At 48.1% G+C, this 71334-nt stretch overlaps 4 long non-coding RNA genes across 6 annotated transcripts; 3 read left to right on the top strand and 1 right to left on the bottom strand.

The window, feature by feature from the left end:
- Positions 1-14123: 14123 nt before the first annotated feature.
- On the top strand, positions 14124-14957 carry LOC135299880 (uncharacterized). The gene is made up of 3 exons (XR_010361724.1): positions 14124-14255; positions 14366-14555; positions 14818-14957. It is a non-coding gene; the product is annotated as an uncharacterized LOC135299880 (long non-coding RNA).
- Positions 14958-29424: 14467 nt separating this feature from the next.
- Positions 29425-58422, top strand: LOC135298351 (uncharacterized). The gene is made up of 3 exons (XR_010360340.1): positions 29425-29648; positions 57067-57189; positions 57914-58422. It is a non-coding gene; the product is annotated as an uncharacterized LOC135298351 (long non-coding RNA).
- On the bottom strand, positions 44995-69781 carry LOC135298352 (uncharacterized). The gene is made up of 2 exons (XR_010360341.1): positions 69689-69781; positions 44995-45692 (listed from the first exon to the last, which is right to left on the bottom strand). It is a non-coding gene; the product is annotated as an uncharacterized LOC135298352 (long non-coding RNA).
- On the top strand, positions 64428-68250 carry LOC135299879 (uncharacterized). 3 transcript variants are annotated; one of them, XR_010361722.1, is made up of 6 exons: positions 64428-64554; positions 65627-65776; positions 65995-66111; positions 66722-66855; positions 67463-67576; positions 67999-68250. It is a non-coding gene; the product is annotated as an uncharacterized LOC135299879 (long non-coding RNA). The 3 variants fall into 3 exon arrangements; XR_010361723.1 differs by lacking the exon at positions 64428-64554 and adding an exon at positions 65249-65379; XR_010361721.1 differs by lacking the exon at positions 64428-64554 and having other exon boundaries at positions 65462-65776.
- Positions 69782-71334: the final 1553 nt, after the last annotated feature.

Here is a 71334-nt window from a genome sequence, read left to right as displayed (position 1 = left end):
TAACCCATAAAGCATGTTACCACCTTTATGTCAAGAATTAAAAGTCACAACAATTTAGATAGTCTAGTAATAGTAATCACAAAGTGAACACAAAACATTTAGAGCACTGTACACAGAGGTTTTGAACCTTGTACGAAAGAGTTTGGTATTATCTACATAGATAGAAAAATGTGGGCGTACCCTGTCCTTCCTCTTTCTTCTCCCTAGCATCCATATGAAAGACGATATTACCATTCACATATTGGTTTCAAGTAGAAAGTCACTATCTAACTTAAGTAATAGGTATTAAAACATTCTTGCAAACATAGTATAGGCAGGTTTTAATATAAAAGATAACACCAACCCAAGAGGCAAAAAGAGTACCTTAAGCTGAGCTGCTGAACAAACCTCAGCAGGCCAGCAAAAAATGTTTCAGACAAAACATAAAAATCAACCTTAAGAGCGTGAAGCACATACTTCTCAACTCTTCCTTCGACAGCTAAGTTAGAGAAAAAGAGACTTTTAACATACCTCGAAATCCCCTCAACCAAAGAAAACCCAAGAGGCACAGGCAGCGTTTGCACAGTTGGGATTTCCACTTGTTCCGGGATCCCGGGGCTGGAGCTCCCTGGGGCTGCTGCCACGGCCACCCCGCGGCTGGGGCTCCCTGTGCACAGGGGGTCCCACTGACACCACTGCTGCCGCTGGCCACTGCTGCTGCTCCTGGGCTGGGGCACAGCCGCGTCCCCAAGAGCTGAGCTCTCACCAGCACAGAGGGGGCTCTCGCTGCACTGGCCCCTGCAGCCATGCCACCAAAGCAAGGCAGGAAACTTTCAGCCACCCTTCCTGCTGCAGCCACAGCCACTCCTGGCTCCAGAGCCGCCATCAGCCCACAGGGATGCAAAATCCACCTGCCCGCTCTCAAGGCCTTGACAGCCTTGGCAACTGTGGCACCTGCATCTGGGCTGCTGCAGGGGCTGAGGTTTAAGGCTTGCAGCCTCCAAAGGCTCCGGGCTCTGCTTCCCACCCTGCTCTGCACTGCCCTGGCTCCGCATTGCTCAAGAGACAAAAGCCAAGCCAGGGGATCCTCACCCTGCCCAAATTGCTGAATTGACTGCAGTCCTTAGGACCTTCTCCACTTTCAAAGAACCTCTTCCTTTGATCACTGATTCGGCAGATGTCTATGGCCTAGTGCAGCGGGCTGAAAATTCCATTTTCAAAGACATTTCTAACCCCAACTAGAGCATTTGCTTTCCCCTTTCATTTCTCTTTTGTCCCACAGACAACACCCACGCTATATCATGCACACAAGGTCTCATACCACCCTTCCTGCATTTATAGTAGGAAATGCTAGAGCAGATGCCTCAGCAATGCTTCTCCAAACCTGCCTACGGAATGTTTCTGAACAGGCTAGGATCCGCCACCACTTCCACCATCAAAACATTCCTGCACCGCTCAGCATCTTTAAAATTACCCAAGATCAGTCAAGATCCATGGCAAACACCTGCCCAAATTGTCAGCAACATGCCTTTGCTTCTGTCAGAGCTGCACTCAATCCAAGAGGACTAAAGACTCTCCAGATCGGGCAATCACACATCACACACCAAGCCCCTTTTGGGAGACTAAAATACATCCCCGTCTCAATCCACACCGACAACGCTGCGGCTTTCGCCTTTTCCCATGCTGGTGAGAAATCAAAAGATGCTCTAAAACGTTCCTTTTTAGCCTTTTCCACCTTCCCTGTTCCACAGGAAATTAAAACTGATCATGGTCCTGCTAATACCTCCCACTGATTCCAACCCTTTTCTGACCAGTGGGCTACAAAACATGTCACAGCCATAGCACACTCTGCCACAGGACAGTCCATAGTCCAGAGGGCCCACTCTTCCATCCAAAGGATCCTTGATCAACAGAGACAGGGAGTCCACATATTATCTCCCATTGGAGGCCAAGGCCCTTGATGTGCCCAACTTTTTGAACAACTCCCCCAGTCATCAGGCATTTTATATTTAATTGGCAGCCCAATAAAAAGAAAAGCCACCTGTGTTGATCAAAGACCCTGAATCCAAACAAATTATGGGCCCTTTCCCATTCATTACTTGGGAGGGAGGATATGCTTGTGTCTCTACAGCAGCAGGCCCAAGACGGATCCCAGCAAAAAACATCAAACCCTTCTGCCAATGGCCAGGCAAACACCAGGGCCACCATCAGAAAAACAGAACAAAAGCCTAAGAGAGACAGCAGCAGCCTGGAAAAGAAGAAGAAGAAGGACAGCAGAAGATCTCCTAAGCAGTGTGGACCACACAGACCAACACCAAGAGAGCTCAGACACCACTAACTGCGATATACCGCTTAACAATTGGAAAAACTGTATTCTAGCCTTGATATTTGATTCTTCTAATAAGCTGACTTCAAACCCTTGCCTTACAGAAGAGAAAGTTTAGTGGGACCAGAATTTAAGCTTCACATTGCAATCTCCCTATCTCTTTACTTTCAGGCCACCCAAGCCTCCACCCAATACTAAATTAGCTAAAGTCAAAGGATGCTGTCCTTTCTTGCCACTGCAGCAGGAAGCTGGATGCTCCTAACTATGCCACATGCCTTCAGCTGGCTGGTTCCACAGCCAAGCCACAATTTCTTGCCCATGGCCACGCTTGTCAACCTCTTCTCACATAAGGACTCAGTATACCAGAGCGGCCAGCTGCTCACAGATCAAATCAACAAGATCCAGACGAAAGACAACAACGACTGGCTCACTGGACTTTTGAAAGACTGGGGCATGAAAGGCTGGCTTTCACCTTTAGTTAAGACTGTTTTGTGGGCTTTGTTTCTGGTATTCATTGTCTTGGTTATTCTATCCATTTTTGCTCAACGCATGCAAAAGTCCATGGCAGAAGCCTTCATTCCTGAAAACAAAAAGGGGGCAGTTGTGGAGGCCCAGGGGCCTGCCATTGAACTGTAATACCTTAGGGCAAAGGGGACCAAGGTGAAACAGAGAAACCCCTCTGAATGCAAGGCTCTCACCCATGGCCACTTGCAGCCTCTTGCAATCCGCAGGTTTTGTTGCTATCACCCACTTCAACTGCCATTTTTTCCTTAGATCTACTCTCCAGAGAATGTTCTCCTCTCTCTTCTCCCCTGCTGGTCCTGGCTTCACCCCTTCTCCCCCCCGAATGAAACCCTCAGACCCCAGCCTCATTTTCTGTCCGGCCCTGGACCCTCTTCATGGCAATGCACAGCGTTTGGAGTTCCACACAAAGACCCATCTCTGGCCTCATTCATCAGCACTTGAAGCAAGTGTGCTCCGGCCCCTGGGAGTGCAGGTCGCTCACACGGGCTCACTGTGGACACGCCGCAATCACACAGTCATTGAGTGCACCAGAGAACCTGGCCTCTAATAAAAGGCATGAATGCCACAGCCCACCCAACCCAATGCCTTGCATGTCTCTACTTTTTCCTTCTTCTCTCATCTCTCATGTCACTTTCCCCATTGCCTCGCTCTGGCAGCTTGGCTTCTCTCTCTCCTGCCTGCAGCTTCAGCCACATGTGTGACCCTGCAGGAACAGCCTGACCCACAAGGAAGTGGGAGAGGACTCTTTGTCAGCAACTGAAGTGACAGAACAAGGGGGAATGGGACGAAACTACAAGAGCTGGAATCCATTCCATGATGGGAAGAAGTTCTTTCCTGTCAGGGTGCTTGTCCCTGACACAGGGACCAGCGCAGAGAGGCTGTGCATACCCCATGCCCACCAACATCCAAGGCCAGCTTGGACAGGGGCCGCAGCAACCTGCTGTGCTGGGAGGCTGCTCAGCTTGGAACCAGATGATCCTTAGGGTCCCTTCCAAGCCAAACCATTCAAGGATTTCATCATTCCACCATGCCCACCTCCCAGTGTGGAGCGGCCCTGAAACTTCTGTGACATCACAGCTCCCACAGTGTTCCAGGTGGAACGTCCAGCACCTGGAAACCACCACAGCAGACACTCTGCCTGCTGCCAGCGCTCAGTTGGCGCTCACTCTGCGCTCTGCCCGTCAACACTCAGCTGTTGCTGCTGCTGCCTGGCCTTTTCCTGCTGCCTGCTCTGGAGCACCAATCCCAGCAGGATGAGCACTGCTGCGCCAGTGGAGGTACAGTGTCATTCCAGGGAGGGGGCAGCCTGCTTGAACAGGATGCAGCCACGTGGCAATGGATGGTGTGGGACAGGAACTCCACTGTGACATTGTGCTGTCTCTTGCAGACTGCCAGAGACACTGTGGTGGTGATGGAAGTGGACATGGTGCAGGATCAGGAAGAAATGATGGAGGTGGACGTGGAAGAGCAGGTTGAGGAGATGGAAGTTGATGAGGAGGATGACATCGAGGAGATGGAAGTGAACGAGAAGGATGAGGAGGAGCCCATGGTCCTTGGATGAAGATGGAGCCCCACAAGTAAGACAGGCAGATGCTCCCCATGCCCTGCCCACAGACACAGTGGCTGCCCTGGCGCCAGGCTGGGGCTGGGCTGGATGGCCCCGCTCAGGGACACGCTGCCCGCAGGGGGCCTGGATTGTGCTGCCACAAGCACCAGCCCTGGCCTGCTCTGCACTTGCCTGGGGCCACACCAGCCCTGCCAGCCCTGTCCCAGCTCCTGGGGCTCAGCTGGGCCCAGTGCTGGCAGCTGACTCCAGCTTTGCTTCTTTCTTCCTTCCAGGACTGCTGCAGATGATGGCTGAAGATATTCCGGCAGTGTAGATGTGTTTGAAAAGTTAGATTTTTTATTGTAAATATGTTCTTTGGTTAGTAGTTCTTTGTAAATATGTTTTGAAGATTGTTAGTCCATAGGATCCCATGCAAATATGTGCAGTAGATTGTTGTTGTTATAAGGATTTTTGTAATGGAAGGTGTTCTGTAAATCCTCGTGTTTGCCGATGATCAGCAAATAAATAATGATACTTTATAAAACTTCACTTCTCCTTCTCATTCCTTTGGGCACTGTCAGAACCCCGGACCTCCCCCTCACCATCCTAAATGATCCCAGCCCCAGCCAGGGGGCTTTAAATCCCTGGCAGGGGGTTCGGAGACCCTGGCATGTAGCCAAAGACCTCCGTGCCTTTGAATTTAACCCATAAAGCATGTTACCACCTTTATGTCAAGAATTAAAAGTCACAACAATTTAGATAGTCTAGTAATAGTAATCACAAAGTGAACACAAAACATTTAGAGCACTGTACACAGAGGTTTTGAACCTTGTACGAAAGAGTTTGGTATTATCTACATAGATAGAAAAATGTGGGCGTACCCTGTCCTTCCTCTTTCTTCTCCCTAGCATCCATATGAAAGACGATATTACCATTCACATATTGGTTTCAAGTAGAAAGTCACTATCTAACTTAAGTAATAGGTATTAAAACATTCTTGCAAACATAGTATAGGCAGGTTTTAATATAAAAGATAACACCAACCCAAGAGGCAAAAAGAGTACCTTAAGCTGAGCTGCTGAACAAACCTCAGCAGGCCAGCAAAAAATGTTTCAGACAAAACATAAAAATCAACCTTAAGAGCGTGAAGCACATACTTCTCAACTCTTCCTTCGACAGCTAAGTTAGAGAAAAAGAGACTTTTAACATACCTCGAAATCCCCTCAACCAAAGAAAACCCAAGAGGCACAGGCAGCGTTTGCACAGTTGGGATTTCCACTTGTTCCGGGATCCCGGGGCTGGAGCTCCCTGGGGCTGCTGCCACGGCCACCCCGCGGCTGGGGCTCCCTGTGCACAGGGGGTCCCACTGACACCACTGCTGCCGCTGGCCACTGCTGCTGCTCCTGGGCTGGGGCACAGCCGCGTCCCCAAGAGCTGAGCTCTCACCAGCACAGAGGGGGCTCTCGCTGCACTGGCCCCTGCAGCCATGCCACCAAAGCAAGGCAGGAAACTTTCAGCCACCCTTCCTGCTGCAGCCACAGCCACTCCTGGCTCCAGAGCCGCCATCAGCCCACAGGGATGCAAAATCCACCTGCCCGCTCTCAAGGCCTTGACAGCCTTGGCAACTGTGGCACCTGCATCTGGGCTGCTGCAGGGGCTGAGGTTTAAGGCTTGCAGCCTCCAAAGGCTCCGGGCTCTGCTTCCCACCCTGCTCTGCACTGCCCTGGCTCCGCATTGCTCAAGAGACAAAAGCCAAGCCAGGGGATCCTCACCCTGCCCAAATTGCTGAATTGACTGCAGTCCTTAGGACCTTCTCCACTTTCAAAGAACCTCTTCCTTTGATCACTGATTCGGCAGATGTCTATGGCCTAGTGCAGCGGGCTGAAAATTCCATTTTCAAAGACATTTCTAACCCCAACTAGAGCATCTGCTTTCCCCTTTCATTTCTCTTTTGTCCCACAGACAACACCCACGCTATATCATGCACACAAGGTCTCATACCACCCTTCCTGCATTTATAGTAGGAAATGCTAGAGCAGATGCCTCAGCAATGCTTCTCCAAACCTGCCTACGGAATGTTTCTGAACAGGCTAGGATCCGCCACCACTTCCACCATCAAAACATTCCTGCACCGCTCAGCATCTTTAAAATTACCCAAGATCAGTCAAGATCCATGGCAAACACCTGCCCAAATTGTCAGCAACATGCCTTTGCTTCTGTCAGAGCTGCACTCAATCCAAGAGGACTAAAGACTCTCCAGATCGGGCAATCACACATCACACACCAAGCCCCTTTTGGGAGACTAAAATACATCCCCGTCTCAATCCACACCGACAACGCTGCGGCTTTCGCCTTTGCCCATGCTGGTGAGAAATCAAAAGATGCTCTAAAACGTTCCTTTTTAGCCTTTTCCACCTTCCCTGTTCCACAGGAAATTAAAACTGATCATGGTCCTGCTAATACCTCCCACTGATTCCAACCCTTTTCTGACCAGTGGGCTACAAAACATGTCACAGCCATAGCACACTCTGCCACAGGACAGTCCATAGTCCAGAGGGCCCACTCTTCCATCCAAAGGATCCTTGATCAACAGAGACAGGGAGTCCACATATTATCTCCCATTGGAGGCCAAGGCCCTTGATGTGCCCAACTTTTTGAACAACTCCCCCAGTCATCAGGCATTTTATATTTAATTGGCAGCCCAATAAAAAGAAAAGCCACCTGTGTTGATCAAAGACCCTGAATCCAAACAAATTATGGGCCCTTTCCCATTCATTACTTGGGAGGGAGGATATGCTTGTGTCTCTACAGCAGCAGGCCCAAGACGGATCCCAGCAAAAAACATCAAACCCTTCTGCCAATGGCCAGGCAAACACCAGGGCCACCATCAGAAAAACAGAACAAAAGCCTAAGAGAGACAGCAGCAGCCTGGAAAAGAAGAAGAAGAAGGACAGCAGAAGATCTCCTAAGCAGTGTGGACCACACAGACCAACACCAAGAGAGCTCAGACACCACTAACTGCGATATACCGCTTAACAATTGGAAAAACTGTATTCTAGCCTTGATATTTGATTCTTCTAATAAGCTGACTTCAAACCCTTGCCTTACAGAAGAGAAAGTTTAGTGGGACCAGAATTTAAGTTTCACATTGCAATCTCCCTATCTCTTTACTTTCAGGCCACCCAAGCCTCCACCCACTACTAAATTAGCTAAAGTCAAAGGATGCTGTCCTTTCTTGCCACTGCAGCAGGAAGCTGGATGCTCCTCACTATGCCACATGCCTTCAGTTGGCTGGTTCCACAGCCAAGCCACAATTTCTTGCTCATGGCCACACTTGTCAACCTCTTCTCACATAGGGACTCAGTATACCAGAGCGGCCAGCTGCTCACAGATCAAATCAATAAGATCCAGACGAAAGACAACAACGACTGGCTCACTGGACTTTTGAAAGACTGGGGCATGAAAGGCTGGCTTTCACCTTTAGTTAAGACTGTTTTGTGGGCTTTGTTTCTGGTATTCATTGTCTTGGTTATTCTATCCATTTTTGCTCAACGCATGCAAAAGTCCATGGCAGAAGCCTTCATTCCTGAAAACAAAAAGGGGGCAGTTGTGGAGGCCCAGGGGCCTGCCATTGAACTGTAATACCTTAGGGCAAAGGGGACCAAGGTGAAACAGAGAAACCCCTCTGAACACCCATGGCCACTTGCAGCCTCTTGCAATCCGCAGGTTTTGCTGCTATCACCCACTTCAACTGCCATTTTTTCCTTAGATCTACTCTCCAGAGAATGTTCTCCTCTCTCTTCTCCCCTGCTGGTCCTGGCTTCAACCCTTCTCCCCCCCGAATGAAAGCCTCAGACCCCAGCCTCATTTTCTCTCCGTCCCTGGACCCTCTTCATGGCCATGCACAGCGTTTGGAGTTCCACACAAAGACCCGTCTCTGGCCTCATTCATCAGCACTTGAAGCAAGTGTGCTCCGGCCTCTGGGAGTGCAGCTCGCTCACACGAGCTCACTGTGGACACGCCGCAATCACACAGTCATTGAGTGCACCAGAGAACCTGGCCTCTAATAAAAGGCATGAATGCCACAGCCCACCCAACCCAATGCCTTGCATGTCTCTACTTTTTCCTTCTTCTCTCATCTCTCATGTCACTTTCCCCATTGCCTCTCTCTGGCAGCTTGGCTTCTCTCTCTCCTGGCTGCAGCTTCAGCCACATGTGTGACACTGCAGGAACAGCCTGACCCACAAGGAAGTGGGAGAGGACTTTGTCAGCAACTGAAGTCACAGAACAAGGGGGAATGGGACGAAACTGCAAGAGCTGGAATCCATTCCATGATGGGAAGAAGTTCTTTCCTGTCAGGGTGCTTGTCCCTGACACAGGGACCAGCGCAGAGAGGCTGTGCATACCCCATGCCCACCAACATCCAAGGCCAGCTTGGACAGGGGCCGCAGCAACCTGCTGTGCTGGGAGGCTGCTCAGCTTGGAACCAGATGATCTTTAGGGTCCCTTCCAAGCCAAACTATTCAAGGATTTCATCATTCCACCATGCCCATCTCCCAGTGTGGAGCGGCCCTGAAACTTCTGTGACATCACAGCTCCCACAGTGTTCCAGGTGGAACGTCCAGCACCTGGAAACCACCACAGCAGACACTCTGCCTGCTGCCAGCGCTCAGTTGGCGCTCGCTCTGCGCTCTGCCCGTCAGCACTCAGCTGTTGCTGCTGCTGCCTGGCCTTTTCCTGCTGCCTGCTCTGGAGCACCAATCCCAGCAGGATGAGCACTGCTGCGCCAGTGGAGGTACAGTGTCATTCCAGGGAGGGGGCAGCCTGCTTGAGCAGGCTGCAGCCACGTGGCAATGGATGGTGTGGGACAGGAACTCCACTGTGACATTGTGCTGTCTCTTGCAGACTAACAGAGACACTGTGGTGGTGATGGAAGTGGACATGTTGCAGGATGAGGAAGAAATGATGGAGGTGGACGTGGAAGAGCAGGTTGAGGAGATGGAAGTAGATGTGGAGGATGACATCGAGGAGATGGAAGTGAACGAGAAGGATGAGGAGGAGCCCATGGTCCTTGGATGAAGATGGAGCCCCACAAGTAAGACAGGCAGATGCTCCCCATGCCCTGCCCACAGACACAGTGGCTGCCCTGGCGCCAGGCTGGGGCTGGGCTGGATGGCCCCGCTCAGGGACACGCTGCCCGCAGGGGGCCTGGATTGTGCTGCCACAAGCACCAGCCCTGGCCTGCTCTGCACTTGCCTGGGGCCACACCAGCCCTGCCAGCCCTGTCCCAGCTCCTGGGGCTCAGCTGGGCCCAGTGCTGGCAGCTGACTCCAGCTTTGCTTCTTTCTTCCTTCCAGGACTGCTGCAGATGATGGCTGTAGATATTCCGGCAGTGTAGATGTGTTTGAAAAGTTAGATTTTTTATTGTAAATATGTTCTTTGGTTAGTAGTTCTTTGTAAATATGTTTTGAAGATTGTTAGTCCATAGGATCCCATGCAAATATGTGCAGTAGATTGTTGTTGTTATAAGGATTTTTGTAATGGAAGGTGTTCTGTAAATCCTCGTGTTTGCCGATGATCAGCAAATAAATAATGATACTTTATAAAACTTCACTTCTCCTTCTCATTCCTTTGGGCACTGTCAGAACCCCGGACCTCCCCCTCACCATCCTAAATGATCCCAGCCCCAGCCAGGGGGCTTTAAATCCCTGGCAGGGGGTTCGGAGACCCTGGCATGTAGCCAAAGACCCCTGTGCCTTTGAATTTAACCCATAAAGCAAGTTACCACCTTTATGTCAAGAATTAAAAGCCACAAAAATTTAGGTAGTCTAGTAATAGTAATCACAAAGAGAACGCAAAACATTTAGAGCACTGTACACAGAGGTTTTGAACCTTGTACGAAAGAGTTTGGTATTATCTACATAGATAGAAAAATGTGGGCGTACCCTGTCCTTCCTCTTTCTTCTCCCTAGCATCCATATGAAAGACGATATTACCATTCACAAATTGGTTTCAAGTAGAAAGTCACTATCTAACTTAAGTAATAGGCATTAAAACATTCTTGCAAATATAGTATAGGCAGGTTTTAATATAAAAGATAACACCAACCCAAGAGGCAAAAAGAGTACCTTAAGCTGAGCTGCTGAACAAACCTCAGCAGGCCAGCAAAAAATGTTTTAGACAAAACATAAAAATCAACCTTCAGAGAGTGAACCACATACTTCTCAACTCTTCCTTCGACAGCTAAGTTAGAGAAAAAGAGACTTTTAACATACCTCGAAATCCCCTCAACCAAAGAAAACCCAGGAGGCACAGGCAGCGTTTGCACAGTTGGGATTTCCACTTGCTCCGGGATCCTGGGGCTGGAGCTCCCTGGGGCTGCTGCCACGGCCACCCCGCGCCTGGGGGTCCCTGTGCACAGGGGGTCCCACTGACACCACTGCTGCCGCTGGCCACTGCTGCTGCTCCTGGGCTGGGGCACAGCTGCGTCCCCAAGAGCTGAGCTCTCACCAGCACAGAGGGGGCTCTCACTGCACTGGCCCCTGCAGCCATGCCACCAAAGCAAGGCAGGAAACTTTCAGCCACCCTTCCTGCTGCAGCCACAGACACTCCTGGCTCCAGAGCCGCCATCAGCCCACAGGGATGCAAAATCCACCTGCCCGCTCTCAAGGCCTTGACAGCCTTGGCAACTGTGGCACCTGCATCTGGGCTGCTGCAGGGGCTGATGTTTAAGGCTTGCAGCCTCCAAAGGCTCCGGGCTCTGCTTCCCGGCCTGCTCTGCACTGCCCTGGCTCCGCATTGCTCAAGAGACAAAAGCCAAGCCAGGGCATCCTCACCCTGCCCAAATTGCTGAATTGACTGCAGTCCTTAGGACCTTCTCCACTTTCAAAGAACCTCTTCATTTGATCACTGATTCGGCACATGTCTATGACCTAGTGCAGCGGGCCGAAAATTCCATTTTCAAAGATATTTCTAACCCCAACTAGAGCATTTGCTTTCAGCATTCATTTCTCTTTTGTCCCACAGACAACACCCACGCTATATCATGCACACAAGGCCTCATACCACCCTTCCTGGGTTCATAGTAGGCAATGTTAGAGCAGATGCCCCAGCAAGGGTTGTCCAAACCTTCCCACAGAATGTTTCTGACCAGGCTAGGATCCGCCACCACTTCTACCATCAAAACATTCCTGCACCGCTCAGCATCTTTAAAATTACCCAAGATCAGGCAAGATCCATGGCAAACACCTGCCCAAATTGTCAGCAACGTGCCTTTGCTTCTGTCAGAGCTGCACTCAATCCAAGAGGACTAAAGACTCTCCAGATCGGGCAATCACACACCACACACCAAGCCCCTTTTGGGAGACTAAAATACATCCCCGTCTCAATCCACACCGACAACGCTGCGGTTTTCGCCTTTGCCCATGCTGGTGAGAAATCAAAAGATGCTATAAAACATTCCTTTTTACCTTTTCCACCTTCCCTGTTCCACAGGAAATTAAAACTGATCATGGTCCTGCTAATACCTCCCACTGATTCCAACCCTTTTCTGACCAGTGGGCTACAAAACATGTCACAGCCATACCACACTCTACCACAGGACAGTCCATAGTCCAGAGGGCCCACTCTTCCATCCAAAGGATCCTTGATCAACAGAGACAGGGAGTCCACATATTATCTCCCATTGGAGGCCAAGGCCCTTGATGTGCTCAACTTTTTCAACACCTCATTTATGGAGCCAACTCCCCCAGTCATCAGGCATTTTGCATTTCATGTGACTGCAGGCCAGTGAAAAGAAAAGCCACCTGTCTTGATCAAAGACCCTGAATCCAAACAAATTGTGGGCCCTTTCCCATTCATTACTTGGGAGGGAGGATATGCTTGTGTCTCTACAGCAGCAGGCCCAAGACGGATCCCAGCAAAAAACATAAAACTCTTCTGCCAATGGCCAGGCAAACACCAGAGCCACCATCAGAAAAACAGAACAAAAGCCTAAGACAGACAGCAGCAGCCTGGAAAAGAAGAAGAAGGACAGAAGAAGATCTCCTAAGCAGTGTGGACCACACAGAACAACACCGAGAGAGCTCAGACACCACTAACTGCGATATACCGCTTAACAATTGGAAAAACTGTATTCTAGCCTTGATATTTGATTCTTCTCATAAGCTGACTTCAAACCCTTGCCTTACAGAAGAGAAAGTTTAGTGGGACCAGAATTTAAGGTTCACATTGCAATCTCCCTATCTCTTTACTTTCAGGCCACCCAAGCCTCCACCCACTACTAAATTAGCTAAAGTCAAAGGATGTTGTCCTTTCTTGCCACTGCAGCAGGAAGCTGGATGCTCCTCACTATGCCGCATGCCTTCGGATGGGTGGTTCCACAGCCAAGCCACAATTTCTTGCCCATGGCCACGCTTGTCAACCTCTTCTCACATAAGGACTCAGTATACCAGAGCGGCCAGCTGCTCACAGATCAAATCAATAAGATGCAGACAAAAGGCAACAACGACTGGCTCACTGGACTTTTGAAAGACTGGGGCATGAAAGGCTGGCTTTCACCTTTAGTTAAGACTGTTTTGTGGGCTTTGTTTCTTGTATTCATTGTCTTGGTTATTCTATCCAGTTTTGCTCAACGCATGCAAAAGTCCATGGCAGAAGCCTTCATTCTTGAAAACAAAAAGGGGGCAGTTGTGGAGGCCCAGGGGCCTCTCATTGCAACTGTAATACCTTAGGGCAAAGGGGACCAAGGTGAAACAGAGAAACCCCTCTGAATGCAAGGCTCTCACCCATGGCCACTTGCAGCCTCTTGCAATCCGCAGGTTTTGTTGCTATCACCCACTTCAACTGCCATTTTTTCCTTAGATCTACTCTCCAGAGAATGTTCTTCCTCCCTTCTCCCCTCCTTCACCCCTTCGCCCTCCAATATAAAACCCTCATTCCCCAGCCTCATTTTCTCTCTGGCCCTGGACCCTCTTCATGGCAATGCACAGCGTTTGGAGTTCCACACCAAGACCCATCTCTGGCCTCATTCATCAGCACTTGAAGCAAGTGTGCTCCGGCCTCTGGGAGTGCAGCTCGCTCACACGGGCTCACTGTGGACACGCCGCAATCACACAGTCATTGAGTGCACCAGAGAACCTGGCCTCTAATAAAAGGCATGAATGCCACAAATCACCCAACCCAATGCCTTGCATGTCTCTACTTTTTCCTTCTTCTCTCATCTCTCATGTCACTTTCCCCATTTCCTCTCTCTGCCAGCTTGGCTTCTCTCTCTCCTGCCTGCAGCTTCAGCCACATGTGCGACACTGCAGGAACAGCCTGACCCACAAGGAAGTGGGAGAGGACTCTTTGTCAGCAACTGAAGTCACAGAACAAGGGGGAATGGGATGAAACTGCAAGAGCTGGAATCCATTCCATGATGGCAAGAAGTTCTTTCCTGTCAGGGTGCTTGTTTCTGACACTGGGACCAGTACAGAGAGGCTGTGCACACCCCATGCCCACCAACATCCAAGGCCAGCTTGGACAGGGGCCGCAGCAACCTGCTGTGCTGGGAGGCTGCTCAGCTTGGAACCAGATGATCTTTAGGGTCCCTTCCAAGCCAAACCATTCAAGGATTTCATCATTCCACCATGCCCACCTCCCAGTGTGGAGCGGCCCTGAAACTTCTGTGACATCACAGCTCCCACAGTGTTCCAGGTGGAACGTCCAGCACCTGGAAACCACCACAGCAGACACTCTGCCTGCTGCCAGCGCTCAGTTGGCGCTCGCTCTGCGCTCTGCCCGTCAGCACTCAGCTGTTGCTGCTGCTGCCTGGCCTTTTCCTGCTGCCTGCTCTGGAGCACCAATCCCAGCAGGATGAGCACTGCTGCGCCAGTGGAGGTACAGTGCCATTCCAGGGAGGGGGCAGCCTGCTTGACCAGGATGCAGCCACGTGGCAATGGATGGTGTGGGACAGGAACCCCACTGTGACATTGTGCTGTCTCTTGCAGACTAACAGAGACACTGTGGTGGCGATGGAAGTGGACATGGTGCAGGATCAGGAAGAAATGATGGAGGTGGACGTGGAAGAGCAGGTTGAGGAGATGGAAGTAGATGTGGAGGATGACATCGAGGAGATGGAAGTGGACGAGAAGGATGAGGAGGAGCCCATGGTCCTTGGATGAAGATGGAGCCCCACAAGTAAGACAGGCAGATGCTCCCCATGCCCTGCCCACAGACACAGTGGCTGCCCTGGCGCCAGGCTGGGGCTGGGCTGGATGGCCCCGCTCAGGGACACGCTGCCCGCAGGGGGCCTGGATTGTGCTGCCACAAGCACCAGCCCTGGCCTGCCCTGCACTTGCCTGGGGCCACACCAGCCCTGCCAGCCCTCTCCCAGCTCCTGGGGCCCAGCTGGGCCCAGTGCTGGCAGCTGACTCCAGCTTTGCTTCTTTCTTCCTTCCAGGACTGATGCAGATGACGGCTGTAGATATTACGCCTCTGTATATATGTTTGAAAAGTTAGAATTTTTATTGTAAATATGTTCTTAGGTTAGTAGTTCTTTGTAAATATGTTTTGAAGATTGTTAGTCCATAGGATCCCATGCAAATAAATCCTGTAGATTGTTGTTGTTATAAGGATTTTTGTAATGGAAGGTGTTCTGTAAATCCTCGTGTTTGCCGATGATCAGCAAATAAATAATGATTCTTTATAAAACTTCACTTCTCCTTCTCATTCCTTTGGGCACTGTCAGAACCCCGGACCTCCCCCTGACCATCCTAAATGATCCCAGCCCCAGCCAGGGGGCTTTAAATCCCTGGCAGGGGGTTCGGAGACCCTGGCATGTAGCCAAAGACCCCTGTGCCTTTGAATTTAACCCATAAAGCAAGTTACCACCTTTATGTCAAGAATTAAAAGTCACAAAAATTTAGGTAGTCTAGTAATAGTAATCACAAAGTGAACGCAAAACATTTAGAGCACTGTACACAGAGGTTTTGAACCTTGTACGAAATAGTTTGGTATTATCTACATAGATAGAAAAATGTGGGCGTACCCTGTCCTTCCTCTTTCTTCTCCCTAGCATCCATATGAAAGACGATATTACCATTCACAAATTGGTTTCAAGTAGAAAGTCACTATCTAACTTAAGTAATAGGCATTAAAACATTCTTGCAAATATAGTATAGGCAGGTTTTAATATAAAAGATAACACCAACCCAAGAGGCAAAAAGAGTACCTTAAGCTGAGCTGCTGAACAAACCTCAGCAGGCCAGCAAAAAATGTTTTAGACAAAACATAAAAATCAACCTTCAGAGAGTGAACCACATACTTCTCAACTCTTCCTTCGACAGCTAAGTTAGAGAAAAAGAGACTTTTAACATACCTCGAAATCCCCTCAACCAAAGAAAACCCAGGAGGCACAGGCAGCGTTTGCACAGTTGGGATTTCCACTTGCTCCGGGATCCCGGGGCTGGAGCTCCCTGGGGCTGCTGCCACGGCCACCCCGCGCCTGGGGGTCCCTGTGCACAGGGGGTCCCACTGACACCACTGCTGCCGCTGGCCACTGCTGCTGCTCCTGGGCTGGGGCACAGCCGCGTCCCCAAGAGCTGAGCTCTCACCAGCACAGAGGGGGCTCTCGCTGCACTGGCCCCTGCAGCCATGCCACCAAAGCAAGGCAGGAAACTTTCAGCCACCCTTCCTGCTGCAGCCACAGACACTCCTGGCTCCAGAGCCGCCATCAGACCACAGGGATGCAAAATCCACCTGCCCGCTCTCAAGGCCTTGACAGCCTTGGCAACTGTGGCACCTGCATCTGGGCTGCTGCAGGGGCTGATGTTTAAGGCTTGCAGCCTCCAAAGGCTCCGGGCTCTGCTTCCCGGCCTGCTCTGCACTGCCCTGGCTCCGCATTGCTCAAGAGACAAAAGCCAAGCCAGGGCATCCTCACCCTGCCCAAATTGCTGAATTGACTGCAGTCCTTAGGACCTTCTCCACTTTCAAAGAACCTCTTCATTTGATCACTGATTCGGCAGATGTCTATGACCTAGTGCAGCGGGCCGAAAATTCCATTTTCAAAGATATTTCTAACCCCAACTAGAGCATTTGCTTTCAGCATTCATTTCTCTTTTGTCCCACAGACAACACCCACGCTATATCATGCACACAAGGCCTCATACCACCCTTCCTGGGTTCATAGTAGGCAATGTTAGAGCAGATGCCCCAGCAAGGGTTGTCCAAACCTCCCCACAGAATGTTTCTGACCAGGCTAGGATCCGCCACCACTTCTACCATCAAAACATTCCTGCACCGCTCAGCATCTTTAAAATTACCCAAGATCAGGCAAGATTCATGGCAGCCACCTGCCCAAATTGTCAGCAACGTGCCTTTGCTTCTGTCAGAGCTGCACTCAATCCAAGAGGACTAAAGACTCTCCAGATCGGGCAATCACACACCACACACCAAGCCCCTTTTGGGAGACTAAAATACATCCCCGTCTCAATCCACACCGACAACGCTGCGGTTTTCGCCTTTGCCCATGCTGGTGAGAAATCAAAAGATGCTATAAAACATTCCTTTTTACCTTTTCCACCTTCCCTGTTCCACAGGAAATTAAAACTGATCATGGTCCTGCTAATACCTCCCACTGATTCCAACCCTTTTCTGACCAGTGGGCTACAAAACATGTCACAGCCATACCACACTCTACCACAGGACAGTCCATAGTCCAGAGGGCCCACTCTTCCATCCAAAGGATCCTTGATCAACAGAGACAGGGAGTCCACATATTATCTCCCATTGGAGGCCAAGGCCCTTGATGTGCTCAACTTTTTCAACACCTCATTTATGGAGCCAACTCCCCCAGTCATCAGGCATTTTGCATTTCATGTGACTGCAGGCCAGTGAAAAGAAAAGCCACCTGTCTTGATCAAAGACCCTGAATCCAAACAAATTATGGGCCCTTTCCCATTCATTACTTGGGAGGGAGGATATGCTTGTGTCTCTACAGCAGCACGCCCAAGATGGATCCCAGCAAAAAACATAAAACTCTTCTGCCAATGGCCAGGCAAACACCAGAGCCACCATCAGAAGAACAGAATGAAAGCCTAAGAGAGACAGCAGCAGCCTGGAAAGGAAGAAGAAGAAGGACAGAAGAAGATCTCCTAAGCAGTGTGGACCACAAAGACCAACACCAAGAGAGCTCAGACACCACTATCCGGGATATATCGCTTAACAATTGGAAAAACTGTATTCTAGCCTTGATATTTGATTCTTCTCATAAGCGGACTTCAAACCCTTGCCTTACAGAAGAGAAAGTTTAGTGGGACCAGAATTTAAGGTTCACATTGCAATGTCCCCATCTCTTTACTTTCAGGCCACCCAAGCCTCCACCCACTACTAAATTAGCTATAGTCAAAAGATGCTGTCTTTTGTTGCCACTGCAGCAGGAAGCTGGATGCTCCTCACTATGCCACATGCCTTCGGCTGGCTGGTTCCACAGCCAAGCCAAAATTTCTTGCCCATGGCCACGCTTGTCAACCTCTTCTCACATAAGGACTCAGTATACCAGAGCGTACACCTGCTCAAAGATCAAATCAACAAGATCCAGACGAAAGACAACAATGACTGGCTCACTGGACTTTTGAAAGACTGGGGCACGAAAGGCTGGCTTTCACCTTTAGTTAAGACTGTTTTGTGGGCTTTGTTTCTGGTATTCATTGTCTTGGTTATTCTATCCAGTTTTGCTCAACGCATGCAAAAGTCCATGGCAGAAGCCTTCATTCCTGAAAACAAAAAGGGGGCAGTTGTGGAGGCCCAGGGGCCTCTCATTGCAACTGTAATACCTTAGGGCAAAGGGGACCAAGGTGAAACAGAGAAACCCCTCTGAATGCAAGGCTCTCACCCATGGCCACTTGCAGCCTCTTGCAATCCGCAGGTTTTGTTGCTATCACCCACTTCAACTGCCATTTTTTCCTTATATTTCCTCTCCAGAAAATGTTCTTCCCTCCCTTCTCCCCTCCTTCGCCCCTTCGCCCTCCAATATAAAACCTTCATTCCCCAGCCTCATTTTCTCTCCGTCCCTGGACCCTCTTCATGGCAATGCACAGCGTTTGGAGTTCCACACAAAGACTCGTCTCTGGCCTCATTCATCAGCACTTGAAGCAAGTGTGCTCTGGCCTCTGGGAGTGCAGGTGGCTCACACGGGCTCACTGTGGACACGCCGCAATCACACAGTCATTGAGTGCACCAGAGAACCTGGCCTCTAATAAAAGGCATGAATGCCACAAGTCACCCAACCCAATGCCTTGCATGTCTCTACTTTTTCCTTCTTCTCTCATCTCTCATGTCACTTTCCCCATTGCCTCTCTCTGCCAGCTTGGCTTCTCTCTCTCCTGCCTGCAGCTTCAGCCACATGTGTGACACTGCAGGAACAGCCTGACCCACAGGGAAGTGGGAGAGGACTCTTTGTCAGCAACTGAAGTCACAGAACAAGGGGGAATGGGATGAAACTGCAAGAGCTGGAATCCATTCCATGATGGCAAGAAGTTCTTTCCTGTCAGGGTGCTTGTCCCTGACACAGGGACCAGCGCAGAGAGGCTGTGCATACCCCATGCCCACCAACATCCAAGGCCAGCTTGGACAGGGGCCGCAGCAACCTGCTGTGCTGGGAGGCTGCTCAGCTTGGAACCAGATGATCCTTAGGGTCCCTTCCAGGCCAAACCATTCAAGGATTTCATCATTCCACCATGCCCATCTCCCAGTGTGGAGCGGCCCTGAAACTTCTGTGACATCACAGCTCCCACAGCGTTCCAGGTGGAACGTCCAGCACCTGGAAACCACCACAGCAGACACTCTGCCTGCTGCCAGCGCTCAGTTGGCGCTCGCTCTGCGCTCTGCCCGTCAGCACTCAGCTGTTGCTGCTGCTGCCTGGCCTTTTCCTGCTGCCTGCTCTGGAGCACCAACCCCAGCAGGATGAGCACTGCTGCGCCTGTGGAGGTACAGTGCCATTCTAGGGAGGGGGCAGCCTGCTTGAGCAGGCTGCAGCCACGTGGCAATGGATGGTGTGGGACAGGAACCCCACTGTGAGATTGTGCTGTCTCTTGCAGACTAACAGAGACACTGTGGAGGAGATGGAAGTGGACATGGTGCTGAATGAGGAAGAAATGATGGAGGTGGACGTGGAAGAGCAGGTTGAGGACATGGAAGTAGATGTGGAGGATGACATCAAGGAGATGGAAGTGACACCAGGAGGAATTTCCCCAGGGAAAGGCTGCTCAGGCCTTGGCAGGGGCTGCCCAGGGAGCTTTGCAGTGCCCATCCCTGCAGCTGTCCCAGGAAGGCCTGCAGGTGGCACTCAGGGCTCTGGGCTGGGGACAAGCTGGGCATCGAGCACTGCTGGGACTCCATGGTCTCACAGACCTTTCCCAACCTTAGTGATTCCATGAGTCTATGATTCTATGAAGACATGATTCAGAACAGAGTTAACTCAAATCTATCATACACAAATATTACAGTGGTCAAAATTCACGTGAATGAAATTTAAGATTATTCTTTAAGACTGAAAGAATCGTATGTCAATGTTGCATATAGGGAAAGCCCTATAAAAGAAGAGCCTTGTTACCCTTGTAAGATGATGCCTCGGGCCTCCTGCTTCGGCTAAGTACAGCTAACAGGCAGGGGTGAGGGGCTCCCAGCAGGGCAGGGAGAGCCGAGCTCAGGATCCCAGGCATCCGAGCAGAAGGGGATTGGTGTCTCCTTTATTGAGGTGGGTGTTAATAAGGTCCCAGTTCAGTGGCTGTTGTCACCAGCAGAGGCTCACCCCACAGCAGAGGAAGCAGCTCTGGGCTGGGCTCCTGCAGCAGCAGTGTAATTCCTTTCCCCAAGAGCAGTGGCTCCCACAGTGCTCCTCCAAAGCCAAGACAGGGCTAGGAGCTGCACCCAGCCCCTTCCCCCAGCCCAAATCCCACAGTAGCTCTGGCCCTCCTCCTGCTTCCCTAGGGAAAACTCCCAAAGAAACAGAGCTCTCCCTTTGTCTGAAGCACCCAGCAATCACCTGCCATTAGCAACTCACTGGCAAGAAATTCTACAGGTGAAAAGGAAGAACAGAAAAGAAAACCCTTCCCCAAACAAGGAGGTGGCCACATGCTGAAGGAGCACACACACATCCCCAGCTGGTGAGAAACCCTCCCCCTGCCTCAAAGAGGAAGAGTCTGACCGTGCAGGAGTGAAACCCACAGACATTACAACCAGCCAGGTTCCAGCTGAACTGCAAGGCAGCCACAGCCAGCAGCAGTCGCCCCTGTAGAACCAAGGAGATCGAAGATGAAATCAGAGCACCCAAATGCTGTGGAGTCTGGCAAATCTGGGGCCATCTCAATACACCACCTTCACTGCAACCATTAATGCCCATACCAACCGAGAGACAGTGGGCTCTGCCACCAACAAGCTTAGAAATTATGAGAGTGTGATCAATGGCCCCATGCAGGCCTGATGCAGTCTGTGCTGTGGTTAAGGACCTCAGAAAAGAATTTAAAGAGGAAATGAGGGAGATGAGGCAGGAGGTAAGATAAATGCAGCACTAGTGCAAGTCACAGGCCCCAAAGTCAGAGCCCAACGTCCCCCAGCTACTGTGAGAGTACATCCCACGAGCTGACCTGTGCTTCTTCCTGAGTGACCATGGGGAAGGCATGGGAACGTGGGATGGGAAACCCACTTCTGTCTTAGCAGCACAAGGAGGGAAAACTCAACTCAAGGAAGGAAACACTAATCGAGGGAGTTCCAGTAAGGTGAAGGTAGCCTCCTGCCATGACCAAGCTGCTGGGTATGATCTGTCAGATCCCCTTAAAAGGTACCTCTAGTATGAATGCCCAGGAAAGAAAGAATAACCACGGCTAAAGGGGCCCTGCCTCTAGCCAGGGAGAGGCACGGGAAAACCAGGTCTTTTGGATGGTGTGGCTCCAATGGCCTTTCCACATCTTCTGTGGAAAGGAAGGTGCCCACAGCACAGCTCGTACAGCAGGATGCCCAGGGACCAGATGGTGGCTGGCTGGCCATGGGAGCAGCCAAAGAGGATCCACTCCGCTGGGCTGTACTCCGGCATTCCTATGGGACACGGGCGCAGCTCATCAGGCCCATGCTGCTCCCTCCCTCCCTCCCAGCCAGCTCCCGTTCCACAACAGCCAGCCCCTGCCCTGCCAAAAAGCAACTGGGCTGCAGCTGGCTGAAGAAGGATTCTCCCTCCCTCCCTCCCTGTTTCCCCTCTGCCAGCAAAGGGGGGAACCTCCGCTGCCCGGCTGGGCCCAGCTTTGGGCTCACCTGACATCCGGGTGTAGAACATGTCCTGGAGGATCGTGCCGCACCCGAAGTCGATGAGCTTCACCTCGCCCGTGCCCAGGTCCACGAGGATGTTCTCGGCCTTGATGTCGCGGTGCAGACGCCGCGGCTACTGCGGTGCCGCACGGCCTCCAGCACCGGGCGGAGCGGCCCCCGCGCCACGGGCTCCGTCAGGAAGCCCCGCTCCTCCAGCAAGTGCCAGAGCTCCTGACTGCGCTCCGCACGCTCCATGACCAGCGCCAAGCCGTCGGGCACCTCGAACCAGCCCAGGAGCCGCACCACGCCGCGGAAGCCGGGCCGCCACACCTTCCACAGCAGCGCCAGCTCCAGGGCCACAAGGGCGCCCTTGTGCTGCGGGGGGACCGCGATGCCGACAGCGGGGCCGATGCTGCGCTGCGCCTTGGGACCCCTGCCCGGCCCCGCCGCGGCTCGCCACTGCCCGGCCCGGCACGCTGCGCGGGCCCCGCTCTCTCCACGCTCGCTCCCCTCCGCCTGCCGCCCTGCCGGGCCTCGCCTCAGCCCCGCCCGGCACGCCCCGCCGGCTCCTCCGCTGGCCCCGCTCCCTCACCGGCCGCGCCCACTCCCAGACGCGCTCCCGGCACGCTCCCTTGATGGCCGCCTGCGAGCCAAGGCCAGCGGCGGGCTCAGCTCGCCGCCCGCCGCCCCGCTCCGACCCGGCCCCGTCTCTTACCGGGTCCCGGAGTAAACGCTGCCGCAGCCGCCGCTGCCCAGCAGCGGCCCTCCCGGCAGAGCTGCTCTGGGCGAGGCTTCTCCGCCCGTGCGGGCGGCACCGCGCTCTCGCTCTTGTGCCCGGGGCAGCCGAGCGCCCAGCGCGCTGCTGCTTGCCGAGCCGCCCCGGGCTGCGGCGGCTCGGGGCCGGCGGCCGAGCTGGCGAGCGGCGGAGCTCGGAGCGGGGAAGCTGCCGGCAGCGCTGTCGGCGGCGGGCCGGGAGCCGGGCGGCAGCGGGGCGGCTGCGGGCGGAACCGCGGCAGGGGCTTCCTTCGGGGCCGGGGCCTCGGCCGGGGCCGGGCCAGAGCCCGCGCCGGGCGGAGCCGAAAGACCGTGCTGCTCCGCCAGCAGCAGAGCGAGCGGCACCTCCAGCGGCGCCACGGGCGGGACGGAGAGAGCCCGGCGGAGGCGGAAGCACGGCGGGCCGGGCAGCGGCGGGCACGGGGCGGCCCCGCCGAGGGGCGCCGTGCGGGACGCGGCGTGAGCCGGCCCGGGAGAGGCGGGACACGGACGGGACGGGACGGGAGCAGAGCGAGTGTGAGAGCGAGAAGGGGATGGGGAGCCAGTGGAAAGTCGAACGGAAAACCCATCGAGAGAAGCGCTGCTGCTGCTGCTGTGCCCCGCGGAACGAAAGAGAGAAAGAAACAAATCACACCCCAAAGTCATTCCTATTAGAGAAATAACCAAAGAAAACAATGGAGCAATAAAGAAGAGTGCTGGCTTGTGGCTTCTTTCTTCTTTGGGTGAGACGAAGCATTTCATGGGGAAGAATTGCCTCTTCTGACAGTTTTGCCAGAGTGGACAGGAGTGCAGCATTGAATTTTGAAGTCGAAAAGGGAAATCGTGTCAGTAATGTCATCTCTTTTCATCCTCTCTTGAGACAGTTGCAGGCTGCCAAAAGACATGGGCTGCAGTGTGGAACTTGGGGCCAAGTTTCTTTTTCTGCCAGAGGATGAGAAGGGGAAGCATCCCAGAATCATGGAGTCGTGGCATGGCTGGGCTTGGAAGGGATCTGAAAAATCCCGTGGCTGCAACCCCGCTGCTGTGGCTGGGGAGCCCTTGCACTAGACCGGCTTGTCTGGAGCTCCGTGCAGCCCGGCCTTGACCACTGTCAGGGACGGGACATGCACGCCTTCTCTGGGCAACCTGTTCCAGGAGAGTCTTTTTTTCTGAATCCCTTAGCTAAACCTAATCTGTCTCCATTTGGATCCATTCTCCCTTGTCCTGTCCTTGCCTGCCCTTGTACAAAGTGGCGGGGGGGGGGATTGGTTGTGGAAGAGATTAAGAAAAGTGCCCAATGAACAGACAATCAGTGCCCCACCTCTAACAGATAGGAATAGAATTCCCCTATTTGCAACCTAAGACAACTGGGATCCTGGATCCATTTTTCCTGTGGCTGCGGGTCCCAGCCCCAGCGGAGCAGAACTGGGAGCTGGGACTGCGATCCCTGATTGCCGATCCCCTTGTCTCTCTCTCTCCTGTTCCCTCCCTTTCCTCTGGGGGATCACAAATCCCAGAGCAGCTGCAGAGCCCCATGCCCAGCCCGGGTTTCCCAGCAAAGGGAGGCCTGGGGGTGAGGTGCCCCGGGCTAGCCAGGAATGGGGGTCCGGGGGTCCCTGGGCTCATGGAAACAGGGAATCCAGGGGCTGGCAGAGGGGGATACCCGGGAAAGGGGGTGCAGGGGGTGTTGGTGCAGGACAAGGGAGTGCAGGGGGTCCTGGAACTGGGGAAGGAGATGCAGGGGGGTCCCAGTGCCCCAAAATGGGGATTCAAGGGGGTCCCCGGGGGAGTCCCCAAAGCCCCTCCCAGGGGGAGCAGGAGCTGGGTCGGGAGCTCTGGGCAGAGAAAAGGGGGTGACGCCGGCATGGGGGGACATGGGGGAGTCAGATGCGCTCTGAGGGGGGACACGACCCCCGGGGACCCCCCTCACCTTCTCCCGCAGGGGAGGCCGAGCCCCAGCCCAGCAGACGAAGCCCAACACGAAGCCCCCGAGCCCCGGCAGCACCTTGGGGGGCATCCGGCGGCAGCTCCGGGGGCGGGAGGGGCAGGATCCGGGAAACGGCGGCTGGGAAGGGACCGGCACGGACTGGGACAGGCTGGGATGGACTGGGACAGGCATGGACTGGGACAGGCTGGGATGGACTGGGACAGGCACGGACTGGGACAGGCATGGACTGGGACAGGCTGGGATGGACTGGGACAGGGATGGATTGGGACAGGCTGGGATGGACTGGAACACAGGGACACACCAGGGTACACCGAGATACCCCAGGACACACCAGAATACACTGGGACACACCACAGCCAGGACTGGGACCCACTGGGAGCAGGATCAGAGCACACTGGGACCTAGCAGGACCAGAAGTGGGGCAGCAGGGATCATAGTGGCAGCAACTGGGATATACTGGGAGTGACTGGGATCATACTGGTGGAAACTGGAACTGTATTGGGTTAGCTGGATGTGACTGGGAAGGACCATGAGTATGCTGAGGGCAACTGGGATATACTGGGAGTGTCTGTAACCATACTGGGGGTGACTGGTTTGACTGGGACCATGCTGAGGGAGAATGGGATCACACTTGGAATGACTGGGCCAGTGCTAGGGGCAACTGAGAGCAACTGGGATCATACTGGAGCAACTGGGACCACACTGAGGGTGACTGGGGTCATACTGGGATCATATTGGAAGTCACTAGGAGCAAGCTGAGAACAGCTGGGACTATGTTGGGGCAACTGGGATATACAGGGAGTAACTGGAATCATGCTGGAGTTGACTGGGAGTCGCTATGAGCAACTGGAATTGTGGAAGCTACTGGGAGCAACTGGGAGTGCGTGGAAGCACGCTGCGGGCAACTGGGATATACTGGGAGAGGCCAGGAGTGACTGGAATCACAGAGCAATCATAAAGGAAGCTACTGGAATAATATACTGGGAGTGACTGGGATGGTACTGGGAGTAACTGGAACCATACTGGGATGATAGTGGGGGCAAAGGGCATTGTACTGAGAGTACTGGGAGTGACTGAGATGATACTGGGGGTGACTGGAACCATACTGGGAGAGGCTGGAACCATCCTAGGGGTGAATGGTAACACCTGGGACCATTCTGGGATCATTCTGGGAGTGACTGGGATCATACTGGGATTGTAATGAATTCAACTGAAAGTTCCTGGGATCATACTGGGTGTGACTGGGAGCCGCAGAGCCCATGCTGGGAGTGACCTGGGCACCCCTGGGGGAACTGGGGCAACTGGCCCAGCTGGGGCTCAGGGTTGTTCTCCCCCAGGGCTGCCCCGGGTCCTGCTGCCACCTCCGACCCCACAGAGCCAAGGGACAGGGGACAGGGACAGGGGAGAGCTGAGGGACAAGGACAGGAGACAGGGACAGGGACAGGAGAGGGACAGGGGACAGGGCAGAGCCAGGGAACAGGGCCTGGCCGAGGGACACTGAGCTCCAGCACTTGGGGCTGTTACCCTTGGGCTCCCAGCACAGCCCAGGGGCAGAATCCCCTCCAGAAACTGTTGTTTGCTTTCAGCTTTGCTCTGGAACATTCCCCAGGAGCCCCTGCAGCGGCTGCAGCCCGGCCGGGTGCCCGGGGCCACCAAAGCTGCTCTGGCAGTGCCCTCCTGCCCCAGGCAGGGCACACAACAGCCAAGGAAAGGCTCCTGCTGGGCTCAGGGCAGGCACAGGGCACTCCCCTGGCACTGCCACGGGCACAGCAGAGCCGGCCTGGGCACAGCATTGGTACCCATGTCCCATGCCATCCCAGCAGGGATTATGGCTCATTGTGTTATAAATGAGAAGCTTGACTAGGCCAATGTTCAGGCAGCAATCAATATATTAATTAATATGGTAAAGTATGAGCAATACAGCACTTGGTAACAGTGGGGGAAATTTTCCCTGCAACTGCACACTGATAGTTGAGGCTTACAGTATTTATAGGGGTACTCATAAGTTTTCTCAGCAGTTTCCATTCCCAATTTTTACGTCACAATTCTATACACTACTGTGATTTAGTTTTTCTCAGGATGTATCCCAGAAGGGAGTATCCCCAGATGATGGTGTCTGTCTTCTGAAAGAAGGAAGAAATCTCTCAGCTGGTGAGGTCTAGATTCCAGATGCGTTCACCTTTTAATTGCAAATCTCGTAACAGTGATATCCAGCTTCCCTTGGTGGAAACTATCAATCCTTGAGTAGATGTTCATCTTCCTTTGTTAAGCTGCTTTTCACTGTTTTGTTAATGCGTTGAGATAAGCATGTTTCCTTTTGATATATTCTAAAGCTATAGTTTCAATGATCCTTACTACAAACAATATTCTAAAATGATACTTCAAAAGGTTATTATTGCAAAACTCTTTTTAGCTCAAAGCAGAAAGTTCCTGTCAAACAGCAACATCCTTAAAGCTTTAATTCAAATGCTCCTAAATCAAGATTTATAAAGATTAATTGTAAACAAAGGAGAGGTTCAAAGGCCTTCTTCCATGCTTTCCTTCCTCAGTTATTTATTAGAATTGTCTTTATAACTGTCCCACAGTCAGTTTCCACACATATCACAATCACAGATATACACGTTGCCTGTATGTACCTGACATGAAACATAGCTTTGTATTTCACATTACTACCTTTTTTCTTTTTGTTACTTTTAATAACATTTTCTTTATAACCTTTTAAAATGTTAAGCCTGCTTTACTTTTCTCCTAATCCTATCTCACAACAAAATAAATATATAAATATTCAAGTGACAATAAAACCCACCACACTCATGAATACATTAATTAAGAAATCTCAAAATTAGAAAAATCTTAAATTAACAAACTATAACACTACAATGTCACAATAAACCTTTTGCCAAAATTTCTCTAATTTTCTAAAGTTCCCAGTAAAGGCTCTTTTGAGCCTCTGAGAATCTTTTGTTGGTATTTCTCCAGGGAGGCCAACTCAAAGGACAAAATAATAGTAAGTCCTTCTAAAGGTCTTCTTGAGAGAGTTGTTTGGAGGAAACAGCTGCAAGAGGAAATCTGGGAGAAGGGGAAGGGCATAGATCCAGCTGCTCCAATTGAAGAGATGTCCTTAGACATGGCCATTTAAACAGGAGAGCTGGAAACACCGGAAGGAGGGGGTCATGAAATATTAGACTGAATGTTGGTGGCTCAAATAGAGGGGAAGATCAGTATTTCTTCTCCTGACATCAGTAGAAGAATCTAGTAGATCCAGGAAATAATTTCCTGTTCCTGATGGGATAACTTTGCCATTTCTTAAATGTACTCAAGTGACCCAGGTAATAAAGGTTTGCTTGTATATGATGAAATATGCAAGTATTAAAACCTGTGCCCCTTTCCAGGCAGCCATCAGTTGTGTGCCCATGAACAGGCAGTGCCACTTGTGCCCTGAGGTGCCCAGCTGGGATTGGATCTCTCCGAGAGCACCTGAGGGAGAACAGAGCACCTTGCAAGCTGCAGGTCTCTGACAGCCCCGCAGGGCTCCTGTCCCATCAACATCTGCTCTGCTCCAGTCTGAAACAGGGCCCAGCATGGTGCCGGGATCATCAGAGAGCTGAGGTGTGTGCTGGAATTCAATGCCCTCCCCATCCCGCAGCAGCCCTGCATTTCCCTGCTCCAGCCTTGGTCTCCAGCACAGCCATGGAGGCTCTTTGGGCTCCTGAGTGTTCCTGCAGCCCCCAAGGGCAGCTGAGCTCTGCCTGTGGCAGTGGGGTTTTTTGAGGTTGTTTGGTCTCCTCTTGCACTGGGTTTGAGTATGTTTGGTCTTTCCCCGTCTGGTTGGGATAGCAATTTGGAGATGTTTAGTCTATGTTTGCCTCCTGTCTAGCCAGGGCACTTGCAGTGGTTTTTTCCCCTAGCCTGGTAAGTTCCCTGTCAGGTCCGGGTTTCTCTCTTTGCTACGGGTTTATGCCTTTCCCATCTTAGCTTCTGACCTAACCCCCGCACCGATTTCCCGCTCTCTCTTACGCAAAAGCCGCTGTTTTCTCTGCCTCCCGGCTCTGTGCCACTGTCTGCCCTTCCAGCTGCACGGCTCCCGCGCTCTGCCGGATCCCGTGCCCCGCCGGCTCCCCCTCCGCAGCCGGCGCCCCTCTCCGCCCGGGAAAGGAGGTCACCCCACGGGGCATCGGCCGCCTGGCTCCTGCCCGCGCCGCCGGCACCGCTGAGCCTCCCGTGAGCCACGGCTCCTGGCGAGAGGGGGATCGCCCACACGAGCACCGCTGCTGCCAGTGCCATGAGGAGAGAGACTGTCCCCGCCGTGAGGAGAGAGACTGTCCCCGCCGCCAGGAGAGAGACTGTCCCCGCCGTGAGGAGAGAGACTGTCCCCGCCGCCAGGAGAGAGACTGTCCCCGCCGTGAGGAGAGAGAGTGTCCCCGCCGTGAGGAGAGAGACTGTCCCTGCCGTGAGGAGAGAGACTGTCCCCGCCGTGAGGAGAGAGACTGTCCCTGCCGTGAGGAGAGAGACTGTCCCCGCCGCCAGGACAGAGACTGTCCCCGCCGCCAGGACAGAGACTGTCCCCGCCGCCAGGACAGAGACTGTCCCTGCCGTGAGGAGAGAGACTGTCCCTGCCGTGAGGACAGAGACTGTCCCCGCCGTGAGGAGAGAGACTGTCCCCGCCGCCAGGACAGAGACTGTCCCCGCCGCCAGGACAGAGACTGTCCCTGCCGTGAGGAGAGAGACTGTCCCTGCCGTGAGGAGAGAGACTGTCCCCGCCGTGAGGACAGAGACTGTCCCCGCCGCGCTGCCGCTGCCTGCGAGTGCTGCGCCATCTTCTCACGCCGGCGCTGCTGCCACCGCGGCAAAGAACAGCTCCTGTGCCACGCTGCCGATTCCAAGCAGCGCCATCCTGGCGCGGGACAGAAATAAAGCGGCTCGGAGAAGCCAGCACTGGCTCGTTCCTTATTTCCTTTATAATGAATCTCAGAGGCTGAGCCCGCGTTTCAGCAGCCGAAGCGTGACCCTGCCGGCCGGCGGCAGAGGTCGGGCACGGCCGCTCCTGGGCCTGCCCCGATCGCCTGCAGGGATTGGGGCACGCTAGTGCACACCTCAGCTGTCTGCAGGGCGCACGGACGCTGCTGCCAAGTGAAGTTCGTGCTCCGTCAAGCGCTGCCGGTGAATTCGCACACTTTCTGCTTGCTGCAGCTCCCGGGAAAGTCAACCCCCTCCGTTCCAGACGTGAGAGGAGTTTTCTCCTGGTTCAAGGACTACCTCCGAGATTTTCGTTTCCAAGAATCTTGGGTTTCGTGAGTATTCCGGTGGCTGGGACGGACCGGACTGGGGTACCTTAAAATTGGGTGGGGGTGACTCCCGGGGATTAGGGGAGGCACAGTGCACAACACTAAAAACTCCTATGGCTGGTGATTCTTGGGTGTTTTTGTTTGACCTGGGAGATGGATGGAAAAGAACCTAGCAAATAGTCTCAGTCTGAGTTTTCTCGTGGCCAGGACGGACCCGACCGGGGTGCAATGGGGTACAGCGAGACTGTCTGCTAGGGAGAAGGAAGTTTATAACCAAATTGTGGATTCCTTGGTGGGGGAGGGTTTTGTTTATCACAGGTGTTATAAATGATAAGCTTGACTAGGCCAATATTCAAGCAGCAATCAATTTATTTATTAATGAATATGGTAAAGTATGAGCAATACAGCGCTGAGTAGAGTGGGGGAAATTTTCCCTCCAACTGCACACTGATAGTTGGGGCTTACAGGTATTTAGAGGGGTACTCATAAGCTTTCTCAGCAGTTTCTATTCTCAATTTTTACATCACAATTCCAGCTATCAGTAGCAAGGGATTTTTATTTTAGTTTTTTCAGGGAGAATGGGAAATTAAAAATACTTTTTCTTCCTTAGATGCTAATGTATCTTTTACTAGTTTTTCTAGGCTGTAGGATAATGATAAGTGCAGAACAATGTTCTTTTATGAAGCCTTATCTCCTTGTAACATTTCAGTTAAATGCCAGTTGATGTTTGGCTTCTCCTTCTTCAACTTTTTGGCTAAATGTTTCCTAAACCTCCAGTGGCTGTCTCAGCACCACACTGCCTGTATATCTGTAAAACCAGCTCATAAAGAGGAGGAGCATCCCAAAAGAGATTGTTTGGCTCGTTTTAGTTTGTTTATGTTTGGAATACGGAAAGTTCAGTTGTGTAATTCACAGTGATTCAAAAATGAATGAGGGAAATATCATTTGCATTTTCCCCATGTGTATGTCCAGTAGCAAGCAGCCTCTGCAAAAAACACAATACTGCTTTTATTCATCCATAATGTATCAAAACAAAATTGGTTAAAAGGCGAGATGTGAACAATTTAATGTTGGCAATGTGCTATTGGTACCTAGTTTGGGTTTTACTTTTTGGTAATTTAAATCCTGATCCTTCACATTCCTACTGGAGACCTTTAAGTTCTAGGCATGGATTAAATGCTTCTGAAAACCAAAATTTTGATGAAATGTTCACAGCCAGTGAATTGGGTTTTGTAATTGTATTTTCAAAACATGAATATAGAAATAAGCCTGCAAACACCAGCAAAATTAAAAACTACTTGGTTTGGCCAATGAAGCACAAGCAACCAAATGTGTTCAAACTTGTAGAGAATTCTTTGTTTTCATTTTCACAAGTTTCACTTGATTTCATGGAGGATCAAAGTGAACTAACAAAAAATAACTGCTCCCACAATAAACAGGAACAAAAGAAGAACAAATCCTTCCTCAACATAAAACACAGCTCCCCCTCCTCTGTCTATTGACTCTGACACACCTCAATATTTTGTTCCAACCAGTGCACAAAACGCCTTCTGAGTATGTTTATTGTACTTATATAGAGTGTCTGTGTGTGAAATTATATTTATACAAACACGTATTATTAGTTGTAAGTGTAGGCATGAGAATGTAGATAAATCTAATAATTTAGCATTACTAGCAACCTGACTGGGTGTTAGTTTCAGTAGTAGGCAGCTTAATAGCTGAGAGTGTTGAGAGGTAACATTTTTCACTTTTTTTCCCTGTTATTATTTTGCCCTGATTTACTGGGCAGGTTGTAAGAGTGGTGAAGTAGGTCATGGGGATTTATTGTTTGAAAATAGAAGTTCAAGGGTCAGAGATTGGATTGAGGCATGGATTGAACCCAAAACATCCTGAAAGGTGATGATTTAGAATTCTGTCCCAGTCTTGATTCCTTCTGTCTGAAACTCAGGAGACAAGTCTGCCTGACCTCTGGCAGCTTCAGTCTCACACATATTCCTCATAACTGTGTTTGTAATGGACCAAAAACTCCTGCGTGGCAAGGGAAAGCTTCCAAAATCCCAGAACAGACAAAACTGTTACTGCAGTGTATCCCATAGGATTTTCCACAGGGTCTTCCTGTATTCACAAGCAACCATCTGATGATGTTTTGGAAAAAACCAGACTGGAAAGTCTCCTTTGTGAAGAGAGGAAGGTGTGAATATCAGCAGGGCAATGGGGTGGGAGGAGACTGGAACAGCTGCACTGGCCTTTCCTTTTCCTCTCAGCACTTTGCTGGAGGAGGATCACAGTGCCTCAGAAACTCAGATAATAATGAGGACACTGTGGAAAAACCCAGACTTGTAGAAGGTTGAGAAGGAGGTGAACAGCAGCTTTGGAGAATAGCTGTGTGACAGTGAACACTTAATGCAGTTCTAAGAAATAGTATCTGGCATGCACTGTTTGGGACTTGAAAATTGGGAGAAAATTTGAGATTTTCGTATAAAAATTGGTTGGGTGGGGTTGTTTGGTTGGTTTTTTTTTGGGTTTTTTTGTTTGTTTGTTCGGGTTTTTTTGGGGGGGTTTGGTTTTTTTTTTGTTTTGTTTTGTTGTTGTTGTTGTTGTTGTTTAATAAGGAAGCTTAAAAAGGAAAAATAAAAATCATTGAGCAAATAATTTTCCTGGGCCCATCTGGAGCATAAGTGGGAGAGGGAGCAGTGAGGTGGGTAAGATGGAGATTAGTATGGTGGATTTGGCATTTTTCTGAAGCAAAACAGATTCTTAAATGTCAAGAGTCAGGAGTATTAAGTGTTTAGGAAGCTGTTGAAGAAGAGAGTGGTGAGAGCTATATGAAGAGTGTGTGGTGAATTGCATGAAAAGATGAGTTTTAAAGAGCACATCTTCTGGGAGGCTGTTACAATTAAAATGGAGGACGAGGTGTCGGCTGAGATGTGTACTCTCCTTTTTTTCTTTGTGTAACACATTATTGCTGATTCCTGTGGAACGGTACAAGGTGTGAGAAAATAATTATTTTATTTTTTTTTCAGTCTATATGTGATCACAATTCAATTCCTAAGGACATTTGTATAGTATGATACACCTTAGGAAGTTACAATGTAGAAGAATTCAGATTTATACTGGCTTCAAGATACTCACAGCATCTGGTATGAGTGAGGATGTAGATTTCAAATGTTGTCCCTCCCTTGATGTCTCCAGTCACATTGGTCACATTCTTGCTGAATTTTGTATCACTTTTCTAAGCTTCAGTGCTATACAACATTGGCACTGCTTTTCTGTCTGGCTCCATCTGTCCTTTCACTCCATCTGAGATATTTAACTTCAGTGTTCAGAGGATTTGGCTTCTCAGCCCCTGCCAGCTTTTCCCCAGGAGCCATAGGTGCTTTGCTCTTCCCTGCTGCTTTTCATGCTCCACAGAAAGGCACAGTTTTTGAGCCAGCCTTTGGCTTAATAGCCAAAACATCCTTCTGTGAAGCATGAAAGACAAGAGAGAGCAGCGGGGCAGCCCCAAGAGACAGATGGAAAAGAAGCTGACTTGGTGAAATCAGCAGCCAGGCTGTGCCCCACCTCACACAAACAAACCTGGCCACAAAGAGCAGCTCAGGACAGCTCTCAGGCTTGAAATCCTGCTGCTGAGCTTGGAGGGAAGAGCAGCTGGAGCTCCCTGGGAAGCCACTTTGGGCCAATGTCCCTCCCAGCTGTGCCCCACAAGGGCATTCACAGGGGCTGACTCACGCCCCTTGTCTGTGGAGGTGCCACCCTGCTCCACACCAAACCATCTGACTCACACGGGACAAGTCTAGCAGAGTGACAAAACCTCTCATGTCTTTACTGTTCTTAGTACCAGACAGTAGTTACAAGATTTTCCAAGTCTGTGTAGATGATATAACTATACTTAATTGGGGCCTCTTTGTGATCACATGTCAATTGGATAAGCTCAAAACCCACCAAAGTACAAAGCAAAAGGTCATCTTACTGTTGCTTGTTCTGTGTGCTTTGGTTAGCAGTCAGATCAGAACTTTGGCTACTGGAATGGCCATTTTGAAACACAAATCTCTATTCAAATCAATAAATTATAACAAGAGTACACTCCAGTTTCTCATATTCAAGTATTTTTACAACTCTTAAGTTGCCTTTGTCCACAGTAATGGGTTTTTATTGCTTATACAATTCAAAGTGTGTGTCACCTTGGTCCAGAAAATGCTATGGACTCCTCAGTAAAAAAAATTGAATTATTAAGAAGCAGAAGCTCCTTCTTTCTCTTCCTTCTCTTCCTTTCTTTCTTTTTCTGTTTCTTTCTATCCTAACCAAACTGAAACCACTGGCCAGAGGAAAACAAATTTTAAAAAAGGAACAGTAACAGAAATGGTTGATGTAGAAGGCCTTTATTTCCCTTTCATGCATGAAAAGCATGATAAATACCACAAGCATTTGTTTTGCAGCACACTCATTTGTTGTCTTCATGGACTCTCATTCTATTCCTTTGGTTGTATCTTTCAGAACACCTTGAGACTAATTATTATAAGTAAATATTACAATATGTGAATTTCTTCTGTAATAGAGGGTTTCTCTAAGTTTTCACATTGCAGCACAATAAATGCATTTTAAAAATGCCATGGAGGAATGAGGTCAGCTGTCAATATATTATGAAGTGAGTGAGAGTGGAGAAAAAAACCCCCATATTCTTGGCTACCACAACAACAGAGTTGTTTTGACAGGCTCAGCAGGCTCAGAGTGTGGCTCTGCAGAACGCCTGGGTGCACAGGGTGCTTTGCCCACAAAAGCTGAGGGAGAGGCTGGGGAAACACGAGGCAGAGTGCTGAATGGATATGTCAGAGCCAGACTCTACAGGTGTGGATGTTTATGGGTGTTCATGCAAAAGAAAAGGGATTCCTGGAATGGCAAACATGCTGGAAGCACTGTGTGTTAACTCCTGGCTGGCTCAGTGCTGGGCCCTGAAGGGTGCTGGAAAGGATTCCAGACTTGGAGACCTTTGATCTGTCTCAGTCCAAGGTGACTGACTTGTACCAGCTCCCTACAGAGAGCAAAAGGCTGAAAGCCTGGCTTGTGTGTTCAGCAGCAGATGGAGGCTATAAATGTCTTCTCTGTCACTAGGAAGGAGTGTTCCTCTGCTTTGTCCAAATGCAACTGATAGAAGAGTTCTCATGGTTCTCTGTCACTGGACAGAACTGCAAACTTTTGTTTCAGCATGTACATGCAGACTGATATTTATTTTATTTTATTTTATTTTATTTTATTTTATTTTATTTTATTTTATTTTATTTTATTTTATTTTATTTTATTTTATTTTATTTTATTTTATTTTATTTTATTTTATTTTATTTTATTTTCAATAGCAGCATTCAGGACTGGCTTTATGATTTCTGACTGAGGACCCTAAGTAAGTTTCCAGAATTGGAAGTGTTCAAACCACATCTCCTCTAGCCCATGCACAGAGGGAGGGGAATCGAGTGTGTCCTGTCCACAGTGCAATTTTAACTAGAAATCCTTTTTTCCATGGGTAGTATGGACTCCCAGAGCAGGTATTCAAAGCTCATGCTTGCTGGGGTTAACCTGAACATTTGCACTGGAAGGAATAAAGCTACTGCCAAGTGGTTTGTGGAAAGCCCACCAGAACATGGTGAGATTGTTCTGCTGTCCTTGTGCTGAAGACCTTTGTGTTCCAGGCACAGGAATTGTAATTTCAGCTAACTGGAAACACAAGACAGTGGCTCGTGGCATGTGGCATGTGGTGGCTGTTTAGCAATGCAGCCTGCTGTAAGCACTTCAGGTCTCTCTTCCAGACTCTGCACTCTTGTGGTACCAAATCCTGCCCAAGGAAAGTGCAGCAGCACTCAAACTGCAGTGTGGGGGTGTCTGGTGCTGCCTGTGCTCCAGAATTTCAGCTGTGCTCTCAGTGCTTGATAGGAGACAGAAACCCTGGGGGCTCAGAGACACTCAGCTTGTCCCTCAGGTGATGTGGAACAGAATATTCCTAGGAATAAGGTCAAGCTGAAGAGGAAACATTTCTGTCAGCTCTTTCCATGCCCCAAAGAAGCCACATATCCCCATTCTTCCACACTGCAAGCAAGGAGAAAAGAGGCCAAAACATGTAAGATCATCAAACTGGTTTAGCTGCAGAATGAGAAGGAGATAGATAAGACACGTTATCATTTCTATTTTAAAAAGTTGGAAGAGTTTGCAAAGTTAGAGTATGAGGTGACACCTGGAAAAAGAAATCCTGATCCCTTCTGTTTTTCCCACACCACTTAGGTGACTGGAAGTGGTCAGCACCACTGAGTTTGTCATATTCCATAGAGCAATAGTTGGAAATTTTGTTTAAATCTGAAGCTAGCTCAGAATGTTTAATTTGAGCAAGTGTGTTTTGTGGTCAGTTATAGTATTTTAGTGCTTTTTACATAAACAGCTTCCTCAGTTTTAAAATGAACTTGCCCAGATACCAAAAACGTTGTCTTCTCCTGTGATATGTGAGGATGCAGTTCTTGTTCTAAACTTCAGTTCCTGCCAGCAATGCTTTTACAGCCAGCTGACATGGCACACATCTGCCCTTCTATAGCATTTATCCTTAAAAAACCCTCCAAGAAATCTCTGGAGGAATTTATTACTGAATGATAATGGTTTCTTAAGAGAGGGAGTGGAGGTATAATCAGAAGTGGAAACACTTGAAGCAAGATCTCTAGAATCTACTGTTTCCTACTGTAATCTCACTTAGGAAAGCATCTGAAGTGTGTGCTTGAATCTTAGTAACTACACAAGCAATAAACACATTTCCTAAGAAAGAAGGACTGGCCCATGTACTGAAAATGTGGTGAATATTTTGAAGAACCATGTTCTGTATTAGATCAGTGACAGAAATTATGGTAATATGACAACTCTGCTTTACAGACTCTTTCTTTCCCTGTCAGTCTATGACTTTCATTATATTATCTTTTTGTCTTTCACCTGTTTCTTCACATTGCATGGGTTACTCCTAGGACATAGAAGAATCTTACTAGGCATGGAGAAAAGCCTTGTCACAAAGAAAAAGGTGCTGTTCTTTTAAAACATTGGTCTGGAAAAAGATGATATAGACTAATGGAATTTTTTTCTTAGCTCTCAATTGTCTTATTTATGCACACATCATTTATATATATATTGTTTGTTGGCTCCTTAAGTTACAGTAATTTCTTTAAGACATTGCTTAAGATGGATGTAGAGTGAAATGTATATAAAATAGTTTTCCAAAGTGGATAACAAAATGTCCAAATATTGTTTCAAATAAGCAGTAAAATATCTAAAGCCATGCCATAAATGCTGCATTAAAAGTGAGCTTTCTTCAAACCTTTTGGCATAAAACCATCACAACATCCTGCCAGGAAAAAAAAAAAAAAAGGAATAATTAAACCTGATTTGGAGCATCATAGGAGAGAGAGCTGGGAGCTGGGTAGAAATTCTCTGTCCAACCAATTTCCTGTAACTCCACAATACAATTATGTGTGACAAAAAGGATTATTCCCTGGACCAGGTGTATTTGGTAGCGTATGGTGAGGTCTGAATACCTGCCATAAAATTGCTTCTTTTGGCCAGTTTCTGTTGCAGTAAATATTCCCAAATCTGGAATATCCAGAACATTGAAGGTGCCTTCCAATTTCCCCAGTGGCTGGTGATGCTGTCTAGCACACTAGCCTTGCTGAAAGGTGTTTGCTTGGTTTTAACAAGGAGATTCTCCAGGAGCTTTGGTGAGAAAGATACTGGTTGTTTTCTTTTCTTCTGGTTTATTCTTTCTCCTGTAGATAAGAAACAAACAGTGTTTTTGTGTGTCTTCAGATAAGTTGATGGGGCAGAGTGGGCATTTTAGGGCCACACACACATCCTAGAGATTTGTAAACAAGAACATGTGTGACAACTGTATGATAGAATGACATCTTTCTTTTCACATGGTCTGCTTTCCCTTCCTGTGTGAACTGCAGTCTTCACTGAATTTGCTTTTTTGCTTTGTTCTGAATGTCACCACGTACCACGAGCACTCCTTGGGTGTCACCCTACGGGGCTCATGCAATTAAGCTGTAATTGAGCAGCTGCACATCCATGGGAGGCTGTAGGGATACTCTGAAAATGTATCAGAACAAGCCAATGGACAGTTGTTTCCCTTGACTGGAAATTGCTATGCATTGATTTGAGCAATAATCCATGCCATGACACATATCAAGGACATTGGAGCTGTTGCCAGTCATTAAAAAGCTCCAGATTCCTGTAGGATTATTTTATATATCATATGAGAATACAGAGAAGTAATATTACATCACTTTTTGTTAAAATTTCCCATGAAAATCAGACCATTGTTCTTCTTTGGCTGGGCTTTTTTAAAGGATGACTAGTTTTGTAAAAAATAAATAGTATTTTTCCCACATATAAAACTAATTTCAGTGGAAAGTTTTCTATTATCAATACACTTGAATGGTGTTACACTAGATTTGCTTGGATTTAAATGAAATCAGAAACCTTCCAAAACACAACTCATTGGCTTAGCTCTCAGAGCTTGCTTTAAAGGTGTTGACATTGGCCTATAGGAAGGTAAAGAATTATGGTTAAATTAATGATGTAGTGATAAATTTTTATTTCCCCTTCAGTATTTTTAATAATCTGAAAACATTTAATGGCTATTTTGTGAGCTACCCATTAGTGATGTGAAATAAACTAGTCCTAATTCAAATTTACAGAAATAAGCACAGTTATTTCAACAAATAAACAGGAAATAAGTTTGTACTCTTAGCAGCAAATCCAGCCTTGTGAAGCAGAATGTTTCTCCAGGACAATTCCAGGTGGCCATAATCAGTGGCAAATTTGTTTTGGTGTTTGAGAAACCAACATCTCAGTAATTCAAGTATTTGTCAAGTACAGCTCAATAGAGAAACTCAACATAGAGATAAAAAGTACAGCACTTGCATTAGGTATTTTTTTTTGGTCTGAGAATAGTTTATTCATTGCTGAAGGTTTCCATTTCTAAATTTAGCAAGTTAGGTAGAAAACCCAACAATAATAGTACAGTAAAAATGGAGAATTTTTATTCAGGGGAAATTGCATTTGCATGTAACGAAAAACAACACCTCACCAAAAAATCTGGATGGTTTAGGATGAATTGGGTAAAATCAACTAGCAATGGAAACATGAATTTTCTGCAGGAGGAAAAAAAAGTAGTTTTATTTTGATAAATATTTAGATAAAATGAAGGCAATCTGAATTTCACTTCTTCCAGCTACCCCAGGCTTTCATTGCAGAGCCTGTCAGCTGAAGGGAATGGTGTTTTCCTAGGACCAGAATATTTTCTCTGCAAGTGTGTCTTCAGAGATGCAGGAGCTATCTGAGGCTCCACTTCCATGGCTGTGTCATTTAACCACGAGAACAGACTCTTACCAGGGAGAATTGCCAAGGCTTGCTCCTTCATTGCTGCAGGCACCTGCAGAAATGGTAGTGCAGGGCATGGAATGCTCTGATCCCTGCAATACAGAGCCACGCTCACAAGAAAATAGCTCCAGTGAACAAGGACAAGTGGAAGGAAGGGCTTGACAATCCTGACCTACCAATCTCAGAAAGAATCAATCTGATTTTGAACTCCAGCGTGCAAAACTGGCACAAATATCAGCTCACATCTTTAAAAAGTCTTCATAACATGCAAATCCCAATTAGTCCTCACTGAGGAAAAGGCAGTGCTAAAATAGATTTGCCTACATTTTTAATTATTATTATTAAATTTACAGAACTTATGCTGACCAGCATATATTTCCTGTGAAGTGTGCAGATGATCTACATGCACACACTGAGGGAGGATTTTCCCCAAGGAATTATATAAAGTTTTATTGTCTGAAAACAGATGTAGTTATCTCTTACACTACTGAGTAGTTTCAAAGGAGCAAGCAACACAGATTGGGTGACTTTTTAGCCCCTTAGCCCAGGCACAGGAAAGGGACACCTCTCTGAAGTCATGGATCATGCCAGCACATAATTTCACTTGCTTGAAAGCCTGAAGCCAAGGTCAAGATACACCAGTGTTATTCAAACCTTACTAACAACAACGTTGGAAACACTTTGCCAGGACTCTGCTTCAAAATATTTCCAGCATATTTCTGCCTAGAACATCTTCCTCTGTCCCATTTATCTGTTTAACACACTCTGCTCATTTCTTTCCCATCAGACCCTGAGAAGCCTTTCCCATTCCTGTTGTATCAGTACCTGGACATCACCTTCTATGCAACTCAAAGATTTTAATAATAATAGTATATAGTATAGTATAATATAATATAATATAATATAATATAATATAATATAATATAATATAATATAATTATTATATTGTAATAATATGCATTTTTAAATAGTAATAGTGTGTCCTTTTCTGCAGGCCTACCTTCTCCTGCCTTTGGTGCCTAGTTAGCAAAACATTATCTGTTATCAGCCCATCTTCTTGTTGTAATTAAGCTTGCAGGGAGGTTTTATTCCTCTGCCTGTGATGATCTTTGGTGCCCTAAATTTAATTTCTTTTCATAATCCCTACAGTAGCAAGCAGCACAGAGAAGTTTAACTAATAAAGTGTTGGAACCTTGGAAGCAACAAGAACTTGGCAGGAACACCCATGGGATAAGATAAATTATCGTGTTTAAAAACAAACAAGCAGGCACTATAAGCCTCAGTAGGGCTGTGAGCAGTGCTGGCTTTCCATTGAAGAGCCTTGCTGGCTTTTAGAAGAGGGATGAGGGGTGGAAAGGCAGCAGTAAAAGCCATGTGGTGGCTTCTGTCTGTTCTCTTCCTTCCTTCTCAGCAATCCAAGTCACCAGGTGCTGCAGAGCACCCTGCAGCAGCCCCTCCTGCAGGGACAGGCACAGGCAGCAGAAAGCTGCTTTTCCTTGGATTCAGGCTCAGAATTCTTTGTGCGGGAGCCCTGAACTAGCCTGTAGAACCAAGTGGTCAGGGAAGAGACACTAGAAATCCATCCCAGTTTCTGATGTCAAGCTTGATTCTTTCATCTGCAAAGCAGGATGGAATATCATTTCAAAATATGCAAAGCTGTTGCTTTGGAATGATGTCTTCACATCTGCCTTTGGATGGGGAACTTAGTAAATAAATCTGAAGGCAGAACTGAAAAATGGGTGTCCCTAACCACTCTCAGCTTTGCCACTGTACTTCAGCAGTGCAAAACACTTAGAAAATATCACTTATAGATATGGTTTTTTGCACTTAGAAATATGGCTTATACAACGTGAATTTTGTCCTGGTGTTCAGGGTCACAACACTGAATTTTACTTAAATATTTCAGTTACTCTTGTATCCCTCTTCTTTTACCCAAAGGCATTCACTGAGCCAAGGTGGTGTCACATTTTTAGCATTGCCCTTTAGAAGCTGAATGAACTTTAAAAGCAGCTTTTTATTTTCTCACTGAAACTAAATAGGCTACATCCTGAAATTTTAGACCACTTAAAATTGGCTCATAGATAAACCTTTTATTTATTACTTACATATTAGTTATTTATATTGTATTGTAAACTGTGTGAGTATGACTGTAGTAAAAAACTGCATTCCTATCATAGAATTATTTCTCAAGCTCAGGAACAGACTCACAGCAGAAGAAAGCCTTAGGGTCTATCAGGTAACACAACCAAATGTAAAAGCAAACATCAGCTTCTCTAGAAGTGAGGGGCACGACTGCCTTTGAGAGAAAGATCATCCTACACTCACAGCGAGATGTTCTCTTTCTTTTTGGTAATTGACAGTAAAAAGAAGTGCTGGAGTACCTGGTGGCATGAAATAAGGGGCTGACATTGGGAGGAGGGAACAGTGGTTGTTTACTGGGGCTAGAAACACTCGTACGAGGTGCAAACCTCATCTAGCAGCAGGAATACTTGCTACATGAACAAGATTTACTGACAGACTCCATCTGTGCCTTCCCACCAAACAAGGTCACTCAGTCAGATCCTAGGAAGCCTGATGAGCAAAGTTGCCAAGTCTCTGCAGTGATAATGGAGGCTTGCTCTGACTTACGCCTCAGGCACTTGCAATATTTTTAGTACTGGAAAATAAAATAGGGTAGAGGAAAAAAGGTCATAATTTTTATCAAACCAGTCCCCCTTGAGAAATATCAGTGTGCATGCCTGTGCATGAACATACCTGGGTATTTTTTCTTTCTTTTCCTGGTGATTTGCAGTTTACTTTACTCTTGAGGCACTCCTTCATCTTGGGATTCATCTTGGCCATTCATCTCACATCTGCACCTTGGTTGTGGAAACATCACTGTGGTGGTACCATGCCCCTTCCTCACAAAAGGCTGTATCAACAGCATGTGTGGTGGCTCCAGAGCTGAGGGAGAGGCTTTAACTATGGATTTTTGATGTTCATCAATTTTCTGCCTGGAGTTTCTGTGATACAGTCTGGTCAACTTACAGGAAATATTGTGGTAAGGGACGAAAATAAATTTAGAGCATTGCACACGCCCAGAAAAAAAGTCTCTGCTAAGAACTTTTAGTATTCACAGCTGATTTGTTCCTGTAGACAAGCTGATAGTTAAACCAAAACAACTGAACCGCAAGTACCCTGAATCCCTTGTTTGATCTAGGATCTATTCATGTTTATCTGCTTTTGATAGGAATATCTGGTCCAGTGTATGTTTCCAGTGTATGTTTATGCACTGCCTGCAAAAAATTAGCCCCTTATTTGACTTCTTAGTGAGTAAAAGAATTCTTGTCTAAATCTGTGAGATGGCATTAAGGAGACCAAAACCATCATGTAAAACAGTGGAATAAGACGAGAAATTTAGATGGACAGTCAGTGAAGTTTCTCAGTGCCATCCTTTAGTGCGGGATGGAATGTTTCTGGAATGAAATAGTGCTTCTTGTGGTGAGAGATGTGTTGCAATGTGCGCTGTCAGAGTCTTAGTATGGAGAAGATGTGGAGCAGATCTTTTGGAAATGGCTCTACCCTGCAGAATCCATTCTGTGTCACCTTCTGACAGGATTCTGTTCTGCCCCTGAGTCAGTGTAAACTAACTCAGGTCCTAAGATCTCACATACAGAAAACTTCTTCACAGGATGGGGAGTCACATTTTCTCTTGTGTGCCTTCACACTCAATGTATACAACAGGACATTGCCAAATTGCACGCCTGGTGATCAGAATAGAGCATTAATTTAAAAGTTCTAGGGGATAAGCATCCAGGAAAATGCACATGCACAAGTGAATATTTCCATATTCTGGAGGAGATGTCTCTACAATTGCCAAAGGACACTGCATAGTGACACTGGCACTCAGTTGCCTTGTAAAATACAATTGTAAGAGATGTCTTTCTGCAGTGATATAATATCACTGACTGTGGTAGAAGTAGATCTACAAGTGGAAAAGACATGAAAATTTTAATTCTGAGTTGAAGAATACACCAAGATTATGAATTAAATTTTTATTTATTGCTTAACTTATAAAGATGCTGTAGCTCAGGCTCTGCAAATATCCATTCTCCAGCAGTGAGTGCAGACTGGAAATGCAGAACTTGGTGTTAAGCCCAAGGCTTTTTGGGATATCTGTCCAAATTTCCAGTGTAGGATGTCCTGGATTGCCCACAGCTTTCAAATGACCCCTGAAGTTTGCTGTAAGCAGTGCCAAGGCTTTTTTTAGCAATACTCACACTTCTAAATTCCCAGTTACAAGTGGGGGGTAACTAGTTTAGCAATATAAGCTATATGGAGGTAGGAATTGATGGTTTTCCCCTTATTCTCTGTTGTTTCCTGCCATCTGACAGACTTATAAAATTACAGCTCTGCCCATATATTCAAAAACATATCTAGTAATATAATGACTTACCTAATAATCAAAAAGTCCTTTCTATTGCCTGAGAGATGTAATGAAATGTTCTGACGGGTGGGGGTGGAACAGTATGAAATCTCCAAACTGACAGCAAGCATGGTATTAGTTCCCATAAGACAGAACAGCACAGATGTGCACAGAACAGCACATCACCCTGCACACACACTAAGGAGAAATGAAGGTTTAAGGTGCGGTTCTCAGCTCTTCTCCCTAAAGAGCAGGTACTTGTTCCCTGAAATCCCTGTCCCTCTGTTCCCCAGTTTACTCTGGCACACCACACAGTATTTCACAGCTGAAACTCAAAGCAGCTCTGTCCTGGCTGTGCACAGATCTTGAGGTGCACTGACAGCTTCACCCTCAGGCACCGGAATTGCCAAAAACCTGAAGTTTTTTTCTCTCCCGTCCCATCACATTTCTGCTGGTAATTATTTTATTTCTTTTCCCTTCTGACCTTCCCCACAGCCATGCCTGGCTCCATGCTGTGTGTACCAGTGTTCTTTTCCAGCCAGGCCACCTCTCATCTCCCTCTGCCCTCACGCCTCACCTAGGTCAGCCGAAGCCCAAGCTTTAGGTCAGATCTAAGCCCCGGCTTATCTGTTGCTCCACTGCAAAAACAAGACAAGAACTGTGTGGGAAGTGGATTCGTAAAGAATTCTCAAAACCTGGCAGAAAGCTCACACAGTCTTGTACATCTCTGTGCAAACACTGAGTTAAGGTGTGATGACTTAGGAAGGCCATATTTCAATAATTAAAATACTTATAAACACTTTTCAGCCTATTAGCTTTTACCACACAATGCCACTATTACTTCTAACACCAATCACCTATATTTTTACCCCAGGTGATCCTACTACAATCCATCTTTCACAGTTCTAATTCTCTAAAGTATCTGGTCTTTTCACAAGGGCATATTTTGAAACTTATTAAACTTATGGAACTTATTAGAAGTTATTTCTTGTTCAGTCTCTCTCTCAACAATGTCATCTCTATTCTAGAGCCTTCCTAAACCAACACATCTTATCTCAGTGTTTACATACAGATGTACAAGACTATGTGAACTTTCTATCAGGTTTTGGGAATTCCTTACAAATCCATTTCCCACAGAACTGCACCTTGAGTGTGGGATTCCAGGCACTTCTCATAGCTGTCTCACCAAAACTGGCTGTCTGGGCTTAAAAAAACACCAGTTTATTGGTTCTGACTGGAAAATGGGTGATATTTTGAAAAAATGTTAACTCTGGCTTTCTCTAAAACATTGTTTGTGTTGGATTTTCCTTTATTTTGCAGTTTTCTTTAGCTTTTATAGTTTTGCATGGCCAAAAAAAAAAAAGAGGAATTATCTCAGATGGCTGCTCTGACCCTGAATGGGAGAGCAAGTCATTTTTTCTATAATATGTATTTCATGAAGCTCCTCTCCTGACCCATATTATTCAGTTATTCATTAAAGCTAAAGGATTGTGTATGCTTTTTCTTTGTTGTTGTTTGGGTGGTTTTTTTTAAGAAAAAACCCAAATATTTTATACATTATAATCAAAATTTAATTTAATTTTATTTATAATTAAAACCATGTCTTAAACTGAAAGGAAAGTTGGTGCCTGAAAAAAACAGTTCAAAATATGTTTTGCTATAGAACCTCTTTACAACAGCAGTGTTGACTTGTAAGAAATTATATGTGTAATCAACAACAAACCTTTTGTGTACATCTTACAATGCAAAAAAACCCCACTTACAGAGATCCACAGATGAAGCTATTAGGAAGCATGGATGCAGATGTTGTATTGAACAGCCTTGCACAAATAAAAGGAAGTAAGGGATACAAGAAGCTTCAAGTACTCACTGTGAATAAATTGCATCTAGAAAGACTTGCCACTGGGTAACACAAATCCATATGACATAACTATAAAGAGAGATGAACCTTTTCTTTGGGATCTTCCCATGTCTCTCGTTTAACCTTTCAGTTAAAGATGTTTTAAGCTTGAGCAGCTGTCAATGCAACATTAATATGTGAAAGAAATAGAATGAAACATTCCAGACTTCCTGCAGAGGCAGTAATTTGCTGGCTGTTCCCTCTCAGGCTTTCATGGTCCGGTGCCCAGGTGTCCTGTCCTGGAGCTCCCTGCCACGCTCACCGAGGGCTGCATTTCCACTGAGCTTTATCTCAGCCTGATAAAATTGTAATTCTTGATGAGGTTCAGCCAGGCATGCCCTAGGAACTGCAGAAAAGGTTGGGGAAGAGTCAGGGAAAGGCAAAGACAGGCAACACTTCTGTACATTGGTCATAGGACAACTCTTTCATTTCAAGGGAGTTGTTCTGATACAGCCCTGCTTAGCACTGAACAGAGGGTGATTAATGTTTAATTGGTTACAATGCACCTTTTCTAGCAATTAGTGAACACCTCCCCCAGTGATTGAGACCATCTCAGGGTCTGAGACTGGGTTTCCATCACCACCCCAGCACCTGTCTGCTTGTTGCAGCTTGGTTTGGAAAATCACCCACATGAAGAAATGTCCTTCTCTTTGCCAGCTGGGCTCCAGAGGGTTTAACCAACCACTAATAGGACCCCTCATCTGCTGAGTTTTTACTCATTCATGGTCCTGCCCCCCACCACAAACAAAGCACATATGGAAACCTCTACTGGGATTACTCCACTTGTGTCGCTCAAAAGGCACTGACAGTTCCAGTGCCTCAAACAGTGTCCCATACCGTGTTTCCACGCAGGGAAAAGCTAATAATTATAGCAGTGACTCTTTCTGTGACTTGGTAATATGTACAGGGTGTATGATCCATTTCTCTAAAAGAGAAAAAAAAGTACTTTTATATGGCAGCATTGGCAGTGAAACTGATTTTTAACAAGTACTTCAGGGATTCCAGATGTCACTTGACAAGTTGAGCAAAAGTGCTAGCTCTTCCATCAGTCTGTAACAAGTAATCATGTAACAGTTGCAAGATTATTCAAATGGCTCTAAGATTACTTTTGCAGCCAATTTCAGTCCATGGAATTGTGGAAATAGTCCCCCAGGCATGTGAGAACTTTTGTGGTTGTTATCTGTCTGGAGGAATATATAAAGAAATTACAGCCCATCTATAAGTAGTATTGATTAGAAATATCTCTGTGGGAGAAAAAATAACCGCCACAAAAAAAAACACCTCCAAACCAAAACTATTGCATCTAAAAACCTGGCTGGGTTTGGTTTGGTTTGGTTTTTGGGTTTTTTTCGCAACTGTACTGCCGGGGTCGGCTGTTACTTGTCTCTGCCCCAGCACGGGAAAAAGTGGTTCTGGGCAGGCCGCGCTCTCGAAGAAGGAGTCTGGACTCTTGCTTTTAGGTCTTCAGTCGAGTTTATTATTTCTTATCTACAAAGATTTTCTGTCTGTCCAGCCGAGGTCTGATCAGCAAGACAGCCAAAGGCACTCTCCCCCGCCCACGAGGCGGTTGTCTCTTTTATAATGAAAATTATGTATTAGATATTTACCTTTACTTCCCAATACTTTCTGCCCTTGTTGGCAAGTGTACTCTTTCTATGAACCAATCCACACATGCCAACATCATTCTGAACATGGATGCCAAGGAGAAGAAAGAAGAAGGACAGGGCACGCCCAAATTCCTCCATCTTGGGACTCCTGATCCATGCACAGAATTCTAGACCCCCCTGTACAACACATAAAACCCCCCTGTACAGTGCATTCTAACTTAAGTTCTAACAAGTGAATAACATCCCCTCACCATTCAGACCTGAAATTCTCTCATCTCCTCACCTTCAGGTGTCATTTCTTTAAAAGGATCAAAGTCAAGCCACCAGGTACTTTTGACAACATTCCAGGGCCTCCGAGCCCCCCAAGGGTTGTCTCGGTAGCTCTGGACATCCGGAGTGATGTACTGAGTTCCCACATCTCCCCCTTCTGTTTGCACCAAAAGCACCCTCTTTACAACTCGACTCATGACACCCCGCACACACAAAAGAATACATGGAATTACAATCAAGAGGACTATGAGAATCACCAAAATTTGAAACCCTATCTTTAAAAATTCTTTTCCCAAAGGTGAAAGATCAAAAAACTTTGCCATGTCCTCAATCCAAGATCCAGTGATCTTGCCAAGTTTCTTTACACTCTCCTCTATTTTTTCGATATTTTCATGAATTGACCTGGAATGGTCAGAGAGATTAATACAGCACATTCCTTCAAATTCTTTGCATCCATGGCCGTGAGCGAGCAAAAGATAATCGATTGCTGCTCTGTTTTGCAGAGTTGCCTGTCTTACACTGTTCATGTCTTGCAACATGTCACTCAGTGCAAGAGAGACTGATTGAGCATGCTTGTTCAGCCAACAACCCATACGATCCAATTGAGTCAAAGCAACCCCTGATGCTACCTGAGGTGAGAAAATTGCTGTCGCAATTCTCCTTGCCTTGCTCCAAGTGTAAACCCTGTCATCACAATTCTCATCGAAATGCTGTAAAGATCTTTTATCTTTATGTTTTTGTTCCCTCTGCATCTTTAAATCTGGTGTCAGCATTGAAATTCTTCCAATGCTGCATGGACCTCCCTTGGCATTCGCAGGAATACCATGCCAAATCCTGTCTCCACAAATCAAAAAGAATCCCCTTGGCAGTTGCACTGGGACTTGGAGTGACCCTTTGTCTGTCACCATGGTGTTGTTGCACCAGGCTGACGCATTTCTGTAGAATTCATGACTGGGAGTGACATCAATAGTTTTGTTTGGCTTTGCTGTACCTGAAATTTCAAATTTCATGCATACATTCATTGTCATGGACCTGAAAATCTCCAATTCCTGAGGTTCGGAAGAAGCCACAGGAAGAGAATGTGTCCAAGCACACCATTCATTCACAGGATCTTTAACAACCTGTGAGATCTCGATTGCAGTGTGTCCTGGAATTGGCCATTCATTCACTGGCAATCCAGTCATGTATGCTGAAAATGGCCTCCCTGGTCTGGAGTGCGTCAGGCAAATGCTATCTAAATCTGCTGCCTGGGCTAAAACTTCCCAAACATTTTTTTCTGGCGGATTGACTGGTAAATTTGCTTTGTTGTTCAAAACCATTGGCAATGACACAAAACACATGAACATTGCAAAGTTCATCACCCCACCTTTGTGACTAAATATCACCATTTTCCACCCAAGATTTTTCAGAAAACCCCCAAAGTCTTTTATTCTTCTGTTTCTTCTAGATTATTGCTTGTAGTTTGAGTCTCCTCCTCCGTCTGAGTACTTGCCTCTCTGTTTCTGGGATCTGTGTTCTTTTGTTCTTGCGTTCGAAACGGCTTCACGTGTCGTGCCGACACCCACTTCGGACCTTGCTCTGTGGAAACACAAGCGAAACCCTTGCCCCAAGTGATTAGTTTGAAAGGACCTTCTATCTGTCCTGATTCTGGGTTTCTGACCAAAACTAAAGGATTCTCCCTTAGTCTTGCCTGTGAACTGTTTGAGAAATGTCTCAGGATTGGAGGATTGGGTTCTGAAGATGAACTATTTAGGAAATTCAACACATACAATGCTTTATTTAATTTCATGTGTGGCGTCGCCTCTGGCTCCCCCCTCCTCTGTCTATCTAGAAGGGATTTTAAGGTATGGTGTGTTCTTTCAATGATTGCTTGACCTGTGGGTGTGTGTGGAATACCAAAGGTATGTCTGACACTCCATTTTTTCAAACATTTGTCAAGCACCCTGCCTGTATAAGTTGGACCATTATCTGTTTTTATTTCCTGAGGCACACCCAATGACGCAAATGCTTGTAGAAAGTGTCGACAAGCATGGTCTGCTGTTTCCCCTGCATGTGCTGAAGCAAAGACTGTTCCCGAAAATGTATCAACTGAAACGTGAACATTTTTGAGCCTCCCAAATGAGGGATATTTCGTGACATCTGTTTGCCATAACTGAAGACTTTCCAGTCCTCGTGGATTGACCGCTCCTGTTGAGGCTGGCGGCTGTACAAGTTGACAATCAGGACAAGCATTGATGATCTCTCTCGCTTGAGTTTTTGTGAGACGAAAAGATTCCATCAATGCATGTGCATTCTGATGAAAAAAACTATGACTCAATTTTGCCTGCTCAAAAATGTCTGGGAGTGTCTGTGAAATGGGCATTGTCAACCTGTCTGCTCGAGCATTCCCCTCTGCTAAGAATCCTGGATGTGTTGTTTGAGCTCTGATGTGTGTGATAAAATATTCATGTTCCCTATTTTCTAACAAAGTTTTCGTGCTCACCAAATATGAATACAATATTTCATTGTTGGCCTCTTTCAAGAGTGAACCTTCCAAGCGTCTGACTACCCCCGCGACATATGCGGAATCCGTAATCAAATTGAGAGGTTGTTCAAACAATTGAAATGCTCGAGTGACTGCTGCCAATTCCACAATTTGTGGAGAACCCTGAATCATCCTCACATCCGAATCCCATTTCCCTGTCTGAGTTCATCCATGTGATCACTGACTTGTGTGTCTTCCCTGAGCCATCAGTGAATACTGTGATCCCGTCCAGAGGTTCGTCACTTATTCTTGGCTTTGCTCTAACATATTTGTGACTGCAGCACTCTGTGTTGTGGAAAATTAATTGTGCAAGCTCCTGGGAAAGCTAACAATGCAATTATTAAGTCTTTTGATTTCTCCATCGCCCATTTAAAATAATCTTTTTTCAATGGTAAATGAATGATTGAAAATTCTCGTCCTGCCATTGTCAGCAACCTTGTTCTCCCCTTGATGATGATTTGCGCCATCATTTCTAGATCTGTAAGAATTGTTTTTGAAGGCCTGTATGGTAGAAAAATCCATTCTATAATTATCAAAGAATCTCTTTGGGATGAATCCCATTGAAAGATCAAGCCGTGGAACTGTGTTTTCTCTCCCAGCACTGCCAACTCAAAAGGCAATGATTCAACGAACCGATGTGCTTGACGCTTTTGAATGGCATCTGTGATTTTTTCCAATTCCTTTTTTGCCTCTTGCGTGAGTGTCCTGGGAGATCGAATGTCTGTGTCCCCTCTCAAAAGATTGAGCAACGCTGGAATGTCGTTGTTCGTGATCCCTAGAATTGGTCTCATCCAGTTGATTTCTCCCAAAAGTTGCTGCAAATCATGCAGATTGTTGACTTTTGTGCTGATCTCCATCTTTTGGGGTTTTATCGTTCTCTCTGAGATTTTCCACCCTAAATATGTCCAAGGTGCAATCTCCTGAATTTTTGAAACACTGATTTCCAAACCTGCCTTTTGCACCTCTGTGATCACACAGTCACGAGCTTTTTGCAGCTCCTGTTGTGTTGACGCTGCAATGAGCAAACCGTCCATATAATGAATAATCTTCACCTGCGGGAATTTCTTCCGTGCCGGTGACAAAGCTCCTGCCACGTACCATTGACAAATTGTTGGCGAGTTTTTCAGACCTTGTGGAAGTACCACCCAATGGTATCGTTGCAACGGTGCTTCCTTGTTGATACTTGGAACGGAAAAGGCAAGTCTTGGTGCATCATCTGGATGAAGTGGAATGCTGAAAAAACAATCCTTGAGATCGATGATCACGAGTTGCCAATCTCTGGGAATCATCGAAACCGATGGAAGTCCCAACTGAAGAGGTCCCATGTCCTCAATGACTTCATTGATCTTTCTGAGATCATGCAACAGCCTCCATTTACCTGATAGTTTCTTCTTGATGACGAACACTGGAGAATTCCAAGGGCTATTTGTTGGTTTGATGTGTCCCTTCTCCAATTGTTGTTGGACCAGGTTCTTCAGCGCACTCAACTTTTCTCGTTCAAGGGGCCACTGATCCACCCAAACCGGATCATTTGTTTTCCAAGTCAGTTTCAGTGTGGCGAGTGCCGCAGTGACCCCAATTAAAAATCCATCTCGATCTTCGTCCCCCACTGAGCCAACAAATCTCTTCCCCAAACTGTGATTGGCTTTTGCACAACAAATGGACGAATGATCGCTGTTTTGTTTCCCGGTCCTGTGACAACAATAGAATTCTCACTCTGCAGACATAGAGAAGCTCCCCCTATGCCTGAGAGAGATCCCAGAGGCACAATCAAATTCCAATCACGGGGCCAAAAGATGTACGATATTACTGTGACATCTGCTCCCGTGTCAAGCATTCCTCTGACCACTATTGTTCTGTCCCCACAAGTCAACTGACATGTGAGTGTGGGTCGATCTCGACCTATGTGTTTGATCCACGTGGCATGAATTTCAACATTCTCCCTCAGAGGATGCCCTTCCTCATCAAAGATTGACAGAACCTGCCCAATGGCATGTGGTGGCAATGCGAAAGCTCTCGCAACTTGAGTGTTTTCCACCACGATCAACGGTGGACGGAGGGCTTTTGCTAGAACTGTTAATTCTGTATTTCTGTCTGCTGATATAACTGATGGATAAACAATGAGTCCCAGGATACTACTTCTGTCCTGCCCTACTATTAAAAAATCTTGTTTTTTGTCCGAACGTCCATGGACACCTGTTGGTATCTCCGCATGACTTTCATCCAAGAAACACACTAATTTGGAAGCTGCCAATGTGCACTGCGTTCCTGGTGGAAGAAGGTCTGGGTCGCTGGAGAGTCTGCTGAGGACTTTGCTGAGGGTGTCTGCTTGATGCTCTCCGATGACTGTCCTGCCTGCTCTTGTGTCATCGCCATCACTTGTGTCGTCGCGCGCTGGCGATTTGTGTGCGCGCTCTTTTTCCTGTTTCCCAGGTGGTAAAGGATTTCCTTCCACATCCGTCTGAGAATAACATTCTTTCACAGAGTGTCTTCCTCTTCCGCATCGTGCGCAAAGTGGTTTTTGCGGTTTTTGCATCTGCACTTGTGCGTGCGCTTGTGGGCAATTCTTCTTAAAATGTTCAAATGCTCCACACTTGTAGCACTGTCCTCCTGGTGGATTGTTTTTCTTTTGAATGGTTGCAAGAATTTCATTCTGCTGTTGAAATATTTTGTCCAGCATCTCTTCTTCTGATTGTTTTCCCGAGTGTTCTCTCAGCTGGTTTTCCCACTCTCCTCTCAATTTATCTCTCACGATCGACGCAACATGCTGAGGCGTTCCCACCTTGCTGCATGCTTCCACCATCTCTGCCAAGGATGGCCGTCCTGGCATTGCAGTGATGACCCGTTGACAATCCGGGTTGGCATTGCCGAATGCGAGACTCTCCAAAAGTGGTCGCTTCGCAGCTTCGATGGTCACCTGTCGATCCACCGCTTGCGTGAGTCGATCTATGAATGATGAATATGGTTCTGTGGGACTTTGCCTGATGGTTGAAAATGGGACATCTGGAACTCCTGCTGGAGCGATCTGCAAGATCGCTTTCTGCGCCGCTTCCTTGATGTCATTCAACACTCGCCTTGGAAGACGTACCGCTTGTTCTGCTGGATTGTCATCTGGAGGATCTCCTGCCAACTGTGCTTCAGTGAGGTTCGTGTTTGGCCCGCCTTGATAATTTTTCTTCAACTCTGTGAGATATCTTCGCCATCTTCTTTCCCAGATGAGATTCTGCGTGTCTGTGAGAATCATTGACACAAGGCTTCGAATATCAAATGGTGTCAGGTCATACATGTTAAATGTCCCCCTCAGGAGCTGTTTAGACTATGGTGAATCCAGTCCATTGCGTTGAACAGCTCTCGCTAAGTCTTTGATCACATCGTGATTCAACCTTTCCCACCTTGGATTCTGCCCCTGCGCATCATATGTCACTGGCATTTCAGATCTCCTGATCCTTGCAGCAAAGCTTCTTCTGTCAGTTCTTTTTGACCTGTTTCCAATCCACCATTTTCATTGGTTGTTCCTCTTCTTCCTGTAGAAATTCTTTTGGCAATTGCATGCACAGTGGAGTCTTCGATGTCAACAGTGATTGTTTTTCAAACAGTCTTTGACTCGAGGTCTTTGGCCTCGCTCCTGGACTTAAATAAGGAATTTGAAATTCTTGTGTCTGCATCCTTTTCATCGCATCAAATGATGGCACATATCCTTTTCTTGCTTCTGCTGCTGAAAACATCCATGCCGGAATTCCTTCTGATGCTGCGATTCGTATCACGTCTTCTTCTTGCCCTTGATCCTCGTATAATGTATCTTTATGTTCTAACTGTGGTACTGTTTTCTTTGATGTTGCCTTCCCTTTATATGTCGTTGGAAAAAACTGCTGCATTGTTGCAGTCCTGCCACGAGATAACGTTGTGGCTCTGCCCTGCATTTCGGTCATCCCCCCACTGGGTTGCCTGGACAGCTGCGATGACGTCACGAGCTCGATCGGCTCCTCAGCCATATCGATTGGCTGCAGCAGTTGTGTTTGTGGAACCCGAGCCTGCACGGATTTTGGCTGAGCCAGCAATGGAGGTTGAACACCTGAGCACCGCCCTGAGATGGGAGAGGTATGAACCACAGGAGTTGGGATCGAGGAAACTGGAACCGGAGAAGGGGTGGAGCCCCGGGACACGGAGCCCCGAGATCGGCCCCTCCTCGCCCGAGACGTCACCGAGGATCGGACCCGCCCCCGACCGCGCTCCGTCCGCATTTTCCGCGTGTGCGCTTTTTCAGGAATGCTTCCCGTCTCCCCTGGGCTGACGTCACTGTCTCCATCCCGCTCCCCTTCTGATGTCTCCTCCCCAGTGTCTGTCCCCGACTCCTCCCTCTCTGACGCTGTGTCCACACCCCATCCCCGTGTGTGCGATCCCTGCTTCGCCCGTGCCCGTATTTGCTCCGCGATGCGAGCTGACCGCCGCGGTTCTGTTTCCGGGTCCTGCGTCACCGCCGTGCGTCCCCTACATCTACTTACAGGTGCTGCTCGGAATTCCGTGGCTGCTTCGAGCTTGTTGCCCGCGTCTGACGTGGACGCTGTGATTTGGGAGCCCTTCCCGGATGTCCCGCGTGTCTCGCCCCCCGCGTGCATCTTTGGCACGGCGCCTGCCAAGGCTGCCACCCCCGGTGTGGGTCCCCCAAAACCCATGCCAAAACTCGTGTTCCCCACCGCTTCCGCGCCCCCCCCCGCCAGTCACGACCACCGCCGTCGCCGCCGCGCAGCCGCGCGCGCCGCGAGAAAGCGTTTCCCCATCCCCCTTCGATCCCCCTCGGACCCCCCTTCCCGATTCTTCCGCCTCCCCCGCCCCTTCGTCCCCCGAGACTCGAAATTCAGGAACAATCGTCCCCGACCCCTCGATCTCGCTGGGTGAAGATCTCAGCTCTTCTGGGGTTGGGATTGTATTCACGTCTGAATCAGAGCCTGAACCCCCTTCAGTTTCTGGGGTTTCAGGGCGTTTTGGAGGTCTCTTGGGACTTTGGGATGACGGGGCTGAAAGCAGTGCCTTTTCCCCTTGCTCCTCTCCCTCGGGAGCTGTCCCCCCCGGGCCAATTGGAACCAGAGCCAATCTCTGCACTGAGCCATGCTCTTTTTTCCCCGCCCTTGTGGGAGTTGTGGAACCTAATTCCCTGGCTGATCTCCGACACTTTGCAGAGACAGCCTCTAACATAATTCTCGCTGGAGATAACAGCTTGAAAGCCGTCTCTTCCCTTCTGGCAGCTAAAAAATATAAATGCCTGTTAACTTCTTGCCAACAGCCTAACTCAAACAACACATGTGTTTCTGCAAATGGATAATTATATCTGACCCATAATAATAACTCTTTGAGCTCCTTTCTAGAAACCCCCTCTGCGTACGCTTCTGTCACGCCTTGTAAGGCTGACAAGGTTTCTATTTGTGCCTGTGTGAGTGTGTTCCCCATGTTTCTTAATTTTGACCTCACCGAATTTGTGTCGTCAGAGCAGTCTGGAGGCTCCCGGTTCCCGTCCAGCAGGTCACAGGAGATGGATTCGGAGGCGCCTTTCCGATTCCGATCCGGGCTGTTCTGATACGAGGTTTCTTCGGGAGAAGTGGAGTGCGGTGTTCTCTCTTTGGCTGCTGCTTCTTCGGACTCTTCTGGCTGCCTTCCCAAGGAGTTATCAGTGCTCTCCTGGGAACGAGTCCAGCTCCGGGAACTGCCCGCCTGGGAGCTGCCCGCTCGGGTGCTGCCCACCTGGGTGTTCTCTCTGCAGCTCACTCTTCGGCTCTCCGCTCAAGCTGTCCTTTTCGCTTTTCGTGCCCACCTTCGGGTCCCCCTTCGTGCCCACCTTCGGGCCCCCCTTCGTGCCCACCCAGGGACGCCAGATGCCGGGTTCGGCTGTTGCTTGTCTCTGCCCCAGCACGGGAAAAAGTGGTTCTGGGTAGGCCGCGCTCTCGAAGAAGGCGTCTGGACTCTTGCCTTTAGGTCTTCAGTCGAGTTTATTATTTCTTATCTACAAAGATTTTCTGTCTGTCCAGCCGAGGTCTGATCAGCAAGACAGCCAAAGGCACTCTCTCCCGCCCACGAGGCGGTTGTCTCTTTTATAATGAAAACTACGTATTAGATATTTACCTTTAATTCCCAATACTTTCTGCCCTTGTTGGCAAGTGTACTCTTTCTATGAACCAATCCACACATGCCAACATCATTCTGAACATGGATGCCAAGGAGAAGAAAGAAGAAGGACAGGGCACGCCCAAATTCCTCCATCTTGGGACTCCTGATCCATGCACAGAATTCTAGACCCCCCTGTACAACACATAAAACCCCCCTGTACAGTGCATTCTAACTTAAGTTCTAACAAGTGAATAACATCCCCTCACCATTCAGACCCGAAATTCTCTCATCTCCTCACCTTCAGGTGTCATTTCTTTAAAAGGATCAAAGTCAAGCCACCAGGTACTTTTGGCAACATTCCAGGGCCTCCGAGCCCCCCAAGGGTTGTCTCGGTAGCTCTGGACATCCGGAGTGATGTACTGAGTTCCCACACTGTACTTATTTAAATTATGTCAACTTTACTTAGAAGTAAACCTTTGCTCTGTGCAGCCTGCCTTAACACAGCATCAGGCCCTGTCTCCTCATGAATGGATGATAAATGAAAGAAATTGGTGAGAAAGTGTCAAACCTGTTTCTCACCTTCTCCATTTCACTTAGGGGCATAAACTCTTTGGGATAGATTTCGGTGCTCTTCTGCTTCTCTTTTCTATTTCTGAATGCAGAGATTTCAAAATATTTTTTTTTTCTCAGAGGAAAAAAAGGCTTTATGTGCCATAAAGCCTGAAAATGGTGCCTTCCCTGGCATCTCAGGATGTCAAACAACAAATCCCCAGAGCTCCTCTTTTCACACAAAAACAGCGTAGAAAAGACAAAAAACTCCACCTTTTTGTGTCTTCTGATGGTGTCAACTAACAGAGCTACAGAGCCTCCTGCTAGCTGAGGGCCAAGCCCTCTGTGGGCAGGGTGAGAGCAGGAGCTAAGAGCAAATATTTGCAGGCAGGAAAAGCCACCAAGGCCTTAAGAAGGGTTGTCTTTTGTTTAAATGGTGGATTTTTTAAGCTGTCCAAAAGTGAAAAAATGCACATTTATTGTAAATGCAGGGCCACTGACAAGGGAAGGAATGATGAGGAGGACTCCTTATCAGAAGGCTAATTTATTACTTTGATACTATTTTATATTAAAGAATACCATACCATACTAAAGAGTACAGAAAGGATACTTACTGAATGCTAAAAAGATAATAATGAAAACTCATGGCTCTTTCCTGAATCCCGACACAGCTTGGCACTGATGGGCCAAAGAGTCAGAACAACTCACACCAGAATCCAGCCAGGCAATCACCTGTGGTAAACAATCTCCAAACACATTCCACACGTGAGCACAGCACAGGAGAAGCCAATGAGGTAAGAATTGTTTTTCTTTTTTTCTGAGGCCTCTCGCTGCCTTTCAGCTCCCCAGGAGAAAATCCTGGGCGAAGGAATCCCGTTCAGAGCATGAGAATGCCACAGGCATTCATTCAGGGCACAAGAATATGGACAGAGGTGACACAAGTGCCCTTGGAGGGCTGCAGCTGGCTCCTGGGTTTGGGGACACCTGGGTGTGAAGCTCCAGTATGTCCCAGTCTGAAATAAACATAGAGTTTATCAAAAGTCCCACCATTCCACAATGATCGTTTGCAACCTGAAGCCCAAAGACTGCTTCCTAGTTTTTTTCTGACTATTTAAAACATCTTGGAGGGGTGGAGGGATGGCAGCCATCCAAATTATTTTCATTTTAGCGTGACTGTCAAATGAACATAGGTCCACTCGTGACACAAAGTGTTTAAGGGTGGAAAAATGAGAATGGAAGGATTGCATGGTTGCTGAACAAGCTGCTTGGTTTTATTTTTTATGACAGAAACTCTAAAAGTGCTTGAAAACCAAATTTTTCCAAAGTTAGAAGTGTTCACATGTGTAAGAATTGTCATTAATGGAGGAGTCCTTTTAGAAAAAGTTATTGTAGTTCTGAAACTACAACCCTCAGAGCTCAAAATTTCATTAGGTGTCTGAAATCTTATTTCAGTTCTAGAACACACTTAAGCTTGAAAATCAAATTTCTCCTATAATCTAGTTCTCTGTCTTTCCACAGCAATTAAAATAATTACACTCTGTCAAGCTACATCTTTTCACCCTGATTAAAGACAGAGCTGTATGGAGCAAACACATCAACTTGTCTGTTGGCAGGTGAAAGAAGAATGCAGAGCATGTCTGAAACCATACTGATAACTTCACATTGAGTATTACACAGGCTAAGAATTCATCCTGTATGCTTCTTCTAGAAAATAAACACTTTATTAAGAAAATTATTTATTCTGTATATCCTTAAACCCAGATAGTTTTACTTATAAATCAAAGCTAATGGTTTGGATCCTGTCTCAAAATTAATTACTGGTGCATTCTCTTAAACCTGGTTGTATTTGCAAGTAAGTACCTAAAATCAAAGATGAAAAAAAATCTTTGATCATTAAAAGCATATACAGTTATGTTTAAGTTATTAGTGCAGATGATTTGGCTGTTTACAACATAATTACTGATTCGACTATAAAAAAAAGAACTGCAAATTGTTTCATGCCAATTAACAGTAAATAAATTATTCCACTGTGCATAAATTTTTTGCTGTTGAAAACTAGCACATAACTTTTTATGGTGCTCTCAAAACAGGTCTAATGCAATGCAAATAACACCCAGAAACCCCCCTGCCTGCTGGGGAGGGGGAGGAAGGCATTTGTCACAAGGAGAACAAGAAATGGAGCTGCACCAAAACCTGCTCAGAGACTAACAATTGCAAATAATATGAGCAGTGAAACATTGCAAAACTGCACAGTATTACAATGCAGCAACAGAGATAAAAGAGAATGAGAACTATTATACAGTGAAAAAAACCCCAGAAAATGGTGGCATTTTAAAATTTCTATTAAATTTTAAAATTTTATTTAAATTAAAAACAAAAAAAATGAGAATAATAGTTAAGGAACACTCACTAGCAATAATTATTTTTGATTATTAAAATGTAAGAAATACTATTTTAGAAAGATCAGGAAATATTTAATTGAAGTGTGAAATCAGTGCCATCCAAACACCTCAACTGAGTTTCACCAAGAGCTACCTTTGATTTGCAGGCAATTGGAAAATACATGGGTTTATTTCTCAGTCTCTCTTCAATGACAAGCTGATACTCACAAGCTGTCATCCCAAACAAGCAACTACTTCTGAAAGAATACTTCCCCATATTTTAACCATTTTCATCACTGACATTAAGTATAAAGGTTGTTCTTTGTTTGCCACATTGATCTTGGAACAGAAAGATCAGGACACTTCCTTAACCTTGATTAAATAATTTTTGCATTCCTGTCATAAATTCAGGCCTGTAATTTCAAAATTCAGAGCAGCTATTTAGGAAAAAAAAGAAAGAAAAAAATAAAGCAACACCCTGAATATTGCTCCAAGTGTCAGTGAAAGGGAAGACAAAAATATTAGGATGTAGCAAAAAAAGGAACCAGCTTTATGTATGATGCCAGTGATGAAGATGGCTGAACTTTTCTTGGGATGACACACAGATTTCTGAGCTACCAGTTTCAAAGACAGAACAGAGGCAGTGAGATTAAAAAAATGGTGTTAACAAATACTCAATTCGTGGTGAGTTTGGGGCTATTTTAAGCATAGCAGAAGGGAAATGCTGAGATATATGTAAGAATTGCATATTGTAGAGCATCTATACTTCTATATAAATTTTACTACAACACAAGAAGAAGAGGGTATTCACAAATATTTAAATGCAACAGATTTAAATGTATGAAGACATTCTTACAAAACTTTTCATTAACCTTTGGAACTTGTTGCCATGTGGTATCGCTGGGTCAAGAGTGCAGCAGGATTTAGAAAGAGAGGACATTTTTATGTACAATCAGAAGTTCCCTCGTTACATTAGAGAGCATAAAGTGCTTTTACAGAGGACACAAAGTGCAATGCTTGGGGCCATGAGGCAGACAGTAACTCAGCGGTGAGGAGGGCTGTTTTCAGCTGGCAGCTTGCTCTGTCCTGGCCCCTGCAGACTCCTTGGAGCTGCTGCCGTGCTGTGGCTGCAGTCAGGGGCAGGTGAGGCTGCTGCCAGCCCATCGTGGCATCACAGCTCTGCCTGCTTCATCTCTGCTCCTACTGCTGCCCTCGGTTTTGTTCATTTATTCCTTTGCAGCGCTGCTTTGCTAGCTGTTTGTGTTACAGGCAAAGCCAGCCTGGCAATCCTGTGTACGCTTTGCTCAGTAAAGAGAAATGGCTGTGATTTCCTGTGCAACACATCTGCTGAATGCTCCTCTTTTTGAGGCAGACAAGCTGCTAATCCAAGGCAGATGTTGCAGCATTTGTTTCACTCTTCGCCAAAGAAGCCAGCAGATCTCCTTTCAGGGAAATGCTTTCAATTCAACTCACTCTTCTATTAATTCTTGGTAACCGATTGTAAGAACTGTGTTAGTAAAATTGATATTTCAGAGCTGCCCTGCAAGGGATATTTTTAACACGCAGCAGCACAGCCCCTGTCTCTTGTCACTCATGTCATGCTGTCACCGTGTGTACCTTCAGACACAGGCAGGCTGCTGCTAATGAGCTCACCACTCCATGTTCCTCTAACATGGAGTTCACTACTAATGAGAAAAATCCCCAGACTGTACTCACACTCTAAATCAACTTGGCAAGATTGATCAAAATATTCATTAAAACAGTTTGTTCTTCAGCTCAGCCTGAGCCCTGCAGGCATAACTCTCCTGCTTCTGGGAGGGTTGGTGTGTGTGTCTGTGTGCACACATGTGAGTGTGTGAAATTAAAACAAGGGGCTTGCTTTTCCTCCTCACAGTGTTCAAGCAGCACTTTCAGAAGGGAAAAAAAGAAATGAAAAAGAATAGCTGAATTGTCATTACTCTTTCCTCCTTGAAAAGTGCCCAGGAGTCCAGAGAGGCTAACAAAAATATTCTGCACTCCTCTTCTCATGTGCCTGTCATCAGGAGGCCTGAGAATGACCAAAATGAAGAAGCAAATTGTCGTCAAAAGGGCATCAAGCAAAATAAGAAATGGAGATCTGTCAGAGAAAGAGAGACATCACTGGCCACACAACCCTGGGAATTTAATGTATCTTCTGCCTGTCATCTGCATGCTAAATTTCCATGTCCTCTTTCAACAGAATTTCCTCTTGCTTTGTCAGCCTTGAGAAGTATAGGTTAGCTCACACTGTCTCCTTTTTCACATGCATTTCAAGATAAAATACAGCCCAGAGAGCCAGGAGTGACAGTAACTGACTAATGCTCAGTGAGCTGGACTCTGCTCAGAAGGCTCTAGACAGAAAACCAGAGCAGCACAAATTGCAGGGAGAGATGAGCAGGGGATAGATTTAAAAATCTCAGCTATGATGTTATCTATCCCCCCAAAGGGACAAGAATAATTCTTGTTGGTACCAGTTTGAAAGCCAGACACCTTGACTAGTCATATATTATATACTTCTGGTTCATTTCAGCAATAGAGACGGTTGCTCTTGGTCATCTGACTTCACTATTCATTGCCTAGACATCAGGAGCTTTTTCCAAAGGACTGAGAGAAAACTTAAACCAGACATGGTTTTAAAATCCATCATGTGGTACTGTTCACAACATTGCAAACCCCTTTAGTTTAAAATGTTAATGAATTCCCAACAGCCCATTTCTTAGATCTATTATGTGCTATAAAATGAGCTCCTATGTTCCAAGAAGACTGCAGTGGGGTTCTGAATCAATCACTCAGAAACTCCAGAGCAAGCTGCACAGGCAGTGTCCTGCTGAGCTGGAGCAGCAGCTGCTGGTGGGGCTCCTGCAGTGGGGCATCAGGAGGCACTCTGCCTTGGCTCAGAGCACAGAGCCTCAGCAGCTCAAACTGCAGCAGGCAGAAGGATTCCTCCAAAAACTGCCAGTGGCACACAAAGGCTGTGATCCAGATGTCGTTATGTCATTTCCACAGCTTTGTATTCCAAAGGTGCCAAATTGAAAGTGGCTGCACAACTGACTGGGACATGGACAGCTCTTTCACCATGTGCACTGTGGTATGAGATTTTCTTCCCATTTAAACACTGCTGGCTGTTCAGAAACCTTTGCTGTGGCCTGCCTGCATGCTGAGCACCCCGAGTTCCCAGAGCAGTGTACCAGCAGCCAGCGAGGCTCCAGGCAGCAGGTGCCCATCCAGGCTGGTTGAGTCTGCCTGGAGGAGCAAGAGCTCCTGCAGTGCAAACGCTCACAAATGAAACCACTGCTTCAATGCAATTATGCCAGCCTTCTTCACAAGAGCAGTCCAGGCTCTGCCAATGCAGAAAGCTGTTTCTTTTTCCTTTAACACAGAAAATAATGCTACTACAAAGAAAAAAAAAGAAAAAAAAAGAAAAAAGAAAAAAAACAAACCTGTAATCATATTGTCCAGACAGGTTCTCTGGAGATCAGGTGCTATTAATAAATGCTCATTTACAAGAATATTATCTGCCATAGAAAGTGAGGACCAGCTCTTATCACTTTCCTTTCACAGTGCAAGATGCTGCTTCTAATGTGCTTCCTGCTTGCCCACTTTTATCTGGCTGGTGAGGTTTATTTCTCTTGACAGAAGCTGTCCCCAGGCATCTATTTCCACAAATGGAGGGAAAAGCAGATACTGGAACTGCTTGACTCTGTTCTGTGGATAGACTCTACTGAAGACCGTTGAAATTTTCATTAAAAGAGAAGTTTTAGGGAGCCCAAATACTAACATACTTTTAAAATATTTTTTGTCTATTTATGCAAGACAATAGCTTTTAGGAATGAGTTAGAATTTTGTTTATTCAGTTATTGAAACTATTTCTGCTATAATTTTAAGTCAAAAGTTTAAAAAAATTTAAAAATTCAAAACACGGTGTTGTCTAATAATAGAATATTGTCTACTAATTCAAAACATAGTGTTTCTAAAGGTGTGTGTCTCAAGTAGGTTTTGTGAAGATTTTGTTTTCTGCACTGGATTAAAAACTGAGTAGATAGCAGAGAAAATTAAGCACACAGTTCCTCCTTTCCCTTCTTTGATCTTAATAGGCTGATTCATTCATTTTAAAATCATGCAGGGAAAATATTAATGAAAGTCATCTATTCAGAAGAGTGAGATCTTTGATTTACAAGAGACTTCTGAATCACTCCATATTCCTTGTATATCTTGTTTTAAGTTGTCATGTTTCTTTTTCTGTAGCTTTGAAGCATCTCAGACATTTTCATCATCAGCTGGAGATCACTTTGCTTAGCACAGTTTTTTATTCATACATTTTTTCCCTCAGAATCTTAGGCAGTAGGTAGAGAAGGAGGCAGAGAAGTTTGGTTCAGTGGCAGAAAATGCCTTGGCTTACTCTCTTGTGATATTCTCTCTGATTTTGCCCCTCACTTCCCACCAGTGCCAGAGTGTTCTAGGAGAGCTGCCACAGCCCATGGCTGAAGGGAAATGTCTCACCTCCTCCCGAAAGGAAGGAAGGGCGCCCAAGGGCGCTGGGGCGGCATCGCCGGCTTTTGGCTCCGCCTGGCCCGGCCCCGGCCCCGGCCCCGGCTCCTCCCGGGGCGCTCGGAGGACACAGGCGGTGCGGCCGCTCCCGCCGCCTCCGCTGCGGCTTGCCCGGCCCGAGCTCCGCCGCTCGGCAGCGCGGCCCCCGGCCCCGAGCCTCCCGTGTCGCGTTCCAAAGAGCGAACGCCGGGGGATGGCCGGGCCGGGGCGGGTGAGGGGCGCTCGGGGGCCGTTGCTGGCCCCGGGCCGAGCGCTGACAGCCGCGTCCCGCCCGCAGGGAAGGCGCAGGAGGCCCTGCAGGAGCGCTACCGCCTGGGTTCCCTGCTGGGGCGCGGCGGATTCGGCAGCGTCTGGTCGGCAACGCGGCTCTCGGACGGCGCCCCGGTGAGCGGCGGGGCCGGCGGCGGGCGGAGGAGGAGGGGGCGGAGGAGGAGGAGGAGGAGGAGGAGGAGGAGGAGGAGGAGGAGGAGGAGGAGGAGGAGGAGGAGGAGGAGGAGGAGGAGGAGGAGGAGGAGGAGGAGGAGGAGGAGGAGGATGGGGCTGGGCAGGGCGGGCGGCGAGCTCAGCCCGCTGCTCCCCTTGGCTTGCAGGTCGCCATCAAAAGGGTGCCACGGAACCGCATCCAGCACTGGAGCGAGCTGGTGAGTGAGCCGGGACAGCGGGAGAAGCCGGGCCGTGCCGGGCGGGGATGAGCCGAGCCCCGGCATGGTGGAAGCTGCCAGGACGTCTCGAGGGGGAGCGGGCGTGGGGCCAGCGCAGGGCGCAGAGCATCCCGGGCTGGCTGAGGGGTTGCCCAGCCCTGGCCCGGCATCAGCCCCACTGATGGCATCGTGCTCCTCCCACAGCCCGACGGCACCAGCGCTCCCCTGGAGGTTGTGCTGCAGGACAAGGTGTCCACTGGCTTCCCCGGTGTCATCCAGCTGCTGGAGTGGCTTGAGCTCCCCAGTGACATTGTGATGGTGCTGGAGCGGCCAGAGCAGTCTCAGGACCTCCTGCATTTCATTCAAGCACGGGGGTTCCTGCGCGAGGAGGTGGCGCGGCCGCTGTTCCGCCAGGTGCTGGAGGCCGTGCGGCACTGCACCAGCTGCGGGGTCCTCCACAGGGATATCAAACCAGAGAACATCCTGGTTGACCTGGCCACCGGGCAGGCCAAATTGATTGACTTTGGCTGTGGCACCTACCTGCAAGAGACAGCCTACACTCACTTTGCAGGTGAGCCTACACAGGGCTGTGCTCCCGCTCCTGGCATCTCATGGCCCAACATGTCACAGCCCAAGCTGGGTGTGGCAGCGGGGATTCTCCCTTTTGCTGCCACTCAGGGGACTGAATCTGCAGCTGAGTTGCTTTAGAGCAGGGCTGGGTGGGGAGCCATCTTCCAGCCCCGCTGGCAGGCTTTGCCCACCACTCTGCCCAGGACTGGGGCTGGGCTAGGGCAGCCAGCCTGACAAAAACAGCCATTGGTGGGGGTAGCAGAGAGGGAGGCCAGAACCTGTGCCCCAGCCAGTTTGGTGTGCAGGCAAGAGGAAGGTTTTGGACTGTTCCACTGGCCCTGTTTGTCTTGGCTTTATAATATGTTTGGGGCAATGCAGGCAGGGAGAATGAGGGCATGGTTTTTCCCCATCACGCAGTGGGTTTTTCCTTTGCGTGTCATGGTCAGGCCTAGCCAGGGCTTCCACTGCCCTCTTCCAACACCAGTGGCTTCTTTTCCAACCCAGAGTTTGTACACCAGTCCCAGGTGCTGGTGAGAGGACAGTGGTCACCCTGTGTGCCACTGATGCAGCCCCTGCATGCCCAGGGATGCTGGGGCCAGGCTCTGGGAGAAGCAGCATCCCCCTGATGAACTCCATCTGTATTCCACAGGAACACCATCATACAGCCCCCCAGAATGGACCCGCTTTGGCTGGTACTATGGCGAGCCAGCTACCATCTGGTCCCTGGGCATCCTGCTGCACCAGATGGTCTGTGGGAAGATGCCTTTCAGGAGGGGCTGGAACTTCAGCTGGGGCCAGCTCTCGCTGCCACAACGGCTCTCTCCAGGTGGATCCTCTTCTCTGGGCATGGGTGCAATACCAGTGCTGGGAGACAGCAGCGGGCTCGGGAGCATCCCGCTCTGGCAGCTGCTGAGGAGGTGGCACATGTCCTGCTCTCCCCCAAAACCAAGAATTGATGGGAAAGTTCAGGCCCAGCTCTGAGCACATCCAGCATGGCCTGGGCAGGGAATAGTGGAGCAAAGCAGACAGGAGCCTTCTCCAGCTGACGGGCAGTTTCTGGTTTCTCTCCCCAGAGTGCCAAAATCTGATCGGGTGGTGTTTATCTATGCACTCCTTGGACAGACCCTCATTAGAAGAGGTGTTCTGTCATCCTTGGATGCAGGATATTCATCTGCCCTAGAAGAAGAGAGAGAGCCAGAGGCACACTTTGATCCAGGGCCCTGGTAAGTTACAGCTGCACACATGCCTTGGCAATGAGAAGCAAAGGAACCCAGCCCGTGTCACTGCACCAGGGTCATGGGATGGGAACATGCAGCCCTTGTGCTGGAGCTGAGCTGCTCTGCCCAGCCCTGGTGGCTGCCATCCAAGCAGGTTTTGCTTGTCCTGGTTCCCTGACAGCTGGGGCCCTGGGCAGAGCTCTGACAGCCTGGTCTGATCCTAGGGAAGGAGAAGGAGCTCCCAGAGAAGCTGTACCAGGTGGGGCTGCTGCTGCTGGAGACAGCGAGGATGACATCAAGGATGACAACCTCTTCCTCAACCTGGCCACCAGCAGTTGAAGGTGATGCACTTTGATTGTGGCACCTTCTTCAAAGCCAAACTCCACAGGGAATTTGCAGATGAGTCCACATGTGGGGAAATACTCCCAGATTTGGGCATTGCCCAGCCTGGCTGGGAAGCAAAGGTTCCCCCTTGGCTGGGGCAGATGCAACTAATTCTTCAGTCGGCTTTTTGGCAGGGCTGGTGGAATGGGCTGGGGTGGGTACAAAATGGGAGTGGGCTCCTGGCCCTGCCAACAGCCCCCAGCACCCACCGTGCCCTGGGCTGGGGCTGGGGCTGGGGCAGCCAGCCCGACACAAACAAACCCCCGTGGTGGGAGCAGGGGTGGGACTCCAGAACCTGTGCTGGGGCTGCTTTGCTGTGCAGGCAAGGAAGGGCTTGGGCTGCTCCACTGCCCTTGTTTTGCTTTGGGATCACCGTTATTTTGGGGGGACAATGCAGGGGGAAGGGAGAAAGTGTGGACTTCCCTCACCCATGGGTGTGTTTTTCCCTGGCATGCAGGGGTTGGGCCTTCCTCAAGGCCCTGACAGAGCTAAGAGTTTTGACCTTTCTTCTTCTTTTCCCTTTTTGTCTCTAACCTCTTTTCAATAATTTGTCGTTTGTTTTCCTAGAGGAAGCATTCTGGTTAGTCCAGTCTGGATTGGGAAGTGCTTGGAGCAGCTGTGGCATGGATGGGCCGTGCCCTTGGAGCAGGCTGAGGACATCGTTTGGGACCAGCTTTTCTTCCAGCCGTGGATGGCATGAGGTGGGTGCCTGTCTGCTTGGCAGGGTGGGATCAGAGCTTTTGGGAGATGGCAGCGAGCACAGGAGCATCCTGCTCTGGGCAGCTGCTGAGGGCTGCATGTGCCATGGCTGGCTGCAGGCTGGGCACATGTCCTGCCCTCCTGCCCTGCTCCCAAAGGCAGCACTGATGGGCAGCTCTGGGCACAGCTCTGGGCACAGCCAGCATGGCCTGGGCACCGTGGGCAGCTGGGACAAGGGGACAGGAGCCTTCAGCTGACGAGCAGTTTCTGCTTTCTCTCCTTGCAGCCAGGCTCTGCAGGTGCTGAGGCTGCTCTGGGCTCTGCCAGGGCTCTGTTGCGCTCAGCCCTGGGCACAGCTGGGCTGGCTCTGCCCTCACGTTGCTCTGACAGCTTTGCATCAGATGAGCCTGTTCTGAGCACAGCACCTGAGCTTTCTGATTTGGCAGGTGAGTGAGACTCTCCTGTGGGCCCAGAGATTGCAGCTGGGGACACACATCCAATTGGCAAGGACCCAAACTCTCCACAGTCCCAGCTGAACGCCTGGATGTCCACAGGATGTTTCATCTGTCCCACTCTTCATTCCTTTTTGACTTTTTCCTCATCCTCTAGAAGTGCCACGAGTGGGCCAAACGTGGCAAGTGGGCCGTGTTCCTGAGGCAGTGCAGTCTGGAGCTGCTGGATGGAGAATTGCCCTGCTGCACTTCCAAACCAGAGCAAAGAGCTGTAAGTGGGACTTTGTGTCTTTAAGAAATCCCTGACAGTTTCAAAGGGAATGTGCAGCTCATTAACAGAGGGAGAAGGAAGGTCATCTTCTAAAGGATTTGGGGTGTGACACAGTTTTTATTCCCAGTCCTCCTTGGAGCTGGAAAGGCACACAGCAAATTTCCTCTTGCTTTGACCACAATTTAAAATAACGATATCGGGAACAAAGCCCAAAATCTTTTAAAAGGCTGCTGAGGTCAGTAAGATGGATCCATGCCATCAGCACATTCACAAAGCAAATAACTGAGATCTCTTTTTAAATAGATCCTTTACGTCTTAATGCAAAGTTACAGAAGTTTTTTCACTAACACTTGGATTTTATTTTTATCTTGTAGAATTTTACCAATCTTTTTTTTTCTTTCTCTTTTTTTTCTTTTAAATAGAAAACATGTCCTGTAAAAGAAGTGTCCTTTTCTCCTGGTTCCCATGTGGAGCACCTCCGTTCCTGCTGGCTGAGCTGCTCAGGCAGAGCCCAGCAGCTCCTGGCCCTGCAGGGCTGAGGCTTTTTCCCGTTGCTGGGCACAGACTGATGGAGCAGCACTGCTGAACATTGGGGCACACCCAGAGGGACCAGGAGCAGCTGCCTTTGGCCACCTGAGGCTCCAAGGCCCAAACTCTGAGCAGCCAGGGCTGGAAGAGACTCGCAGGCTCCCTGGTGGCTGTGCTGCCCCACTTGTGTCCAGCCCAGCTTTGCTTGGGGCAGAGGGAGAACAAGGGGCAGCTCCGTCCCAGCCCAGCCCAGGGACCCCTCCAGCCCCAGGGCTTGGGGCACTGTCAGCACCTGCTGCTCCAGCCACCGCTCCTGCTGGCCCTGACAGCAACACCCAAACTGGGGCTGATCCCGAGGGAGCAGCAGCAGGGCCTGGATCTGATCCCTGACTCTGGGGCAGGGCTGGACAAATGACCCCACAGCAGCAGCAGCACATGGAGCTGACTTTCATCACAGCCCCTGCCCCTCTTCCCTGGCGTGTGCAGCGGTTTCACAGCAGCCTGAGGCACCTGGGAGCCCCAGTGCCAGCAGGGACTTGAGATGGCAGCCCTGGGCTCCTGGAGGTCATGCAAGGAACGGAGCTGGAGACTCCCTGTCCATGGGGAGCTTCCAGATGGAAAAGGCTGCTGTGTCCAGGCAGCTCCAAGGCCACAGCAAGGAGGGTCTCAACCACTGGATCAGTGCCAGTCCTACAGTCCTGGGAAGCAGCCACTGAGCCTGGGAGAACAGAGGGCACAGCAAGAGGGACAAAGCCAAGCAAGGTCAGAGACTGGAGAGAGCCAGAGCCGGGAGCAGGAACAGCTGCTCCATTGCACTCTTGCAAAAAGCTCTTGGCTGGTTCAAAGCACTGAAAGGCATGAAGGACAGAGAGGAGGCCACACCAAACAATGCTCCTGTTTCCACACCCTCTCCTCTCTGTCCCAGAAGAAATTGCATGGACTGTACTCATCTCTCCGAGTCATCTCGTTCAGCATGAGCAGCTTAGCACCAGGAGCTGAAGGAGCTGCCACCATAGGCCACAGGAGCTGGGCAAGGGGGAACTTTTAGAGCAAAGTAATGCTGCTCAAATAGACCTAGCTGAATGCAGCAGATATAATAATGGAATCACAGCATCCTTTCTGTTGGAAAAGACCTCTGAGCTCATCCAGTCCAGCCGGTCACCCAGCAGTGCCAAGCCCAGCACTAAACCCTGTCCCTGAAGTGCCAAGGCCTGAACAGCAGGCCCTGAGCCAAAGGTGACTTCTGGATGAGCCTTCCAACCAAAGGTTATCTCTGTATGTGCTCACTGATGAAATATGCATGGTCATTAGCACTGTGATAGATGTAGCCACTCCTTAGTGACACATGTATTGATCTTTTTGTATTTGCAAGCCAGACAGGGCCATGAAATCTGACATCTGGCCTTGTTTGGGGATGAATGGTCAAAGTCAAACCTCCCTTGGTTCCTCCTTGAGCCCTGGCCAGGCTTTGGGAGGGATCCCAGAGGAGGATGAAACCAGATGTTCCCACACTAGAAGTGCTGTCAGTTTGTTCATCCAGCACTGTCAGAGCTGGGCCCTCTCACAGCGAGGTTGGAGCCTCACCTGTGGCTGGAGGCACCTGCAGGAATTCCCAGTGTCCAGGAGTGGCTCTGCAGCCCTTGGCTGGGACAGCTTCCCCCGCTGCTGTGTGGATCTGGGGGATGGTGAAGTCTGAGGGTAAATGATGCTGGATCTTTCTTATTCACTGCTGCAATCTTTGGTGGGGATGATTGGGTGCATTGCTGAGCTGCACCTTTTGTGATCCTTTGCTGCTTTGAGCTGCAGTAAATGACACTGATTCCTTCAGTTGCAGTCTGTGTCTTTGAGGCTGACCCTGCCCACTGGTTAAACAAAACTGGCAGAGTCTGGCCAGATCACAGCAAAATGTCACTTGTTAAATGTAAATGTGAGGAATCAGTGGCATCAGAAATTCCCAGATGGGAAGCCCTTCCCTGGAGTTGGCTGGCTCTGGAGTGGGCTGAGGTCGCAGCACTGTGTGAGCAGTGGGGCAGTTGGTTAAAAGAAGCTGAACCCCTGGATGTCTTAAAAGTTATCAAAAAATTGCATATGGGAAAGGAAAAGAACTTGTGGGTTTGGGCAGACAAAGATGAATTTGTTAACCGTACATTGAAAACAGCACCTTCAGAAGGAACGATTATTGTTGGAATGCTCCCACATGGAGCAACAGAAGAAGGTTTTAATCTTGAGCTCCCATGCATTTGTGCAAGTGAAATATTAATATCATAAATAACTATGTACATATTTATAGTATAATAAGGCCTTAATATATATATTTTTTATATATATTTATATGTATGTCTATATCTATCTAGCTATATCTATATTTCTATATCAATATCTATATCTACGTATAAAATAGTAATAATGTGAAATAGTGCTGACAATACTAATTTGGTAGCTTTGGCTGCTCAGGGATGTAACATCAAACACTCTACAGAAAAGGATTGGCCAGGACCCTAATGTCAGAGGTAAACTTTGTGAGATTGTATACAATGAAAAAAGGAGGAGGGGATAAAATTGTCTATTTTACAGGGTTTGCTGATACTGTGATGCAGAATGCTTTGTCTGTTACTGTGAAAAATACTGTGATGAAGACTGCAGGGTTTTTCATGAACCAGACTATCCACAAGCTGCAGGATTTGTTGAACGGGTGAAGGGGTTGTTAAAAGAGCAGTGGAAAAATTAGGAGATGGGAACCTGTCCCCATGGAGAACCCATCTCCCATTTGTGCTCCATGTCCTTAACAATGGCCCACTGGGGAAATGGAAACCCCTGGCTGTGCACAGCTGCACCCAATTTGCAACTACAACCATGGGCAGTGAGACTTGGACTGCCTGGGAAATTGTTGTGGGTGTGATGGCCCCTGGCAGGGCCAGCCCAGAGACTGCAGGGCTGGACCTTCATGCATTGGAATTAATGAGGATAAATCCAAAGCAGACGAAAGATGTCAGTACTGAGACAGGAATTCAGATTCCTCCAGGACACTTTGGTTTGGTAACTGCTCGGTGGGGGTTGGCCTTGCAAAATGTTCATGTCATGGCAGGAGGAAAGGAGGAATTGATGCTGAATATAAAGGAGAAATTACAGTAATTCTGTTAAATAATTGTCAGTAAGATTGGGTTATTCAACCCCATGACAGGGTAGCACAATTATTGATATTGCAATTTTAAGCACGATTATGAATAATG

Source organism: Passer domesticus, chromosome 4, assembly GCF_036417665.1.
Source record: "Passer domesticus isolate bPasDom1 chromosome 4, bPasDom1.hap1, whole genome shotgun sequence".
NCBI lineage: Eukaryota > Metazoa > Chordata > Aves > Passeriformes > Passeridae > Passer > Passer domesticus.
Note: the sequence above shows the minus strand (reverse complement) of the source record. Positions and strands in the feature narration are given on the sequence as shown.